The sequence below is a fragment of the Danio rerio genome, chromosome 7, assembly GCF_049306965.1.
Source record: "Danio rerio strain Tuebingen ecotype United States chromosome 7, GRCz12tu, whole genome shotgun sequence".
Classification (NCBI taxonomy): Eukaryota; Metazoa; Chordata; class Actinopteri; order Cypriniformes; family Danionidae; genus Danio; species Danio rerio.
The window spans coordinates 3,529,160-3,599,648 of record NC_133182.1 but is presented as its reverse complement, the minus strand read 5'-3'; the positions used below and the strand labels follow the sequence as shown (position 1 = coordinate 3,599,648).

General features: G+C 39.5%; 5 protein-coding genes across 15 annotated transcripts; 4 read left to right on the top strand and 1 right to left on the bottom strand.

The window, feature by feature from the left end:
• Positions 1-7,179: 7,179 nt before the first annotated feature.
• si:dkey-88n24.5 lies at positions 7,180-11,649 on the bottom strand. 5 transcript variants are annotated; one of them, XM_009302833.3, is made up of 10 exons: positions 11,594-11,647; positions 11,410-11,453; positions 10,135-10,155; positions 9,819-9,983; positions 9,277-9,427; positions 9,042-9,179; positions 8,831-8,924; positions 8,272-8,440; positions 8,025-8,142; positions 7,180-7,652 (listed from the first exon to the last, which is right to left on the bottom strand). In XM_009302833.3, exons 3-10 carry the CDS (start codon positions 10,145-10,147, stop codon positions 7,592-7,594), a joined length of 909 nt encoding a protein of 302 aa, XP_009301108.1. In that variant the 5' UTR covers positions 10,148-10,155; positions 11,410-11,453; positions 11,594-11,647; the 3' UTR covers positions 7,180-7,591. The 5 variants fall into 5 exon arrangements, with proteins under 5 accessions (XP_009301108.1, NP_001030163.1, XP_009301110.1 ...); NM_001034991.1 differs by lacking the exon at positions 10,135-10,155 and having other exon boundaries at positions 8,025-8,085; positions 11,594-11,649; XM_009302835.3 differs by lacking the exon at positions 10,135-10,155.
• A 9,929-nt stretch (positions 11,650-21,578) lies between these two features.
• Positions 21,579-25,082, top strand: si:dkey-88n24.6. 2 transcript variants are annotated; one of them, NM_001328043.1, is made up of 5 exons: positions 21,579-21,916; positions 22,072-22,110; positions 22,195-22,551; positions 24,198-24,548; positions 24,705-25,082. In NM_001328043.1, the coding sequence occupies exons 2-5, from the start codon at positions 22,074-22,076 to the stop codon at positions 25,064-25,066; spliced, it is 1,107 nt and encodes a 368-aa protein (NP_001314972.1). In that variant the 5' UTR covers positions 21,579-21,916; positions 22,072-22,073; the 3' UTR covers positions 25,067-25,082. The 2 variants fall into 2 exon arrangements, with proteins under 2 accessions (NP_001314972.1, NP_001020650.1); NM_001025479.1 differs by lacking the exon at positions 24,198-24,548 and having other exon boundaries at positions 21,893-21,967; positions 24,705-25,074.
• A 6,890-nt stretch (positions 25,083-31,972) lies between these two features.
• Positions 31,973-33,782, top strand: si:dkey-88n24.7. 2 transcript variants are annotated; one of them, NM_001328054.1, is made up of 5 exons: positions 31,973-32,013; positions 32,170-32,208; positions 32,301-32,642; positions 32,888-33,256; positions 33,413-33,782. In NM_001328054.1, the coding sequence occupies exons 2-5, from the start codon at positions 32,172-32,174 to the stop codon at positions 33,772-33,774; spliced, it is 1,110 nt and encodes a 369-aa protein (NP_001314983.1). In that variant the 5' UTR covers positions 31,973-32,013; positions 32,170-32,171; the 3' UTR covers positions 33,775-33,782. The 2 variants fall into 2 exon arrangements, with proteins under 2 accessions (NP_001314983.1, NP_001020651.1); NM_001025480.1 differs by lacking the exons at positions 31,973-32,013; positions 32,888-33,256 and having other exon boundaries at positions 32,154-32,208.
• A 2,061-nt stretch (positions 33,783-35,843) lies between these two features.
• Positions 35,844-50,861, top strand: si:dkey-88n24.8. Of its 4 annotated transcripts, none has more exons than XM_073906616.1 (5): positions 35,844-36,847; positions 45,558-45,700; positions 45,786-45,914; positions 49,583-49,930; positions 50,076-50,861. In XM_073906616.1, the coding sequence occupies exons 3-5, from the start codon at positions 45,851-45,853 to the stop codon at positions 50,435-50,437; spliced, it is 774 nt and encodes a 257-aa protein (XP_073762717.1). In that variant the 5' UTR covers positions 35,844-36,847; positions 45,558-45,700; positions 45,786-45,850; the 3' UTR covers positions 50,438-50,861. The 4 variants fall into 4 exon arrangements, with proteins under 4 accessions (XP_073762717.1, NP_001025264.1, XP_073762718.1 ...); XM_073906617.1 differs by lacking the exon at positions 35,844-36,847 and adding an exon at positions 45,448-45,483; NM_001030093.1 differs by lacking the exon at positions 35,844-36,847 and adding an exon at positions 45,443-45,487 and having other exon boundaries at positions 45,558-45,914; positions 50,076-50,452.
• Positions 50,862-55,283: 4,422 nt separating this feature from the next.
• Positions 55,284-67,148, top strand: si:dkey-88n24.9. Of its 2 annotated transcripts, NM_001328055.1 has the most exons (5): positions 55,284-55,302; positions 55,456-55,494; positions 55,588-55,935; positions 60,407-60,751; positions 66,605-67,148. In NM_001328055.1, exons 2-5 carry the CDS (start codon positions 55,458-55,460, stop codon positions 66,964-66,966), a joined length of 1,092 nt encoding a protein of 363 aa, NP_001314984.1. In that variant the 5' UTR covers positions 55,284-55,302; positions 55,456-55,457; the 3' UTR covers positions 66,967-67,148. The 2 variants fall into 2 exon arrangements, with proteins under 2 accessions (NP_001314984.1, NP_001020652.1); NM_001025481.1 differs by lacking the exons at positions 55,284-55,302; positions 60,407-60,751 and having other exon boundaries at positions 55,439-55,494; positions 66,605-66,989.
• The last annotated feature ends 3,341 nt before the right edge of the window (positions 67,149-70,489 follow it).

The following is a 70,489-nucleotide window of genomic DNA, read 5'->3' as shown; positions in this document are numbered from 1 at the left end:
GCCCTGGGCTCGAGGATCCCTTGAGCTAAGGGCTCTCTCCCGGGAAAGCATGCCAAACAAGCCATGTTTAAATCATGAGCTTAGTGTGAACTCTTGAATTCATGTGTTTACACTTGCCATAAAATTGACGTAAAATTGCCATAAAATTGGCATGCATAAATGTGAGTTCTAGCATCTGTGCCACATTAGCCATGATGGAAGAAATTGTTTTGTTTTTACCTCTGCGAAATACGCGAAGTGTAGTATAAGCAGTGAATGGTTCAGTCCAGATATACCCCCGCGCAGTTTATGTAATGGTATAGCCCTTATGAGTGTGTGTGTAGTTGAAGATGTAGCCTTTGTCTGTGTGCGCACTGCTGTTGGAGAGAATAAAGTTTTTCTGTGTGTAGCCCGCAGAGCATGTATTAGCCTAATAGCGACAAAAAGCAAATATTACAACACGAAGTTTGTCCAACTTTAAAATGATTTTGAGGCAGAGGAGGAGGGAAGGGACCGTCATCGCAGCTTGTGCCTATTAGGTTTATATATGGTGTCCTCCACCATTCAGAGGACAGAGAACTGTGGGTACGAGGGAGATCTCAGGTCTGGTGGGAGTAAATTGACTTCAAATAGACTGACTTCTTTCCTCCTCCATGTTTCCTCTGTTGTTGTTGTTTACTACATTGGCGTCTCCACACACGCTCTTTCTTCTGCATCATTAAACTGCGGAGAAGCACCACATTTTTGCAAGTTTAATAACATATAAAACATAAAGCCTCAATAAATCCGATCTGCCTGTTTACATGACAGTCGCATTGTCACATATCCGATTTATATCTTATTTGTTTCCACAAATGAAGGAGGCCTGAAACCCATCTCTGAATATCCGAATGCATGCGCTTTTTTCGTGTTTACATGGTCATAAAACAGATCTTATCTGTGTCACATATGAGCAAACAATCGGAATTGGGTCACATTTGAGTGGCAGTGTAAACGGGGCCTATGACTTTATATAAAATTCACTTTAATGTGTGATAAGAATAAAAAGTGATCATAAACTAATATTTTCTCAGTTCAAATGAGTAGTGGCTTGGACCCGGAAACAGTATCACATACGTCACCACGTAACAAGTGGATATGGGGTAATACAAGAAAATGTGATATATTAGGCAATACATTTTGATTTTCTTTTACGTCTGAGTTTTTAGTGTTACAGTAGTACTGAAGAGTAGAGTCTGAGGTTAAGAATACAACTGGCCAAATATATTTATACACAATAAAATACAAAAATTAATTATAATATCCACCTTTGGGTCATATCTGACAATATGAAATATGATGTAAATTATTCAGATTATATGTTTACATGTTGAGTGTAAATAGCACATATGTAGACATACTGTACACTGCATGAGTATAAATATGTTCAGTACATTGCACACCTGCAGTAGCATATTTTATCACATGCAGGGCTTTACATTAACACCCGCCAAATGCGGGTAGATTTCAGCTTTGGCGGGTAAGACAGCCGCTCCCATTAGGCCGCTTTGGCAGGTTGGAAATTTTTTTATTGTAGTTTTCTTAAAGTAGGGTTCGACAATAAGGATTGCCCAATATGCGTGCAAATGTGATCTTAGAATCGAGAAGCAGCACGACTGACAAAAATAGCTGTGTTCGGACGAGCAAAAGCAGGTGAATACCTTATAAGAGGATGATTACTCGCGCGCACAGGTGATGTCATGCGCACAACTGTTAAAATGCGTGTGCGTTCCCGATTACTAAACAACCGTGTGTAGAGGAAGCTCAACTGGAGCAATCTAGTTTCTCTCTGAAATAGACAGGACAAAAAACGATGGTCGTGTACCCACAGGCCTGCTGCTTTTAAGTGCTCAAGATAAAAAAAATAAATAAATAAATAAAAAAACATATATATATATATATATATATATATATATATATATATATATATATATATATATATATATATATATATATATATATATATCATGGTAAGTTTTTACCTGTTTTCTTTTGTCTACAGTAGTTTTTGTTGATATGGTTTAATTATCATCCTTTACGATAACATTGCTTTAATATGGAATTAACTCCTCATTTATGTGTATTAACTGCTGATATGGGACCTTCAGACAGGACAGATTACTGTGCATTTTTTAGATGCATGACAATAGATCTTTTTGAATGTCATTAAAAAAAAAAAAAAAAAAATTTTGTTGAATAAAAATGTTATGTATTCAGCTAGGCCTATATATTTGATTGTTTTGAGACATTTAAAATGTGTGGCTAAGAAATAATTATGTGTGGTGTGGTCAGAGATAAATTTGTAAGTCCTTAATTTTGAGCCCTGAAAAGCCATGTGAAATAAAAACTGTTTGCAATGCGACACAACCCGATTGCTGATGCACAGTGAGCAAGCTCGTACACAACACACACAAACAGTGAAATAAATGAGGAGGCATGTGGACAACACAACATCTCAATCAAGTCATTTTAGCATGTCTAAGTCACATTGATTAATATAAATATATTTTCCAAACTACAAAATTGTGGCTAGTGAAAATGGCAAGTGGCTCGTGATGTTGGAAATCTACTAGCCACAGTGGCTGGTGATCAAAAAAGTAAATGTCAAGCCCTGATCACATGTAGACAAATCATGACATACTACTGAATTTTAGTCAGTTCAGTCTTTATTTGTTTTGGACTTTTTACAATTTAGATTGTCAAAGCAGCTGAACAGATGAAGAAAAGATAATAAAAGGCCATAACATATTTCAAACTGTGAACACATTTGAATTATGAAATCACTTATTTATTAATCTGTAAATGTATTGTCACTTTAAAATGATAAACAAACTAAATGTATAATATTGAAAAAAAACTTATAATAACACATGAATCTGTATATGTGTATATCAAATGTTCTGTTGTGGCAGATCTCAGTAATAAACATGACAACTCAGTCTATTAGTAACACAAGCATCTCTGATTATTTCTATGTTTCTGTTTTTTACTGTTGCTGTTTTATTTATTAATTCATTAAGTTAAATGTATTTCTTTATTTAAAGTGAGCAGAGGACTGGTGTTTGTTGATCGGTCGATGAACTGGAGAGACGCTCAGAGTTACTGCAGACAGAATCACACTGATCTGGTCAGTGTGAGGAACCAGAATGAGAATCAACAGCTGGAGAAGTTCATTAATGACAGAAACTCATCTGGATCTGCAGTCTGGATCGGTCTGTACAGAGACACATGGCAGTGGTCAGATCAGAGCAACTCCTCATTCAGATACTGGTATACCAATCAACCTAATAATTATGGAGGAATCGAAAACTGTACAGTGATCACTCGGATTGTTCAGAGACGGTGGTTAGACATTTATTGTGACTGGCAGTTTCCTTTTGTGTGTCATGAAGGTGAGCAGATCCTCCAAACACACTCAATCCATCATCAGCTCCAGATCTCTTAAAGTTGACTCTACATGTCTGACATGTGGGTTAGGGTTAGTATGTGTGGTTGTCATCACGGGACAGTGTGGAGGAGAGAGAGAGAGGAAGAGGGAGAGGGAGAGGTGACGTGACGTGTCGCGCTTCAAAGTGTCCTGCAGTTTGGCAGTTTCGACTGAACAGAAGGGAGACGTGGTTAATATGAACGAGAGGTCTGCATTAGAGCTAAAGATCTTTGGCCGAACCCGGCGAGACCCGAAAAAATCCAAATCCCTGCATTAAAATCCATCCCTGCAAAGGTGAAGCAAATGATGACGAAGTAGTAAAAAAAGCGAATTTTGACGGCGGTCAAGCCAGTCACTAGCTCAGAAAGAGCGCATTCCAGCCGCAGGTATTTCGCGGTCGCTCATACACTGCGTATTACGGTAGAGCCCTAAACTGCAAGCTGACAGGTAAAAAGACGAGGCCTCTCGCTACAATGAAACTACTGTCATGGAAAATTAAATGGATGTTCCTGACGGGTAGAAGATGAACAAACAATCCAACCCAAAACTTGCAAAATCAGCCAGATCAGAACTCTGCATCTCGACCTGTAGCAGCAGGAAAGGGTGTTCAGCTGCTGGACCCCATGAGCGCAGGACTGCGCTAAAGCCAGTGGATTTAAATGTTCCTCCACAAACACACGTAGCCTAATCTTGGTGAGTGAAGGGTTTTTCAATTATAAATAAATATTAATTAAACCATATAATCATAATGTAGACAGAGTATACAGGCTAATGGTGGCATTATTATTTTAATATTCAGCTTTACCGACACCCTAATGCCAGATTTTGAAGAGAAGTGGAGAAATAAATATTGCAGAGCCTTTATTTTAATTCCTTTATTGCCAAAATACCCGTCATCATTTAGAGTTTATTTTAATTTGATTTGTTAAGAAAGATTTCTTTTCATTGGTGTGTTGGCCAATTTAAAGGTGCATGTACCTAGACCTATAAAGTGCTGATATGTTACGATGTTACAGAGGACTTACTTTATTTTTTTGTTCCAACTTTCAAGTGGCATATAGCCTAGTCTACGTTTGTTACGAATAAATGATGTTAAAACATATAAATTACTCATTCTTGAAAAAATGCAATAGAGCTGTGTGCATGAGCACATTTGAATAATGTCCGGCTGTAAATGGGTTCGGGCTTTATAAAGCTGTCAATCAAACTGTACCTGTCGGACTCAGGACCTATCGGGAATAATTTTTATGGCCCGATTACAGCTCTCTGCATTCCCGCTGCTGTTCCGCGGGAGCCGGCCAGATTTCTTATGGTGTGGGAGTAAATTTCTAAATAAATCGTGGGAGAGATGTGCGTGTGTGTATGTGTGTGTGTGTGTGTGAGAGAGAGAGAGAGAGAGGGAGAGAGAGATAGAGAGAGGTGCTGTGCGTCTCTCTCTCTCTTTCTCTCTCTCTCTCTCTCTCTCTGACCGCGAGCCTAAGGTCGCATATAAGGTATTCAGTTTCTGAATGGTTTAGGCTCAAGCCAACAGTTTGGTGACGCTGTCTGAGCCTTACGTCATAATTTTTTTTATTACGCCGGTAATACCGGAAACCGGGGTAAAATATGGAGGCGGTTTGACGGTATCAAAATTTGGATACCGCCCAAGTCTAGTGTTTGCTGTTGCAGTGTTTGCTGTTGTGGCAGATTGTTTGCTGTAGTTTGCTTGTTGTTTTTGCAGAGTTTGATACATCATGCAATGTTCACTGTTTCTGAGTTTTTTTTCAGTCCTGTGCTTGTATTTGATAGAGGTGAAGTTGGTTTTATATTCGCACATTCATTCATTTAGCAGTCTCTATATTGTTTACCATGTTACTTTGAATATTCGATCAGAATTAGCATGCAAGTATGACTTGAAAACAACATTAACACTATCTAATTCACTGTGAACAATGTTGTACTTTACTAGTCATTGGCTGCTAATATTATTTTACTATTTAGAGTTTGCAAATAAAACTTTTCTGAAATTATATTATTAAGGGGAAAGTCTGATTGTGCGAATATAAAACCAACTTTACCTCTATTTGTATTTGCTGGTTTGCAGCAGTTGGTATTATGCATGGGCTGGTATAAGATTCTGAGGGCAGTGGCGTAGCGCAAAATGCTGAGGCCCCCCTGCAGGGATCGCTGACGGGGCCCCCTGATGAAGGGGGGTTGGATACGTCATACGTCAATTTGCATATCACTGACGTCATCGCGTTCTACCGTTTCTGTTTAACAGCCTATGGTTAATAAAGGGGTATTTATAATTGCACTACACTTTATATAAGCATGTTTATTTAACTAAATTTATTGCTGTTTGAATACAGTATATCATTATAGATGTGTAACGTTAGTGAATGTGCAGTAATCTCTCATATGTAATAAACTCAGACAAGTTCAGAAACTGTCACTAAAATATCTGTGATTGTGAACAAGAAAAGAATAAACGGTCCAAATAAATTGTTAAAATAAAGTAGAAGTAGATCTGTTTGACTGTACAAGGGAAATACCTTCACACTGCCTGTGCTAAATCATTTGTCGTCGGTACGCAGAGGGGTGATCTGCTCTCGGGCTGCAGGTGGGAGAGGCTGCTGTACGAGGACTGACTGGGCCGCCTGTCAGTGCTGTGAGGCGGGGGAGGGGCCGGCGGCATCACACGCAGCTCGTTGGGAAGAGTAGGGACGGTACAGTATGGAAAAATGACAGTCTAAAAACATCTCCAATAACACACAAAAAAAGTCGCTAGATTTGTTGCTAGGGGGGTCTGAAAAGTCGCTAAATCTAGTGACAAAGTCGCTAAGTTGGCAACATTGGCGGCAAGCAATCAGAATGAAGTAGTCCACCGCTTGAGAGGTGTTCAGAGAACACAGACCTGTGAACTTTGGTTCCGACCACAGTTGTTCCCAACAATTTATTGAAAATCGCGACGACGCGGGGCCCCCTAATTACGCGGGGCCCCCCCGCGGTGCGTGCCCTGCGGGCCCGTCCGCTACGCCACTGTCTGAGGGTATGATAACCTTGGATACAAATCTAACGGTATCACAGTATTGCGATTACAGTTCTAAAATAAGTTCTTTTTAAATGTCTGGGTAAAAAACTAAAAAAAAATTCCCCCCTTTGAACACAATATACTTTATTTTGTGAAAGATTTAAAAGATTTTGGAGCAGTAAACTTGTCAGGCTAAATAATTCAAATGAATCATTGACTTCCTCATTTATATAAAAACACAAGTTTCTTTATAATTTAAAATTGCATCTTTGGAGACTTTTTCTGCTGGAGATACTGTTGTCCAAAAAAAAAAAAAAGTAAATCATTTTTTTAAACATACACAGCAAATTTTGAAGTGTTAATTTCACTCTCAAAGTGTGAAAATTAACACTTCTTTAGTGTTTATATAGGTCCACACTAAATCGAGTTAAATTTACACTTGAAAAAGAGTAAATTATTTTACACTTGCATAGTGTTAAAAAAAGCACTGCTAGTGTTGACTAACTCTCTGTTTTCCACTCACTTTCCCTATTTGCATAAAGTAAATATGTTAAAACTACACTCGCAGTGTTAATAGCTTAACACTAAGAGTGTTCATCTTAACACTAATAATATAGTGCTCATACATACCTAGGTTGATATTTAAATGTATTTTTAGTTATATATATTGTTTACTGCATTACAGGACAGTTTGCATTGATCAGTTAAAAAAAAATCTGAACAGTTTACCAGTTTAAACTTTTATTTTTAACAATGCATCTTAAACGCACAGTTAAACCAACATAAAATGTACAGCATTTTCGGTATCAAAAACTGAGAGTCTTAAAGAGGTGCTGCTTGCTTGCAAGCTTTGACAACACCAACACATTATTGTAAAAGAAACATTTAGTGTAAAAGCTTTGCACGCAGTTTCTTTACCCTGGGTGACTCACTGGTAGGTCCAACATCGATGTTGTAGACTGTAGTCTGCAGAAAGGTAAAGATGTAGACAAGGGCTTCCTCGTACGTCAAGTTGAAAACATAGTCTTTAAAGAGTTCATCAACAGCACTCAAGGACCTGGTTGCTGCACAAGAGATGAGATGTTTGTCCATAACCACATAGAAATGGTCAATCCTCCCGTTGATCCTTCCTGATCTTAGGCGACATGGCTGGTGGCCCTTCCTCTCACTGAGATGGTCTTCAATGCTGGTGCAAGACTGCAAAAACACAGCCAAAAATATGTCATTAAATGCAGGAAACCAATTAGGAAACTTACAATTTTGTTAATGAAAACAACACAAAAAATAAAACAAAACCACCTTTACCCAAAGTGCAAAAATAAAATGTGTTCATGTCATTCATTGTGTAGTGTGACAGGGAAAAGAATTACCACAAAAATATGTTTATATATATTTTTGATAAACCCTCATTTCATCCAAGATGTAACATACATTCTTCAACAGCATTCAACTGAATGTATTGGCTTTTAAAAAAAAGTTTTAAAAGGTACATTTTACAGCATCGCATAATGGTCTTAACAACCTTAATAATAACAATGAAAAGACTTTCGAAAATATTGTGAGTTTTACCTTATGGAAATGCACAAGTCTTTCAAAGGCCTCTGTTGAACTGATCTTAAGTCTTCTTTCTCTCTGAAGGAGGTAGGAGATGCAGAAGGAGTAGGACAGATGACATCATTATCCCAGTCTGAATGAATGATGATAAAGTTATACGTATTAATATTAAAATGAAGCAAGCCCACATTCACACTTATAGCTCACAAATACAAAAGAAACCAAAGCAAATTTCAAACTACAAAATCCTTAGAAATCGTACCATTTTCAGATTCTTGTCCTTCTGCTGAATTAATAAGACAATGAAGTCTGGCAGTTGAAGTCAGAGATTTCGCCTCATTGATGATCCTGTGCTTAAATGCGGTCTCCCACCTCTCAAGCAACTTGTTGGATGTTTCAGCATTGAACAGGAGACTAAAGTCTTGAATAATCTAAGAAAGAAGCATATTAGATTAATTACAAACGGTTCCCTTTTCTGGATCGTAAAAATGTTCCTGTTATATAGATAGAAATATTTTAAAAATGCCAGTTACATTAAAAAGACTGACTGTATGATACAAATAAAAAACACAAACCTTTAAACCAGGGGTATCGAAACTCATTCCTGGAGGGCCAGTGTCTTGCAGAGTTTGGCTCCAACTTGCTTCAACACAACTGCCTGAAAGTTTCTAGTTTGCTAGTTAAGAGCTTGTGTTTAATTACAGTTGGAGCTGGACTCTGCAGAACACTGGCTCTCCAGGACCAGGGTTTGGGCACCTCTGTGTTAAATAATTAAAACGGATGAACAAGTTTGTGTTAAGTACAATAAGACAATTTCTTACATAGCCTTTTGCGGAAAACGGGTCTCTCAGGCTGGGAAAAAGAGAAATAATGCCCAAAGCATAAGTCTCCCGTTGCTTGCACGTGGGGATTCTCCTAACAATCAGTAAAATATTTGATTAAGGACAGTACTTAACTTTTTACATTTTATTATTTTTTTTTGGTTTAAAAAAAAATCCATGCTTTTCTTGCATATATTTAATGAAATCTTACCCATGAATCTCTTTCATGTGACTGACGACAATATTAACCAGCTGCCGTCTAGTGCTGTGGCCCTTAAGTTTTTGTGACCTTGTATTCGTCAAGTACTTCATCACCACCAGATTGCTTTCCCAATGCATCTTGAACAATCTGATAAAGTGACCAGAAAAATGGTTATACTTGTAAAATAATAAAACTGAATTAGTATATGATTGAATTAACCATAACAAACAACATATGCATATACCTGTTTTGCCCTTTACCATCTACTATCAAGCAGCTGTTAGTCCTTGTCAATTGATTCTGCATTGTTCGCTCTGGGTCTTCATGATCCGTTGAAGAGAGTGAAACTGTATCAGTACATGTGCTGGCTGTTGATGATCTTGTGGGTGAAATCACTGATGGAGAAATGGAAAACATTATTATTAACCTTTACGTAATATTTTCTTTAGTTTACAATAAATTTATCTTATATTTCAACTTAATTTAAAACAATGCTGTACTAATAGCTTTTACTATACACCATCATCCTCAATGTTTTTCTACACTGTGGTTTTGACAGACTATTTTGATCAACCTTTCATCACTGGGCATCACATGAACTTAAGCTAAACGAACACCTGGCAATGGTCAAGAAACATATAAAAACTCTTTATTTCTATACACACTCCACTGTTCAGTAAGCTCTTCTATGAATTTCTTCTTTTTACTTAATTCTAACTGTTTTGACTTGTACTACTGTAAAACAGAGGCATTTTAAAACTGTCCAAATATTTATTGAATAATTACCCTCAGGCAGGCCAGCAGAAATATTTTCTTCCAAACATCTAACAGTCAAGCATAAATGTGGACTGCTGTCCATTAACTCGTGGAAGATCTCCTCTTCTACATTAGGGTCCGTGTCATTGAAAACTTGAGGATCTGCAGTTGTTGATAATCCAAATTTGCTTTTCACTGAAAAAAAAAAAACATAGACTCAGGAAATGGTTATGACTTTAGTGAGCACAACTCTGACCAGCACAATCTTAACTTATCTTCACTGCGAAAACATTGAAATGTAAAATCAGTAAGCAATTTTACATATTTTTTCACTCATAATACAGACCTTTCACCAACATGATGGAAGCTGTCAAAAATACACAATATAGCACTTTATTATTAACAAGAATCTATCACAAACTTGACATAGTAAAATTAAATCAAGTTAATTTATTCATTTTCATGTTAAGGTGATACAGAAGCCGATGTTATTATGAATAGTACATATAAATAAAAAAGCACATTATGTTTTTCTTTTTCTAAAAATAACTATATTTACGTTCTTTTTGTTTTTTTATTATGAAGGATTCTACATACCAATTTCTAACTAGTATTGTTAGCAAGACGTAGGCTATAGGAAAATTATACTTGTATAAATGCACATTACAGATTAAAAAAACATTTTTTTCACATTACACATTAATGAAAGATCTTCAAAAGTTAAGAGTACGTACAGTTCTATCTAAGCCAGCTCTTCATGCAATGCAATTGAACAGCACTTCAATATTAAATAAATAAAGTTACTATTCGACTACTACCTTAAAGTCAACAATGAAATTTGCTAGGTAAACAATGGCAATAACAGTCTGCTTGGGTTCGTCTCTTCTGAGCTTAGCATTTTTCGGTCGTTGTCAGTGGAGCTCAGCTCCACTTATAGGGAACACGTTACTCGATTCGCGCTCATCATCAGTTCTTTTCACAGCAGTTCCGTCTGTTACAGTTACTGAATAAGTCGAAACTCAACATACGGTATTTTTGAGTGGAACTGAGTGTCAGACAGGTTATAAAGTAAGCCATTTAAAGGATTGGTGCTTACCGGAGAAGCGAACAATTTCAAATGATTCAGTTCAATATAGTGAACTGGTTCGATTGATTCACTAAAAAGAACCGGTTAAAGAAGAATCATTTCTGAACTGGCTAACGTTATCCCTTCATGTCAACAAGCACGGCTAACTTTTACAGCGAATGTATTTTGTTTTTAACGTATTATGGTCTGCAGGTCTGTACCTGTACACTTGAATCGTATAACGTTATTCACCGTTTAAAAGCACCGATGAAAGCGTGAACAGGCAGCCCGCGACTCCTCGCTGCTCGCGCCACAAATCAATCGCAGTGAACATTATAGATAACGTTAGATTACACACAAAGCTAGGTTACGGTTCAGCTAACGTTAAGTACTGACAGCTGCTGCTTTGCAGATATTTAAAACAAATAAACAGTTTAAACAATTCAAACGGTTGCATGAGTCATTACTGCCTATTTCTCATAATAGGCTCGAACTGAACCCGATTCAAATATAGGAACTCCTTAAAACTGTTAACTGTAAAATGTTTAAAGTTACCTTTGTTTTCCCGCTAAAGCAGCTTGTCTCGTGGCTCCAGATGTCTGTCGTGTATAAATTGACAAGTAGTTAGAACTTGAAATCTCGGTTAGAATATTTACAAATATTAATTTAACATTGAGAAACATAAAGCATGTAAAAATGTATTGAATATTTGTGGTTAAATAAGTAATATGACAGTTACCTGTTTGAATGCTCTCCATGTGCCATCCGCCATTAATCAAAGAGGAAGTAAGGTGAAGCGACCGGAAATGGAAACAACTTGTTTATAGTGTTAACTATGTTAACTCGCAGTATTAACCCTTACTCTGAACACAAGGGTACACTGCAGGTGTTTATGTCACGTAAATTAACACTACAAATAACACTTTTTAACTCAAAAAAATTTACACTGTAAAAACAACTCCAAACAACACTGGAAATTTTGCTGTGTACCTTAGGAACGGTTTTACAGGTTTTTGGCAGTTTTAGACCTTGAGTTTTCCAAACCGGTTTACCTTTAAAACGGTTGTCGTCCCATGCCTAGTTGGTATACATAATATTTTACTTTTTGGTGTATTTTGCAGTGTTTGGTGTGTTTTGTAGCATTTGAGTAGTTTATAAAAGCAACTATGTGCTAATGAACAGCATGTAAAACAGTAATGCAGGTCTAACATTGGGAAAAGACAACATAACTGCTGGGAAACTGGGTTATTAAAGTCAGCACCAGCAGGGGGCGCCGAGTATCCTTCAGTGTATGCTGATAAACTGTGTGGGTAAAATATACCTCAAACAATAAAGTCGATCTGAGAGAGACAGTCAGTGTAAACCTGGTGTAAAATAATCCTCATTTCACTGGTAGTTACTTTTATTAACAGTTACATCTTGCATGGAACCACTGGACCATTTCCTTCTATTATTATCTGTAATATATGATTACCATGATGATGATGAATGGGCAGTTTTTGCAGCCTCCTTGACTTTTATTAAGTGTGTTTTTTTACACCTGCCTTATGTAGTTTGGTTGAATCGCACTAGATTAGACTTGCACTACATTTAAAAATTCATTATTACATTTTACCACGTCATATAAAAAGTTTGTTAAAAATGCAGCACAATCATGCAGGTTTGCACTACACTGTAAAAAATAAATCCGTAAAATTTACGGTAAAAAAACAGCAGCTGTGGTTGCCAGTACTTTACCGTTAAAAACATGGTACAAACCGTAAAGGTAATTTTTCATTTTTACGGTAAATTACCATATTTTATTAATTTATAGAGGTAATATGTCTGTATTTTGAATGATCAACATCTACACATCTTGTGTTACACAGTTAGACACGTTAGCACACCCACATGCAGGTGGTGATGAGGAAGTTACATAATGAGCCAATGCTCATCACAATCAACTTTTCCCATTAGCAGAAAAGAGTATCAGCATAGAGAAGGTGCTCAGTGTCATTTGCACAGCTACTAAACACCAGTATGGTAACACGCATAAAATTAAAGTCATGATATAAACATCGTTTATCAACATTAGATGTAACATAAATCTCTAACGTACATAACTGATAGGGAAACAACTAAAAAGATCCATATTAATGTCAACCAAATGCATATAAAGTGATGTGCCATGCAGGGAATTCTGAGAAAGTCATTTTTTGGTTATTTGCCGTATATATATATATTAAGGAAACATACCGTTAACCAGGTTTTTTACAGTTTTTTACCGTTGAAATCACGGCCATTTTTTACAGTGTACATTGGAATGACCAGACTCTTCCTCACTGAGCAGTCGGCACAGCTTCTGGGCCAAGCACTGGTCATTCCTAGACTAGACTGTGTCTAAATGATCAAACTGATCCAGCTTGCTGCAGCTCGTCTGCTCTATAACAAACCCGGATCACACCTCTGTCAATCTCCCTGCTCTGGCTACCAGACAAATCTCACATCAAGTTCAAAACTCTGACGTTTGCATTCAGAACTTATCTACAGCCTCTCTAAAGCCTTTACAAGTGTACCATCACAAAGAGGCCTTAAATCTCTCTCCAGAATATTATTATGTACCGTCCTTCACCGGTGGAAAGATCTTCATGATGTCTGGCAACATCTGCTCATCCTTAAGCTCAAGGACCTAAAACACATCTTTTCCATGAGCACTTCAATAGATAAATAAACTTTTCTTCATTCTTACCTTCTCCAGCTTGTATTCTTCTAGTAAAATCAGAAACTTTGTATTAGTAGCACTTTATGTGAGTAATGTATCTTGCAGCGCCTTCCTCATTTGCTTTAGATAGAAGCATCAGATAAATAACTAAAGGTCAGTATTGTGGAATATTAAAGACATTCATTCATTCATTTTCTTGTCGGCTTAGTCCCTTTATTAATCCAGGGTCGCCACAGTGGATTGAACCGCCAAATTATCCAGCAAGTTTTTACGCAGCGGATGCCCTTCCAGCCGCAACCCATCTCTGGGAAACATCCACACACACATTCACACACACACAAACACACACTCATACACTACGAAAAATTTAGCCTACCCAATTCACCTGTACCACATGTTTTTGGACTGTGGGGGAAACCGGAGCACCCGGAGGAAACCCACGCGAAGGCTGGGAGAACACGCAAACTCCACACAGAAACGCCGAGGTTCGAACCAGCGACCTTCTTGATGTGAGGCGACAGCACTATATTATATAAGACAGTAAAGGATAAATTATACATTGTCCTAATAAAACTCCTTTTGCTCAGGAGACAGAATGTGAAGCCTTAGGATTCAGATGTTTCTTAACGACTTGGTACGACCATATGCAGTCACAGACTTTATCTCCAGCTCTGATTAAACACTGTATGCCTGTGACACAGAACTAGTTGAATAAATTCTAGGTTGCAGAGAGTTTTGAGTTGACAAACCCAAAGAAAACCTGCAAAAGCAAATGATAAGAAAAGAAAAGGCCTATTTTGTGGTATTTCATGCAAATCCATATGCAAATATTTTATTTTTAACATACAGTACGGACTCTCAAATGATCACACTTCCACTGAAAGCCAGAAAAAGCATGCAAATAAGGAAGGTAAGTTCATTATCAGTTAAAATAATACGTTATTAGATAATTATTGCATTAGGACTCCTTTAACTAATTTCAATTTATAGATTACTTAATCTGTGAATCATATGCAGTGATCATGTGTTGCTCATGCAGTGATCATTAATAAAATGATTATCTGTACATTAATCATTAATTAATGCATATCCACCTCTGCATACAAATACCTCCTCATCTGCTGACTGATCCAAAATCCTGTGAGAATTGTCGATAACTCATGTCAGAACATCAACTCAAATAAACTGATCTGCAGTCAGTATTTGCTTTCTTCCCCCCATTGTCACCATAAACCTAAAATAATGTCTGAATATATGCAATATTTACATTTGGGTTTGGTTTTGTTTCGTTTGGCTCAGATTTAGGATATACTGTAACTTCATTTTTCAGCTTCCTGGAATGAATGTTTCTAGAGTGATAGTTTTTATTGTTAAATTATCTTTTTGTCAACGACCAGTTTATTTAAGATTCAAATAACATCATTTTTTTTCATTATTATTTTTGATTTTGTGTTTGTTTTTATACAGTAACAATTCATTTAAGCTAGGATAATCAACAATAAGATTCATGGTGTCAGATTACAGCACACAAATATACTAACACAATTTCTTAGCTAAGGATACAAGCAAAAACAAACAAAAACATGTTGTTTTCAGATATGTCTAAAGATGGACTATTGACTGGTGTCACGACCCCAGTATTCCAATTTGGATGTGGCAGATCCTGATTGGGTGCCATGGTTGCTCCCCAATTGGTTCAAAGCATATAAAAGCGAGTGTGTGTGCTAGCTTTCCCAGAACGGTGTGGCTACTTGGCCGTCCTCACGTCAAGATCATCTCTTTATTTCAGCAACATTATGGTTTTGTTTGGCATTATTTATATGTGTAATTAATAGGGATGTAACGGTATTGTAAATATTGTCATACCGCAATATTAATTTTTTTCGATATTACCGAAGTCGCATGACTCGGTAAAACTATAGGTCTTCTGAGAAAATTTGCTCAGGCGAATGAAGCGAACGGGAGGTAGCGAAAACTACAATACCCATCAGCCCATGCTTGACCATCATCCCTTGCGGTCTGTTGTCGCTACAGATCCAGTAATGCGGAAATGGAGTGTGCTGCTAGAAGCGGGGATGAAAAGAGCTGGAAAACTCTAAGGCCCCGTTTAAGTTTTGCTACGGTTACGCCAACCGTTCACACTACGCCGGAGTTCTCGAGCGCCGAAAACGGAGCGTTTCGAAATGTGTGGATAATGTCTCAGTGTGGATAATGGAAAACTGAGACATCTGAAAACGGAGGCGGGGCTGCAGACGTTCGCCTCTCTGATTGGGGCTTTTCCTGAATATTAAGTAGCCTAACACGCACAGTTCAGTCCTGCATTCTCTCCGTGTAAGTTCAGACTTCGCAAGTTTGATCAAGGCTGCAGTCTCTTCTTCTCAGTTTGATATGGAAAAGCAGACTATACCGAGGACACGGGTAAATCTTCAAAGGGAACAGTGTACTTTATAACTTTATTCACATCACCCTGGCTTCGTTGTTTCACTTTCTCAACAATAAAATGTAAACATGATTTAAGGAACTGCCTATTTTCATTTTAATATTAGCAACTTAGACAGCAGACATGTTGAGGCGTCGTGCTGCATAAGATGAGCGTCATCTTCACTGTGTGGATATTTATAACAAAACGGAGCCGATAACAACTGCCTCCTTTCAATTTCAGTGAAAATACGAAACACAGCCTCTCTTTTGCTGAGTATCAGTTTTAAGAATCGATAATGGCCATTTTAAAAGTATAACATACAATAAGTTTATACATTATAGGAAATAAAGGCAAGCGATCAGTCAATATACAGAATGTACGTGGTTACATTAATCATTAACTTATCTTTGCGCTCAGCCAAAACACGTTACCTGAGAACAAGTAATAGATTCCAATGACCAAAGTCAGGGAATATGTCGTTAGATAAAGACAACAAGATAAATGCAATATCCCGTTTAATAAATATAGTGAGATTAGATCCAGCGGGAGATGCTTGATGAGAAGTCCGACTAGCAGAGCTCTCATCTGTGTAGATGGGCTGAGTGTGATTAAATGTTGAATGTGATGAGTTTTCAACAATACTAAATTGAAACTTTATTGTTTTTACATGGTTTAATAATTTTTTGTTATTAAAATTGAAGTTCCTGTTTCAAAGCTTACAGATAGATGGCTAATTTGTATGTCATTGACACTTTTGGCACTTTTTTTTTTTTTTCCCCTGCAACAGAAAAAAACCCTCTCATTTGGGACTGAGGTTTCTGGGACAGAGAGATATGATTTAGCCAAGGTTGACAGCAGTGGGTAACGCTGTGCATTGTCTTTCCACCACTTGAGAGGACAAACCATGAGTGAGATAGAGATCTCTTTGCGGTACAAGTCAATGTGTGCATTAATCTAACAAGTGTGCTGTGTTCTGCAGTCCCCATGACTGTTTTTAGTCGTATTCCCCGACTTATATTTCACCACAGTCTGGCAGTGCCTGCATACTGTTTTTTTCTTAGTCTGTCACCTTTTCTCCTTTTTCGTATCTTTTTAGAAAGAAACCGAAATGCTTCCACACATCTGATTTAAAACCCGCTTTAGGTTCGATCATTTCCAGCTCTTTTTCTTCCCCGCTACTAGCAGCACACTCCATTTCCGCATTACTGGATCTGTAGTGACAACAGACCGCAAAGGATGATGGCCACGCATGGGCTGATGGGAATTGTAGTTTCCGCTACCTCCTGTTTGCTTCATTCGCCTGAGCAAACTTTTCTCAGAAATATAGATTTATTGAGTCATGCGCCTACGGTAATATTGAAAAAAATTACTATTGCGGTATGACGGTATTTACAATATTGTTACATCCCTAATATTTAATCTTTTTGTTCTTTTATGTTGCGACTCGAACGAGGGGGTCATAACACTGGCTTTAGTTAATACAAAAACAATGGGTCCTGCAGCTTGGCGTGGATAGTAGTTTTCGAGTGCAGTATGTCAATTACTGAAACAGTATTTCTTTTTTTCTTAATAAGTTGTGTTTCCTTGTTCCTGTGTCACAGGAATGATCAGTCTTCAATTTATTTAGAGCTATAACACAAGAGTTTCTTTCTGTTTTCCCCTCTTCTAATAGCCATACCTTAACTTTTCCATCTATGAATTTGCTGTGTTTGTAAATAGATATTTTTCCAAATTAAATAATAAAGTGGGCGAGGCAGTGGCGCAGTAGGTAGTGCTGACGCCTCACAGCAAGAAGGTCGCTGGTTCGAACCTCGGCTCAGTTGGCATTTCTGTGTGGAGTTTGCATGTTCTCCCTGCATTTGTGTGGGTTTCCTCCGGGTGCTCCGGTTTCTCCGACAATCCAAAGACATGCGGTACAGGTGAATTGGGTAGACTAAATTGTCCGTAGTGTATGAGTGTGTGTGTGTGTTTGTGTGTGTGTGTGTGTGTGTGTGTGTGTGTATGGACAGAATCAGTACGCACAGTGCACTATACATTAACAAGACTGTACGAATGAACTGGTTTTCATCATTGAGCAGTAATGCACATGTTCTGACTGCTGTCATTAGGAATTTTCCATACACTCCTGATATTGTTGTTGTGGATGAAGCATTGAAAACCATTCTGATTATGGAAGTAGGTTGCTGTTTTGATGTAAACATGGATCTGTGCTATTCGGAAAAAATGCTAAAATATCAACCATTAGTGAATGCTCTAAAAATGTGTGGCTACAACACAAAGTTGGTGGTTTTAATCTGCGGTAGCCTAGGGCATGTTCATAAACTGTGTGTGAAGGGACTACAAATTGCCGGACTCAATAAAAAGGACTTTAAACAAATTGCAAAGTATTGTTCTGTGTCCGCTACAATAGGCAGTCTTCACGTGTGGAGAAGACAATGCCATCTCTATCCTTAATCCATTTACTTAATACTATGCGCAGAATGGATTGAATGTTTAATATTGCCATGCAAAATAAAATCAATGGTTGCATCTGCTGCTTGTACTGTGAAACATCATGGGCTCCTTACGGTTATATGGATGCTGTGTTGCTTTAATTAGTATTAGTCATTCCAAATAAAATTAATCAAATGTGTGTGGATGTTTCCCAGAGATGGGTTGTGGCTGGAAGGGCATCTGCTGCGTAAAAATGTGCTGGATAAAGCCTGGTTTATACTTGTGCGTCAAGTGACCGGCGTAACCCACGGCACATGCAACGTGCGCAGCTGTGCATTTATACTTCTGCGCGCTGTCTCTGTTGGTCTGCATTAACAATTCCGAAACGCTAGTTGGCAGTGAGGTGTTAATGCTCCTCTTTGTCGAGTTTCTTCGCTGTTGTTTTGCTTTTCCTGAACACTTCCTGAATGTACAAGTGACTCAAACTCGCTCATTTTGAGGCAGGAACCGGCGGACGTGCAACAACTTTAACCATGAGGTAAACACAAAACAAAACTTTCCATCCGGAGCTCCTTCACGGGACTCCACACTTGTAAACAATCGTTGCATCAGGCTCGCGCCATTTGCTTGGCTCTTGGTCCCGCCCAGACTTGCCAGCGCTACCAAGCCGACCAATCACAGAGCTTGTGCTACGCGTCGTTGCGACGTGTAGTTACATTTTTTTGAGAGGTGCACGTCAGCAACGCCGACGGCCACGGCGTAGGGCTATGCATCAACGCCTTAGCATATGCGTGCGTTTGACGCAGAAGTATAAGTTGGCGGTTCATTCCACTGGGGCGACCCCGGATTAATAAAGGGACTAAGCCGACAAGAAAATGAATGAATGAATAATAAAGTGCCAACAATATTAATAAGAAGTCTAAACAATTGAAGTTTGTGCTATGTTTTTTATTTGACCAAACTGACATTTAAAATCAAAATGTAATTTTTAAAAGGTTTTGTTAAAGATAAACAACAAAACAATATTTGCAGTCACATACAACAGTCCATTCCAAACTATTATACGAATTTTATCTTTCTCTCATCATCATTATCTATGGCCAGGTCGCAGGGGCAGCAGTCTCAGGAGGGATTTTCAGTCTTCTCTCTCCGCAGCTGCTTCCTCCGGGGGAACCCGAGGCATTCCCAGCCAAGCAGAGAGATGGTGTGTCCTCTGTCTTCTCCAGGGTCTCCTCCTCCCAGTGGTGTAAGCCCAGAACACTCCCCTAGGTAAGCATCCAAATCAATGCTCAAGCCACTTCTGCAAGCTTCTCTTAATGTGGAGGAGCATCAGCTCTACTCTGAGCTCCTCGCGGGTGACAGAGATCTTTGAGGGTGCACCCTGTGAAGGAAACGCATCTTAGCCTCTTGTACCTGAGATATTTGAAATGTTTTTTTTTTTGGTCATGACCCAAAGCTCATGACCACCATAGGTAAGAGTAGGAATGTAGATTGATGGGTAAATCGAGAGCTTTGCCTTTCAGCTCAGCTTCATCTTGCTCTTCCACAATGGCCCGGTAAATTCACCTCAATACTGCTGCCACTACACTGATCAGTCTGTCAATCACATGCTCCATCCTTCCAGTTCCTTCACCAATTACCACCACACTGAATTAACTTTGACTGAGACACCAGTGCTGTGACACGGCACAATCGGACATGCACATTCGCATGTTACTTAAAATGAAACTATTCAGATGGAGCTCTGTGGCGCGGCAGAAACATGAAGTGTCCCGAACCATGGCTGGGAGCCGCTGACAGCCGTCGACTTGAAGCGTGGTTGTGTGTACACTGATAGAAACCTATGTTCAGAATTCTAAAATGCACTGCGCTTCTGGTGTGCGACCTGCAGGCAGGTTCATTATTTTATTTCCAATGGAGAGACACGCACATGAGGCAACGTGCTTGCACTTTCCAGCTGCACCTAGTTAAGATCACAGGGAGCTTCTGTGAATGCAAGAAATGCAACCAGCTGAAGTTTAAGGTAGACGCAATGAAAAGTACACATGTTTGCAAACCTACCCAAAGGTACAAACAATAATTCCGATTACAGCGATCATGTAGAGAATGCTGATCTTGTGTTTAGCCCAATGAGCCTTACATCTGAAAATAGAGCAAGGGTGTTCCTTTAGTGACATCGCTTTGACTCACGCTGAAAATGGTGGACGTGCAACAACAAACTGAGGATGTGGTGACGCGCCTGTCAATCAATATTGGTGGGCGGGGGGGCCACACTCCTACGTCAAGTTGCGGTCGCTCTGAAAACCACTCTAATTGGTCCACCGTTTTTATGTTGTTAAATAAATAAAAAAAAAGAACTGTGTGTGTTTATATCACCCCAATATGATGCTCTATACACTATACCTGTACAAATGTCTGTCCAAACAGCTTAAAAAGTAGATTTTTCACCATAGGTGCCCTTTAACCTAAATCTAAACTATCAAGTCTTTCGGACATATGTGAAATATTTGTGTGTTGAAGTCTGGAAATGAAATCAAATAAAAAACAGCATGACAGAAAGGGTGTTTATGGGTAAAATAACACGAAGTGAAGTTTAATTTTAAACTAATTTCAAGAGGAGCATGTGCTCATGATTGACCCAGCTGGTCCACATTAGCCAATTATGATCCTCCAATCAAAGGATCCCAAATCACTATATATATCCTCATTTCCTTTCTACAACTATCTTCGTCTGGAAGAAACCCCCCTCCTCGCCTTCTTCCTCCTTTATCCAGAATGGGCGACACGGTGGCTCTGTGACTAGCACTGTTGCCTCACAGCAAGAATACCAATGGTGCTGGGTCCTCGCTAAGCCATTTGGTATTTCTGTGTGGAGTTTGCATGTTCTCCCCGGGTCCGCGTGGGTTTCCCCCGGGTTCCCCGGTTTCCTCCCACCATCCAAATGTGCTCTATATTATAGATAAAATAAGCCTAAACCCTTTTTATAATGTCTTACTCTCAGGAAGTTCGCCTTGGCCTCAGCAGCGGGGGAGTTTGAGATAGACCTGAGCTCAATCTCCACTCGCCCTGAAAAAGAGGGGGAGCCCTGGGCTCGAGGATCCTTTGACCTCAGGGCTCTCTCCCGGGACAGCATGCCAAACAAGCTATGTTTAAATCATGAGCTAAGTGTGAACTGTTGAATTGACTGACACCTGAAACAATGAAACCCTGGAAAGCCAAAAACAAGAAAAGAAAAGGCTATTTTTGAGGGTGAATTTCTTGTGTAACCAGTATGAAAATAGTTTATTTTGAAACATACACACTCTCCACCCAAATGAACAGACTTCCACAGAAGTCCAGAAAAAACATGTGAATGAGGAAGAAAAATGAAAAAGGCCTTTGTTTAGAGTATTAAACAAATGCTGTGACGTGTTGATTAACGGATGAGAGCAGATATAGAATCATCACACAGTCTGAATCTGCAGACAGAAACATCAGACTGAGGACAGGAACACACCAGCTCTGAAGTAAGAGCAACTCACATCTACATTATTTACACAAACACACTTCTGATATCAGTTGATGCTCTTATTGATTGTATATTCTGCATGTTTCACTTTTACCTGCTCAAATGTTTTACTCTAGAATGAATCAGATTTTTTGTCAATATTCTCTTCCTCAGAAATGGCTCAATCTCTATATTTCCCTCTTCACCTCATTGGTTTGTAGATTTATTGATGGTTTATAGTTTCATTAGGTTTGACTCTGTTCTGAAAAGCATTAAAGCAAAGTGTCTCTTTCACAGCTCTCTGCTCCATATCTGAATGTGTTCAGCGTCAGTATCACTTTATAAATGAGAACAAGAACTGGACTGAAGCTCAGAGATACTGCAGAGAGAAATACACAGATCTGGCCACTGTTGACAACATGAACGACTTAATCCAGCTGAAGAAGAGTGCGAATAATGAAGGGGTTCAGAATATTTGGATTGGTCTTCAGAGGACGGGTGTTTATAAATGGTATTGGTCTTCAGGTGATCCTGCGCTCTTTCTGAACTGGGCATCTGGAGAACCAGCCGGCAGTGAAGAGTGTGCTGTTATGAGAAATGGACAGTGGATTGTTTGGCTATGTAGTAATGTCTCATTCTTCATCTGCAACAACAGTGAGTTCAAACCCCTCTTAAAAATATTGTAATTATACAAGCAATTACATGTCCTATTATTAACATGTTAACTGATAATACGAAATGCATATGATGTGTAAGTATCATATTATTATATGCTTGTAAATGTCATTAAAATAGCACATTTGTTGAAATGTACAGCATGAATGCAAAACGTTTCAGTTATTTGTTCAATTCACACCATTTGGTTGTTGCGTGGAAATCAGATTTTTAAAAATGAACTTTTAGAAAATTGAGCATGTCCTTAGTTCAGGCAGGATACATCAGTCAAGCTTGCTTCAGCTGAGTGTCAGGCTGTCTACACCGTGCACCAGTCTAATTCTGACAGCTACCAGTGCAGTCTACTTAGGCTACGATCACACTGTGCTCAAATCTGATTGTTTTTCTCAGATCAAATTTTTTTGCATAGCTCTTCACATTGTTGTTATACATGTGGCCAATATCAGATTTGCAATGTGAACAGACCATGGTCCTAAACAGACCCGTGTAACCCTGCCGGTCTCACGCCACCCAACCCGCTCCGAGCTGGTATCGAACCGGCGACCTTCCGCATGGGAGTTGGTTGCTCTACCAAGGAGGCTAAAGACCTTCAAGCGTCTGTTGCTAGAGCACCTTTAGAGGTCAGAGGAGTGAGGTTTACCTGCACAGCACTTACTAGCTGGCCTCCGTTACACACACATACGCAAAAGTACATTACGGAGAGCACAACATGCCTATTTATGCACACAGTGTTTACTATATGAGGTAAGCACTGTTACGATTACCAGCGATCAGATTCCATAAGATCACTGGTTTGCTCTATCAATAACCATGGACTACACTTCCGCCTTTGATGGACTACATATTCATACATGCACTCCGGCCACACTCACACATGCTTCCTCATCTAGACTGATTACTCGAACCACCTGAGGATTGTCATAGACTGCTTGCAGACACTACTTAAACCACACTATCACCCTTTCACTCGGCCGAGTCTTCTGTAACGACGGGAGTGACACTGACAACAGAAGTTGGATCCACATGCAGGTTTACTCGTTGTCAGGCTAGCAGTGGTCAAAATAGGTGCAAACGGTTATGTACAGGCAGTCCAGAATCGTAATCAAACACAGGCAAGAGGTCAGAATGCAGGCGGCTAAACAGGAGAACAAGGAAAATACAGGTTAGGGTCTGAATACAGAGATACAAGACAAGGAAGACGCGTTGTAGTGTCACTTTAGTAGACAACCAGATTTTAATTGGGGCCAGTGCCCCTTGTTTTGTTTATTTTTTACTGTGTAAATTGAGCAAAGTGCATCACAGACCAGTATAAATGTGTTCAATATATTCATTATATGCATGAGCATATTTCAGTACATGTACATTTTAAAAATATTAGTACTGACTATAAATCACACAATTATTTATGTGCATAGATATACAGTGTTGTGTACATATTTTCACGTTACAAAGATTTAAATATATAACAATATTGTATACTAATACATTATGATTCTGTACGTGTTTATGTCAGATGTTGTCTTATGAAAGAGCTGAGAGATATTACTTTGGTAACGCAAGCATTTCTGCTGCTTTCCCCTGATGCTCTTGTTCCTGTCATTCATTCATTAATTCATTCATTTAAGCAAGCACAGGACTGGTGTTTGTCAATCAGTCGATGACCTGGAGAGAAGCTCAGAGTTACTGCAGACAGAATCACATTGATCTGGTCAGTGTGAGGAACCAGAATGAGAATCAACAGCTGGAGAAGTTCATTAATGACAGAAACTCATCTGGATCTGCAGTCTGGATCGGTCTGTTCAGAGACACATGGCAGTGGTTAGATCAGAGCAACTCCTCATTCAGATACTGGTATCCTGGTGAACCAAATAATTATGGAGGTCATGAAGACTGTGCAGTGATTGGAAAGAATACACAGAGAGGATGGGCAGATGTCCCTTGTGATAGTCGCCAAATTCCTTTTGTGTGTCATGAAGGTGAGCAGATCCTCCGAACACACTCAATCCATCATCATCTCTAGATCTCTTAAAGTTGACTCTACATGTCTGACATGACAAATTCCTCCACAGTGTTTGTTCTGCATGTTGTTGTTGATCAGTCTCTCTCTAGTTTCTGCTTTGTTTTGTGTCCAGATAAACTGATTGTGATCCAGCAGAATCTGTCGTGGTCTGAAGCTCTGAGATACTGCAGACAGAATCATGTGGATCTGGTCTCGGTTCAGTCAGTGGAGATGCAGCGTCGTGTGATGAATGTGGTTAAACTGGCGTCTACTGAGGCGGTGTGGTTGGGTTTACACCACTACTGCAGCATGAACATGTGGCTCTGGGTGAGTGGAGACATGGTGTGCTATCAGAACTGGGCTCCAGGGAACGGCAGCACACCGGAAAACTGCAAACTGGAGAACAGAAAAGGAGCAGTTCAGTCTGGAGGAAATCAGACCTGGATCAGCCTTCCTGAATCTCACAGACTCAACTTCATCTGCACTAACTACTGAGAGAAGATGTGTCTGTGTGTTTACTCACGTTCATATTTTTTATTTTTATATGTTTGATTTATTATTTTTTAGTAATATAAAATCCTATATTCCTATAATGAATCTGCAGTTTGTGCTTTAAAAATTGCCAAATATTTTATTTCTGTTTTATCTGTAATAATATAATGTGTTCTTAAAGTTTTAACATCAGTTTTTAAGGTTAATGTTCTTCAGTTTAAGATTCTTTAGATGTGATGTGATATGTGTGTGTTTTCAGTGTGTTTTCTAGATCTGCTGGTGTTTGGTCTCTTTATGTTTTGCTGAATGTGATTCTGTGAGCAGCAGATCTTCAGTAAATCATGATTTGTGTTTCAGCTGAATGAAATCTGCTTTATTCAGAAAGGCAGAAGAGAAGTTTGGGTATAAAATGTGATTGATCCTAAATCATGAAATAAACAGAACATCAACTGAAATAAACTGATCTACAGTCAGTTTTCTTGTCTCCTGTTTATTTGCTAATGTCTCTCCAGCATCACAATAATCAGATAATTAAATGTAGTGCAAATATTTAAGTGTGTTTAACTGTTGATTTGTTTGGTTTAGATTTAGTATGGAAATTCCAGCTTCCTGGAATGAATATTTTGAGACTTGAATATTTCTGTAGGGATGTTGATTTTTATTGTAGCGCCTCCTGCTGGTGTTTGAGAGTTTGACTAGAAGAATGATTCTGCTCTCAGAGTGTCCTATATATATATATATATATATATATATATATATATATATATATATATATATTCTCAAAGTATACTCACTGGCCACTTTACTAGGTACGCCTTACTAGTACCTGGTTGGACCCTTTTTTGACTTCAGTACTGGAAAAATTCCTTAGAGATTTTGGTTTATATTGACATGATAGCATCACGCAATTGCTGCCGATTTGTCAGCTGTACATCGATGACGCGAACCACATCTCAAAGGTGCTTTATTGGGTTGAGATCTGGTGACTGTGAAGGCCATTTGAATACAGTGAAGTTATTGTCATGTTCAAGAAACCAGTCTGAGATGTTTGGCGCTTTATGACATGGTGTGTTATCCTGCTGGAAGTAGCCATCAGAAGATGTGATCATAAAGAGATGGACGTTATAAGATTGGATTTTAACAACAGCGGTTCGAACTGTAATTTTTCCAAGTGACTAAAAAGTTATTAGCATGATGGTAAAAAACTACATTTCTAGTCAAACCATTCTTCTGCAATCTTATACCAAAATTTTAAATAAGGGCAGTATTAATAGCTATAAATGTGGAAAGGGTTGATATTATGTAAGTGTACTGTATTGAAATATGGAGCAATTAAGTGTTGATGTTAAATCAAAAGTAATTCACAAATACTTGAAAATGAAATTATTTAATGACAAAATTGTTCTATGGTTACAACTGAATTAATTACAAAATAACTGTATAAGATGATAAAACTGGAAGTGATAAAACAAATGATATAAATTGTACCCAGCTTCAATTAAAATAAAGTTACCAGAGGTAAAAGGAGAGACAGAGGGAGGGAGATACAAAGAGAGTAAGTAGGCCTCAAACAGCCTGAGAACAGTAGAGCCAGAGAACACAGAATCCAGGGCAGGAGCAGACCAGGGAAAAGAGACAAAGTTTACCAGCTATTTTGTCTCTTTTGTATGGATTGTATACAGTTTGAACCAAAAAATGACCAGTCTGGTAGATGAAGAAGAGCCGGAGTCAGAGATTTAAATAAATAAATAAAGTTTACTGAAGATAGTTTGCAGTTTCATCAGCAGAAGCCAGCTTCAACACTCGCAATGAGTTCCTAGGCAGCTCTCACATAACGTCATTAACTGCGTCACACATACAGGTGTCCTAACCTGATTGGTTAAAACACAGAGGGCTCTATTTTGACGGTCCATGCGCAGAGCGCAAAACGCAGGGCGCAAACGCTTTCAGGGCGTGTCCGGACGCGTTTTTGCTAATTTAAGGACGGGAAATCTGCCTTGCGCCGCATGTTCTAAAAGGGTTGAGTTTATTTTCTTAATGAGTTATAGGTGTGTTTTGAGAATAAACCAATCAGAGTCTCATCTCCCATTCCCTTTAAGACCCAGCAGCGTTGCGCCATAAGCGCATTCGCTATTTACAGGACGCAAAGTAAGTCTGACGCCTGTTTCACATCGCAAGCGTCAGCGGCGCGTGAGCAGCGCGTGTGTTTTCGGCGTCTATGTTAACAGATTAGAGCTTTCATACCGCACGCAGCAGCAGCACGTCAGAGCGAGGCGTGAGCGTCGCCGAAGCAGCAGTGCAGCCATTGTTTCGGCCCTGGGTCTATTTTTGACGCGCTGCTCACGCTCAATTAAAGTGACAGTGCATTGATAATGACCAAAACGCAATTTTAGCAATTTTACCCAATAAATGCGTTAATAATGTCAAATGGTTTATATATAGTCATTCAAATTAACTTAAAACGATTTAAAACGGCAACAAACATTTATTTAGGCCCGAACTACAAAACCAAATGTAAAACAATTTTAGTATCAGTTTTGCTTAAGTTGCACACTAGTGTTGTAGGAGAGGGGAAATAGAATATTTACGGGATTTGTAGTCCATAGCGAAGTGTATTGTGGGTAGTGTAGTTCGACACGCATGCTGGATTATGTGAGCTCGCTGTGTTCTGTGCAGCTGAGCAGAGAAGTTTTAATCGGCTTTGTTTTATGTTCACTCGAATTATTCCTACCGGGAGCTGTTTGCACTCTGAATCTGACAACACGAAAATAAGTAAAAGAATGACATGCATTAATTACTTTTGTCCGTCTCATCCTCTGCACGAGCATGAATTAACGAGCTGTTATTCTGCCGCTGGACATCACTGAAGCGGAGAAAGCAACACTAGTTTGATGATGTATAAATATCATTATAACTATATTGTATAAATATTATTATAACTATATTGTATAAATATGATTATAACTAGGTCTACAGCAACCTGATAATAAAAAACAAATGACATGATATCACAGGCGATTGTCCTCTGACTGTAGACACTTCTCATGTAAGTTAGTTTGAGAAGCATACAGCACTATTTGATCTATAAAATTCGTAAAATAAACATTTGCCGGTTAAAGAAACAGCATAGGAGGGGCCTTGGTGCAGATGAAAAGTTTAAAATGTGTATTTGTATATAGAGAGACATGGATAACTAGATAGAATAGACAGAGATGGGTTGATCTCTGCAATACACTCGACTCCAATACACCCAATTTTATTCTTCGTTTAATTTTTTTAATGTATGTCAGTGCTGTAAATGGGCCAGAAAGTTTAACCTGGTGCCATAAAATCAGTCTGCTGCATCTGACGCTATTGCTGTCTCTTTAATATTATGTTATTACCCCAGGGGTCGCAATCCAATTGAACTAGTAACTATAAGCTACTATAGTAACAATATTGCATGCAACTATAAACAACTATTTTTTTCTCTTCAGTAAAAAATGGTAATTCTAGTGGTTAATTGAAAATAAATAGATTTTTGGAAATCACCAGGCGACCCCTCTTCATTATACCGCGACCCCTAGGGGGGTCCCGACCCCCACTTTGGGAACCACTGGTCTAAAACCTGACAGGTGGGCAAATCTAAGCTTGTTTTTAATTAAACAAATATAAATATGGATATAATAAATAATACAGCTAATAATAATAACATTATTCAAAAGCAAATGGTTATGAATGAACTGAAAAAGCCTCCCGAGATGAAGAAGACATAAAAGCAGTGATTTTTCATATTTATGTAGGCTAGAAATAATATGTTTTGTAATATTTTAATCCTTTATATTTATATTCTGTATCTATTCTTATTATATCCTATATATATCCTTAATATTTACATGTTTTCATATGTAAAGATATTTGCTTATTGCTCTCTTGTGTGTATTAAGAAGTGTGTAAGCGAGGCGCAACTTTGCAAAACGACTCTTGCCCCAAGCTGAAACTACCAAAAGACTATTGCGTCACGCCTTGCGCCACACTGCGCCGGGTGTATGATAGGGCCCAGATAGACTAGGAAATTTCCACATGGGGTTTGTGCGTATATTCAGAACAATATCTTAAGCATAAACGTCAGACATCCTTTAGACTGATTAGAGCTGACTCCAGACCTGTGAAACGGATCAACAATCAAATAAAACACACACACAAAGTATAATCTGTTTCTTATTCAAGGCTGAGTGTACTCTCAGCCGTCTTTATCAAAACTGGTTAAAAACCGGTAGAATCTACATTCAGGCAGTTATATTCTTACTACACAAAGTCTATCTTGAATAAAAAGTAGAATCACTTTAAACAGAATTAACCGTAAAAATAACAAAATTCCTAGAAAAACTCCTAGAAATAACAATAGAAACAGTTGATTCCAGTCCTCAGCCCTCAGTTCCACTCAAGGTCTCCATGACCTCTGACCTAGTTTGCTGGCTTCTGAAAATAGTTATAAAGAGACAGGCAAATGCAATGAACATTCTTATATTAAGCAATGTGTTAACTTATTCATAAATTAAAATCAATTCACAGTTAAATACTCACTCAAATAATCAAATAATTATATTTAATTTTAAAAAATTATGAGAAACAAGATGACGAGAAAAGGATAAACGTTGGTCCATGATGAGACGGATTGGAAAGCAGAAATCCAAATCCTTCAATTTCTTGACCATGTGACCAAAGCCCAAATACTAAAATATTTAAAATAACCAATCAACATGTGACCACATCATAAAACCCCTGAAGTCCACACACCAGGCCCTGATCTCATCGGTATCTGCCATCGGAATTTGTGTGGGACTTCTTTAGACTCTTGCAACATGGTCAGCAACAATACTCAGGTAGGCTGTGGCCTTGACACAAATTAGTATTAACGGGCCCAAAGCTTGCCATTAAAATGTCCCCCACACCATTACACCACCACCAGCAGCCTGAACCATTGATACAAGGCAGGATGGATTCATGCTTTCATGTTGTTGAGGCCAAATTCTGACTTGATCATCTGAATGTGTGAGCAGAAATGGAGACTCATCAGAGCAGCAACGTTTCTCCAATCTTCTCTTGTCCAGTTTTGGTGAGTCTGTGTGAATTGTAGCGTCAGTTTCCTGTTTTTAGCTGACAGAAGCGGCACCCAGTGTGCTCTTCTGCTGCTGTAGCCCATCCGCCTCAATGTTGGACGTGTTGTGTGTTCAGAGATGCTCTTCAACAGACCTCGGTTGTAACGAGTGCTAACCTCTGGCATCAACAAGGCATTTGCACCTACAGAACAAGTCAACTCTGAAAAATGGACTGACATCGTTTCAATTTACTAGAACTTCTTTGTTCAGCTACCTTGACATAATCTACATTGTAAAAGAGCTATAGAATTAAAGATAAATTAAATTGAATTGAAGTACCGCTCACTGGATATATGCTCTTTTTCAGACCATTCTCTGTAAACACTAGAGATGGTTGTGCGTGAAAATCCCAGTAGATCAGCAGTTTCTGAAATACTCAGAGCAGCCCGTCTGGGACTAACAACCATGCCACGTTCAAGGTCACTTGAATCCCCTTTCTTCCCCATTCTGATGCTGAGTTTAAATTACAGCAGATCATCTTGACCATGTCTACATGCCGAAATGCATTGAGTTGCTGAGTTTATTCACAGTTGCGAGACAGTGAATAAGCATCTGTCCTTTGTCTTTCAGAAGAACAAAGGTGTTAAAAGGGCCAGAACTTGCAGAACGGGTTGGTGATCTAATCAACATTGTCTCAAAGACCATGGATTACAGCGGATTAAATCGCCAATTTATCCAGCACACATTTTACGCAGCTGATGCCCTTCCAGCTGCAAACCATCACTGGGAAAACTTTTCTTTATTCAAAATTAAACTTTATTGACTATTCTAAAATAAACTAACAACTATTTTCAAAACGTATGCGTGTCTTGCCGTTTCAATCAACTGTTTTTTATGCACATATCCAAAATGTGCAACAATTGGTGGATGGAAATGTAGATGTTGTGTCTATGTAAATATGCAAAAACCAGAGTCTTTAAAAAAAAAAAAAAGAGGACGTCATGTGCATGTGTAATGGAGGCCAGATGATCCTTGATCCTTTTTGTTAGAGCAACCGACCCCATTGCAAAAAGGCTTGGCAGGTTACACAAGCAGCTCTTCAGTTGTACATTTCTTTTCACATCTGACTTTGATGGACAGAACAAAAGTAAATAAATGAGCCAACATTTCCACAGACCACTGCTATCTTCAGTCTCCTCGTGTGTTACTGTACTTTAGAAACTCATTAAAAAAACAGAAAAGCCAAACGTACGTCACACTAAACAGATGCAACATAAGTGACCAAACCCTGTTATAACGTCACAGTGGTCGTTTAATTGTGACCACCGAAGTATACAGTACGTCATGAAAGTTCATATATGTAAATCATTTTTTTATTAATTTCTACTTTCTTCCTAAAAGACACTGATGTCAGCATGCAAATATGAGGAAAGAAGAGGACAGAAAACACATATGGAGGAAGCTAAATATGAACAGGGTTTTTTGGTGTAATAAACAAATGTGACGCACAAGGTTATACAAAAATAATACAACAAGCTGATTAATTCTGAAATTTAAAATGTAAATCTCTCTCTCTCTTTCTCTCTCTCTCTCTCTCTCTCTCTCTCTCTCTCTCTCTCTATATATATATATATATATATATATATATATATATATATATATATATATATATATAATGCTGATGGACACGGATGTCAATATGGAAAAAAGGGAAAACATATAGAGGAAGCACAATATGAAAATGAATTTAGAGTAGTAAACATGTTGTGACGTTCTGAAAGACGGATGAGTGCAGATATAGAATCATCACACAGTCTGAACCTGCATACAGAAATATCAGACTGAGGACAGAAACACACCAGCTTTGAAGTAAGAACTACACACATTACATTATTTACACACAAACACACTTCTGACATCTGTTGATGCTCTTATTGATTACTGTACATTTATGTTTCTCTTTAACCTTCTTAAATGTTTTACTCTAGAATTAATCTGACTGTTTGTCAATATTCTCTTCATCAGAAATGGCTCAGACTCTATATTTCCCTCTTCTCCTCATTGGTGAGTGTGTTTGTAGTTTTATTGATGGTTTATAGTTTCATTAGGTTTGACTCTGTTCTGAACATCATTAAAGCAAAGTGTCTCTTTCACAGCTCTCTGCTCCATATCTGAATGTGTTCAGCGTCAGTATCACTTTATCAATGAGGGGAAGAACTGGACTGAAGCTCAGAGATACTGCAGAGAGAATTACACAGATCTGGCCACTGTTGACAACATGAACGACTTGATCCAGCTGATGAAGAGTGTGAATGATGGACGTGTCTGGATTGGTCTTCAGAGGATGAGTAATTGGCATTGGTCTTCAGGTGATCCTGTGCTCTTTCTGAACTGGGCATCTGGACAACCAGCCAGCATTAGTGACTGTACTGTTATGTATAATGGACAGTGGATTAATGAGGCATGTAGTAACACCCATTTCTTCATCTGCTTCCAAAGTGAGTATAAACATTTTAAAAAACTTCAAATCGACCTGTATATGTGACAACATATAATAAAGGAGAAAAAAAATATATAATAAAGGGACTAAGCTGACAAGAAAATATAAATATAAATAGTTTAAAAAATACACAAGCATTTCTGATGCTTGCACTGCTACTTCTGTACATATCACCAGTCATAGATCATAAGAGAAATAAAGAATGAACTGATAAAATAATGTTTCTATTTGTCTTTCTTAAAGTGAGCGGAGGACTGGTGTTTGTTAATCAGCTGATGAACTGGAGAGCTGCTCAGAGTTACTGCAGACAGAATCACATTGATCTGGTCAGTGTGAGGAACCAGAATGAGAATCAACAGCTGGAGAAGTTCATTAATGACAGAAACTCATCTGGATCTGCAGTCTGGATCGGTCTGTTCAGAGACACATGGCAGTGGTCGGATCAGAGCAACTCCTCATTCAGATACTGGAGTACTGGTGAACCAAATAATGTTGGAGGGAATGAAGACTGTGCAATGATCAGTCAGTATCCTCAGGGACTATGGAATGACATCCCTTGTCACTTTCAGTTTCCTTTTGTGTGTCATCAGGATTTTTTTGTGCTTCATAAAGGTGAGCAGATCCTCCAAACACACTCAATCCATCATCAGCTCCAGATCTCTTAAAGTCGACTCTACATGTCTGACATGACAAATTCCTCCACAGTGTTTGTTCTGCATGTTGTTGTTGATCAGTCTCTCTCTAGTTTCTGCTTTGTTTTTTGTCCAGATAAACTGATTGTGATCCAGCAGAATCTGTCGTGGTCTGAAGCTTTGAGATACTGCAGACAGAATCATGTGGATCTGGTCTCGGTTCAGTCAGTGGAGATGCAGCGTCGTGTGATGAACGTGGTTAAACTGGCGTCTACTGAGGCGGTGTGGTTGGGTTTACACAACTTCTGCAGCATAAACACGTGGCTCTGGGTGAATGGAGACATGGTGTGCTATCAGAACTGGGCTCCAGGGAACGGCAGCACACCGGAAAACTGCAAACTGGAGAACAGAAAAGGAGCAGTTCAGTCTGGAGGAGATCAGACCTGGATCAGCCTTCCTGAATCTCACAGACTCAACTTCATCTGCACTAACTACTGAGAGAAGATGTGTCTGTGTGTTTACTCACATTCACTGTTTTCTATTTTTATATGTTTAATTTATTCTTAAAATCCTAAAATCCTGTAGTGAATCTGCAGTTTGTGCTTAAAAAATTGCAGAATGTTTAATTTCTGTGTTTTATCTGTCATAATAAAATGTGTTCTTAAAGTTTTAACATCAATGTTTAAGATTAAAGTTTAAGGTTCTTGTGTTTAAGGTGTAAGATTCTTTAGATGTGATGTGTGTGTTTTCAGTGTGTTTTCTAGATCTGCTGGTGTTTGGTCTCTTTATGTTTTGCTGAATGTGATTCTGTGAGCAGCAGATCTTCAGTAAATCATGATTTGTGTCTGAGCTGAATGAAATCTGCTTTATTCAGAAAGGCAGAGAGAAGTCTGGGTATAAAATGTGATTGATCCTAAATCATGAAATAAACAGAATATCAGATGAAATAAACTGATCTACAGTCAGTGTTCTTGTCTACTGTTTATTTGCTAATGTAAATTAATCAGAAAATTAAAGGCAGTGCATATATTAAAGTGTGTTTAACTGTTGATTAGTTTGGCTCAGATTTAATATGGAAATTTCAGCTTCCTGGAATGAATGTTTCTGCCGGGATGATGGTTTTTACTGTAGCACCTCCTGCTGGTGTTTGAGAGTTTGAAAAGAAGAATTCTGTTCTCAATTGTGTGCAGTATTCCAGTGTAGTTATTTTTCTCAATGTATACAGTGGGGGCAATATAAATTAAACACATTTTTATGTTTTTTTCCTGGGAATAATATTCCTAAAGGGACTGTCGACATGAAATTGAAGCAGATTTTAGTAAAAACCCAAACAGTACAAACATAAACATAAAACAAAACAAAAAGATCTGTAAAATTAGTTCTGTGGAATAACAGTGAAATAACACAAGTAGAAAGAGCTGAACTACTGAAATGTTGTTAATACTTCATATTAACGGCTTGTTTGGTGCTGCAGTTCAAAGACGCCTCTCATAAGGAGATTGAATTCTCATGCATTGCTCAGGTGTGAGTTTCTCACAGACTTCAACAGTGTCAAAATCTTGATGCTTCTGTGGGTCTCGTCTATCAAATCTGAGCTTTATTCTGTATTTTCTATTGGATTAGGGTCAGGTGATTGGCTGGCCCAAAAGCATCTGAGAGTCTCCTCGGCTGTGTTTTGGATCATTGTCTTGCTGAAATGTCCTCCCTGGTTTCATCTTCATCCTCCTGCTAATATAGATGTTGGATTGAAGCAGCTGATATTCACTTACACAGAAAAAGGGCAGAGGCTTGCTGAAGAACTGCTGACTTTCACACCCTTTCTTCATGTGTTCAATACTTTTCCCTATGTCATTTCATTTTATTGCACAGAACTTCATTTGTGAACTTATTATATTTATTTTCTTTGTGTGTGTATATATATATATATATATATATATATATATATATATATATATATATATATATATATACATATACATATATATGGATTTCTTTGGTTGCTATCAACATCCAGTGAAAATTTTAAGTCTGCAGTACCTTTAGGGTACGGTACGTTTAACTAGTGTTAATGTGTCTTCTGAACTCAGGGGCTCACTCATGAACCGTATTCGAGTCTGCCTGAAAGAGGTATGGTTTGTGCAGACTCTGGAACGGTTCACTTCTGATATGAATGAAATTGTGCCAAATAACAGAAATGAACTGGCAAACGTCCTTCAAACTTTCGTTTTTATACTGTTCATTCATGTGTGTGTGTGTGAATCACCTAATTTGGTGACAAACAGGACTGACCCAGTGCAAACAGTGACAACTTGTCTCCACCAAAAAGACTTCTGCAGACATCGCGTGATGATATGAAGGTTTAAAATATATTTTTGCAGCAGATAGATGCAAGTGGCTTTCTGTATTTTGGTTTTGGTAACAAAACAAAAAGATTCAGTAAAAGCAGAATGACCGTGATACATTGATGTCTCTGTTTTGGTGCTTTGCTTTCGTGCCCGTCACCTAGCAACAACTGTACACACAGCAGCTTGATGACGCAAGCGTACAGGGTTCAGAAGGAAAACAGACAGTGTGAAATCAGCTGAGAAGGTGGCAAGAGGGGACAATCAAACTTGGGTACGATCCAGGCAGTTAAACCAAGTGTGAAAGCACCCTTTGAAACATTGTTTTCTGAAAAAAATGATGATGCGTTTAATACTTATTTTTCCTGCTGTATCACTTTAATACCCACCAAACTCCAAATAGTAACAGTTCTTGACCCCAGGGAGCTACAAACTAAAATAAGTATCAATGGAAAGAAGACCCTTTGAGCTTTTACTATTGTCCCCCTACTGAAAAAAAAAACAGCTTAAACCAGGCTAGGCTGGTTGGCTGGTTTTAGAGGGGTTTTTGTCATTTCCAGGCTGGTTTCCAGCCATTTCCAGCCTGGTCTTAGCTGGTCAGGCTCTGAGATGACCAGCTAAAACCAGCTTGACCAGCCTAGCCAGACTGGGAGCCCAGCCAAAACCAGCTATGCCCAGCTTAAACCAGGCTGGTCAAGCTGGTTTTAGCTGGATTTTGCTGGTCAGTTTCCAGCCTGACCAGCTAAGACCAGGCTGGAAATGGCTGGAAACCAGCCTGGAAATGACCAAAACCCCTCTAAAACCAGCCTGGTAGACCAGCTAAAACCAGCTTACTAGCCTAGGCTGGTTTAAGCTGGATTTTTCTGCCGGGCCATCTAGAAAGAAACCTTTAGTTTCATGCTAAAAATATAAAAGTTATCTTTCACCCCCTGCTGGACAGATCAGGAACTACAGGGTGAATCTAGAGTTTTAGAAATGCAGGCCTAGAAACACTTTCAAGCCTCTCCAGATGTCCAGGAACAAACACACTATTGAAACTCCAGCAAACACCAACAATCACTGCAGTGGCGACTCTCAGAGACTCTTTCAGGAAATACTTGAACATGACCCGTGACTGAATTCTCTGATGAACTGCATCTCTGATGATGTTCAGCACTGGAGGAAGATTACTGAGGAGAAAAGTCAAATCTCCACAGCAGTGAAACTCCTCCATCTGCCACAGCGTGAGGGTGAGTGAATGACGGCTGAAGCTTCAGTGCTTTAATCTCTCAGTGTGCTGGATTTCACCATGTTTGCTGTTGTGTAGTGTTTGCTGTGTTCACCCTGTTTGTGTCAGTAATGGGACTGGAAGGACACAAATGCAGGTTCAAATTAAAGATTTTAATGAACAGCAAACCCAGTAGTCAGGGTCACAAAATAACAGCCAAAAAAATAACACAAAAATCCAAAAAGATCAAACAAATAGTCTTTAGGACCTCCTCCGTTACCGGGTATGTAAAGAGAAAAATAAAAATTTCCGAGGGGGAAAAACAGAGTCTCTCGGCCAGTGGCGCGCTGCACACAAGGGGAAAAAACAACAAAAAACGGCCGGGGTTAAGACAGCAAAAAATATATTAAGAAAAGAATGTCCTTACAAACTTCTCCGGTAGAGGGCGCACTATGGCCCGGCTGTTTTAGATGTGACTGACGAGAGTGAGCGAGGGAGAGGGGAAGCAGGACGGCAGGTGATGTCGGAGAACTCAGTGCGGAGGGGATGACGGTGCCTGAGAACAGAGGGATATAAGCCAAAAGGGAACACACACAAGAAGGACAGAGCGCTAGAAGCTAGATGACGGCCAGGCGAAACACAACTGGAAGAGATAACACCAACCAACACGACAGGACTAGAGAGACAACCCGGAAGACAGTTACACGGACTGACACACAACGATCTGACACAGGATGACACACAAGAGGGAACTAAATAGGGGAAGGAGCATAACTGGAATCCAGGTGAGACCAATTAAATCATGACAATAGTAAAAGGTAACAAGGGGGAGGGAGGAATATACGTTGAGCACAAGGTGACAGACCAAAACAAAACATCCACGCGTGCTAATGACATGACAACATAAACAAAGGCGGTGTGATCAAACCAGGGGTGTGACAGTACCAGGGGGGAGGGGGGAATACATCACAGGTTTAACCCTAGATACATGAAAAATAGGGTGTACCCGACCAAGCTTGGGGGGAAGCTTGAGCCTTACCACCACCGGACTCAAGACTTTAGTGATTTGATATGGACCAATGAACCTGGGGGCCAGCTTGCGTGAAGGCACCCTGAGAGGCAGGTCCTTGGTGGAGAGCCATACTCTTTGACCACAAATGTAATGAGGGGCAGGAGTCCGGTGTTGGTCGGCTGCTGCTTTGGTTCGTCTGCCAACTCGGACCAAGGCCTCCCTAGCTTTCCTCCAGGTGCGTCAACACCGCCGAACGAAAGCCAGGGCAGACGGAACGGCAGCTTCAGGTTCCTGTGAGGGAAACAAAGGGGGTTGAAATCCAATTGAACACTCAAATAAGGACAAACCTGTAGCTGACGACGGAAGAGAGTTGTGAGCGTACTCGACCCACGACAGTTGTTGGCACCAGGAGCTAGGATTGTGGGATGCCAGGCAGCGGAGAGTTCGTTCCAAATCCTGGTTGGCTCGTTCAGACTGCCCGTTGGTCTGGGGATGGAATCCTGATGACAGACTCGTAGAAGCCCCGATCTGTCGACAGAACTCCTTCCAGAAGCGGGAGACAAACTGGGGACCCCTGTCAGAAACCACATTAACCGGAAGACCATGAATCCGGAATACGTGATCAATCACCACTTGCGCAGTCTCCTTGGCTGAAGGAAGTTTGGGTAGGGGAATGAAATGGACTGATTTAGAGAAACGGTCCACCACCGTGAGAATGACGGTGTTTCCTTTAGATTCTGGGAGACCAGTGACAAAATCAAGGGCCACGTGTGACCATGGGCGGGACGGGATGGGTAGGGGGCGAAGCAGACCAACGGGAGGTGCATTAGAAGTTTTGTTCTGGGCACAAACAACAGGCCGCCACAAACTGCCTGACGTCCTTGGCCATGGATGGCCACCAGAATCGTTGGTGAATCATAGTCAGCGATTTCTGCACTCCTGGGTGACAGGCTAGCCTGGACGAGTGTCCCACTGGATGACCTCTGAGCGAAGTCTGGTTGGAACAAACAGACGGCCTGCTGGGACCCTCCCTGGAACTGGGATCTTTTGTATGGCCTTCTCCACCCGTCTCTCAATGTCCCAGGAGAGAGACGCCACCACCATTTCTTTTGGTAAAATGGCATCAACCGATTTCTCCTTTCCTGGGGCCTCAAAGAGACGGGAGAGGGCATCGGGCTTGACATTCTTGGTTCCAGGTCTGAATGATAGGGTAAATTTAAAGCGGTCAAAGAAAAGGGCCCAGCGAGCCTGTCGAGGGGTCAGCCTCCTGGCTGAACGGATATATTCGAGATTCTTGTGATCCGTCCAGACCAGGAAAGGTTGGGCTGCCCCTTCTAGCCAGTGACGCCACTCCCCCAGAGCCAGCCTGACTGCCAATAATTCTCGGTTCCCTACTTCATAATTCCGTTCCGAAGGGTTTAGGCGGTGGGAAAAGAAGGCACACGGATGTACTTTCCCGTCCAGGCAAGACCTCTGAGATAGAACTGCGCCTACCCCAACATCAGATGCATCCACCTCAACAATAAATTGTTGTTCAGGATCTGGACTCGACAAAACAGGAGCAGAGACAAAACGGGACTTCAATTCATCAAAGGCCTCCTGTGCATCACTATTCCACTTGAACCATACCTTGGGAGAGGTGAGTGCTGTTAAAGGTGCAGCAATCTGGCCAAAGTTCCTGATGAATCGCCGGTAAAAGTTTGCAAAGCCCAGGAACCGCTGCAGAGCTTTACGAGAGTCAGGGGTTGGCCACTCGGCAACAGCTCTTATCTTACAGGGATCTGCCTGGATCTCTCCCACTGAGATGATGAACCCCAGAAACGGAATTGACTGGGCATGGAAAACGCACTTCTCCGCCTTGACATAAAGTTGGTTCTCCAACAACCGTTGTAGCACCTGGCGTACGTGTTGAATATGTATCTGCAGGCACGGGGAAAACAAGGGGGCTGAACAAGAATTTGAGGAATCACTGAAGTGTACAGAAACAGGAAGAAGAGTGCGGGAGGAAGAGTGTAGGAAAGGGGTAGTGCTCACCAGTATCCCCCTCTTCACTGGTGAGCCTTGGCTTTTAAGTGGGCAGGCTACAGCAAAATGTCCAGGCTTCCCACAGTAAAGGCAGAGTCCCTGGACGAAGCGTTGCTGTCTCTGCAGTGGGGTAAGACGAAGACGCCCTACTTGCATGGGCTCCGGATCCATTGGAGCAGAACCAGATGCTTCTGCAGCTAAGACTGGACGGGGATCCTCCACTCTCCATGGGGGGCGAACCGTTAGACGCTGACGACGACGATGGAGACGTCCCTCAATCCGCAGGGCCATGTTAATTAGGTCATCAAGGTCCTGGGGAAGATCCTGTGTGGCCAGCTCGTCCTGAATGTCATCCTGTAACCCGGCGCGGAACATAGACCTGCACGCGCCCTTGTTCCAGTCACAGGATGCCGCCAGAGTCTTAAAGGCGATGGCATATTCAGTAACGGATTGTCCTGCCTGGTGTAGACGTGCCAGCTGTTCCGCTGCTTCCTGGCCCCGGACTGATCGGTCAAATAATCTCACCATCTCTTGGCGAAAGTCTTCAAACGAAGCACAGCAAGGGGCTCTAGTCTCCCACACTGACGTTCCCTAGTCTCGAGCTTTACCGGTGAGGAGGGTCAATACAAACGCCACTTTGGATTCCTCAGATGCATAAGTGCGTGATTGTAAGGTGAAAACCACTGCACACTGAGACAAAAAGGCTCTACAGGAATTAGGGTCTCCGTTGTAGGGTGGAGGGTTGTTGCAACGGGGCTCCGGATCATGATGACGGAGAGGACCCCCCTGGGCTGCCTCATGCTGTAGGTCCTGGACGAGTGCAGTTAGCTCTGCCACTTGATTGGCCAGGAATTCCACCTCCCTGGTGGTGTTGGTTAATCTAGCCTCATGCTGGCCTAAGAGTGCACCCTGCTGGGTGACTGCGGTTCTGACCGTGTCTGAACCTGCTGCGTCCATTCTCTGGTCAGATCGTACAGTCAGGAATGGGACTGGAAGGACACAAATGCAGGTTCAAATTAAAGATTTTAATGAACAGCAAAGCCAGTAGTCAGGGTCACAAAATAACAGCCAAAAAAATAACACAAAAATCCAAAAAGATCAAACAAATAGTCTTTAGGACCTCCTCCGTTACCGGGTATGTAAAGAGAAAAATAAAAATTTCCGAGGGGGAAAAAGTCTCTCGGCCAGTGGCGCGCTGCACACAAGGGGAAAAAACAACAAAAAACGGCCGGGGTTAAGACAGCAAAAAATATATTGAGAAAAGAATGTCCTTACAAACTCCTCCGGTAGAGGGCGCACTATGGCCCGGCTGTTTTATATGTGACTGACGAGAGTGAGCGAGGGAGAGGGGAAGCCGGACGGCAGGTGATGTCGGAGAACTCAGTGCGGAGGGGATGACGGTGCCTGAGAACAGAGGGATATAAGCCAAAAGGGAACACACACAAGAAGGACAGAGCGCTAGAAGCTAGATGACGGCCAGGCGAAACACAACTGGAAGGGATAACACCAACCAACACGACAGGACTAGAGAGACAACCCGGAAGACAGTTACACGGACTGACACACAACGATCTGACACAGGATGACACACAAGAGGGAACTAAATAGGGGAAGGAACATAACTAAATCCAGGTGAGACCAATTAAATCATGATAATAGTAAAAGGTAACAAGGGGGAGGGAGGAATATACGTTGAGCACAAGGTGACAGACCAAAACAAAACATCCGCGCGTGCTAATGACAAGACAACATAAACAAAGGCGGCGTGATCAAACCAGGGGTGTGACAGTTTGCTTTAGTGTAATGTTGCTTTTTTTGAGCTGAGCTGATTGTGTGTAGTGTTTGCTGTTGTGTAGTTTTTGCTGTGTTTACCCTGTTTGCTTTAGTGTAGTGTTGTGTCGCTGTTTTTGAGCTGAGCTGATTGTGTGTAGTGTTTGGTGTTGTGTAGTGTTTGCTGTGTTTCCACTGTTTGTTTTAGTGTTGTGTCGCTCTTTTTGAGCTGTGCTGATACAGATTTGCTGTTGGTTGTTTTTGTCTTGTTTGATTTAGTTGTGCTGTGTTTGCTGTTTTTTTTTTTAGTGTTTAGAGTTTCTGTGTTTTGTGTTTGCTGATTATAAAGTTGTTAGTTTTGCAGTGTTTCCTGGGACTGATGTTTCTGCATATAGGTAAAGTTGGTTTTATTTTCACACATTCGTTCAGTGACACACTCCTTATGCTGTTGACCACGGCACTTTGAACATTTGGTCTGAAATATCCTGCAAGTGTGACTTAAAAAAAAAAGACATGAGCACTATTTATTTAATTAATACTTTTATGAAATTATATTATTAAGGAGAAAGTCCGGATGTTTGAATATAAAACCAACTTTACCTCTTGTTTCAGCAGTGTTTTTGTCCTGTGTTTGGTGTTTTCCTGGTTGCTGTTTCTGCAGTGTGTTTCCTTTATTACTTTGATTTTTGCTTGGCTTTTTCAGTATTGTGTTTTGCTGTGATAGTGTTTTCAGTGTTTCCTTTTTCCCTGTTTTTGCAGTGTTTGATTTTTTTCCTGTGTTTGGTGTTTTTCTGATTTTGCTGTTTTGCAGTGTTTGGCGTCTCTTCAGTGTTCGCTTCTATTGCTGTGTTTGCTGTTTTAATGTGTGACATATTTGCAGTGTTTGCTTTATTTCAAATGTTTGCTGTTTCTTTAGTGTTTGCTTTTATTGCTGTGTTTGCTGTTTAAAGGTGTGATATATTTGCAAGGTTTGCTTTATTCCAGTGTTTGCTGCAGTGTTTGATTTGTTGAGGTAATGTTGGTTTTATATTCACACATTTGGGCTTTCTCCCTAATAATATCATTTCAGAAAATAATTATTTGCAAATTCTAAATGGAGAAATCATATTAGCAGCCAATGACTATCAAAGTACACCATTATTCACAGTCAAATAAATAGTGCTGATGTTATTTTGAAGTCATACTTTCATGCAATTTAAAACCCAATATTCGATGTAGCATGGTCAACAATAGGCTATATGGAGCGTGTCACAGGTTGTCAGTGAACGAATGTCTGAATATAAAACCAACTTTACTATATAGCGTTTGATGTGTTCAGTTTTTGAAGTGTTGTTGTTGTTTTGTGTATTTGAAGTTTATTAATTTTCTAGCATTAACTGCTTTTGCGGTGTTCTGTCTATTTGCTTTTTTCACTGTTTGGTTTATTCATTGTTTGCAATTTTGCATTATTTTAGTGTGTTCGCCGTTTTGGCAGATTTTATAGTGTTTACTGTATTTTATTAGTTGTTTTTACAGGGATTGGTGAATCATGCAATGTTCACTTTTTCTAGAGAGTTTTTTCAGGTCTTTCCAATAATATCCAGCTGCAGGCCCGCAGAACCACACACGTTTTAGGCACACACAATCTAGGACACACTATTTAGGCAAACCATATATGGTAACTAACTCTTTAGCATTATCGCCACCTATTAAATTTCACAAATATGGTTTCCTATTTCAGTCATTATTTTTATTATTTTATCGTTACGATCATTTTAACATCTCTGCAGTTTCTGAACTCAAATTATGTAAATAAAAATAATTGGTTAAAGACACTTATGACTTTATTCATGTGTCCACATACACAAAGAAAATATTATAGACTGTCTAATTGTTGTATCAAGTGTAACTAACTAATTCAAGCTCTTAATATTATCATGCTTGGTTAAAATCACTTTGTTGTAAAATATAAAAAGCAATCAATAATATGTCACTTTAAAATGAATTATCCTACATAGTTAATCAACTGATTATCTTAACTGATTATAAGTTTATATATAAACTACTATCTTTTACTAAACCGTCAAAGCTGTTTTATATATGTATATATGTTTATATATGTTTTATGTATGTTTTATATATATATATATATATATATATATATATATATATATATATATATATATATATATATATATATATATATATATATGGGTTCAAGCTTTTCTCTGGCCTAAGGTTTCTGGGTCTCTGGGGTTACTGCTTTCTTGGAGGGTTTTCTGCTTGGGTCTCTTTCTTAGGTCTTAAGTTTCTCTTTATGTCTTAACTTAGTTTCTGTGCTTCCGAGGTGTGGCCTCGGGCACACGCTTTATAAGGATTGTTTGTATTCTCCCTTCAGGGCCAGGTTGACCAATCAGAAATTAACTTCCCTGAGACATGCTTTATGACTCTTTGTTTAGAAGTATAGGGATTTGCATAGGTCAGGGATGGCCAACCCTGTTCCTGGAGAGCCACCTTCCTGCAGATTTCAGTTGCAATCCATATCAAACACACCTGCCTAATATTATCACGTGGTCTTCAGGTCCTAATTAATTGGTTCAGGTGTGTTTGATATGGGTAGCAACTGAAATCTGCAGGAAGGTGGCTCTCCAGGAACAGGGTTGGCCACCCCTGGCATAGGTATTTAGATGTTAACTGAGGCAGAAATGTTCAAGTTTCTTAAAATGTGAATATGTTGCATTCGTGTTAACAAAAAATGTAAACAATCAGCACACCAAATTAGCTTCAAAAGGACTCCAAACATGAGCTGTTTATAAGCTTGTTTAGCTGCGGTAAAGTTAAACATTGATTGCAGAAGTATTAAAACCATAATAGTAATACAGGAGCAAGAGAAACGTTGCAATACACATGAATACACATAAAGAGAGAATAAAAGTTTACATTAAAATATCAGTCTTAAGCAAGAAGCTTATAGAAGTTCTGACCATGTCTCTGTCCAGTGCTGTTGGCACATTCCTTTGGGTCATAAATACCTTAGAATCAGATTAAAACTGTCCATTTAGTCTTTTCCTGGGCAGAAGTTGGTGGTGTGTTGGCAGATGCATTTGTTGAATAAAAGCAAAATAATTATGTGTCTGATGGGCCATATTCGTTACACTGATATTCCACCCATAACATTGAAAATAGCATTTATCAGCCAATATCGATAAGGCTGACCAATACATTGTGTATCCATTATATATATATATATATAATATATATATTAGGGATACACGATAGACAGACAGACAGACAGACAGATAGATAGATAGATAGATAGATAGATAGATAGATAGATAGATAGATAGATAGATAGATAGATAGATAGATAGATAGATAGATAGATAGATAGATTTGACGACTAGTACAGTTTTGGAATATTGTTAGATTTTTTAAAATTTGATTATTGAAATATGTTATTTAAAAAACAAACTCTTGAGCACATTCAAATGAACACACTTCCACAGAACAATGGAAAAAACTACGTAGGAAGTGAAATGACAAAGGTCTTTGTTAAATGAAATAAACAAATGCTGTGTCTTGCTGAATGACAAATGAGAGCAGATAAACACATAGTCTAAAGCTGCAGAACGTAACTTCAGACTGAGGACAGAAACACGTCACCTCTGAGGTAAAAACTACTCACATCTATATTATTTAATGATATCACACTGATGATGACACACACTTCTGATATCTGTTGATATTCTTATTAATTATTTACTCCACATTCATGTTTTACCTGTTGCAAAGTTTTACTCCAAGTTAGGTTGATTATCTATATTTTTCTTCCTCAGAAATGGCTCAAACTTTATATTTCACTCTTCTCATTGGTGAGTGTGTTTGTAGTTTTATTTATGATTTAAACAGTTTGGAAAAACATTAAAGCAAAGTGTCTCTTTCACAGCTCTCTGCTCCATATCTGAATGTGTTCAGCGTCAGTATCACTTTATTACTGAGAAGAAGACCTGGACTGAAGCTCAGAGATACTGCAGAGAGAATTACACAGATCTGGCTACCGTTGACAACATGAACGACATGATCCAGCTGGTAAAGACTGTGAATAATGGAGGTTTTCAGAATATCTGGATTGGTCTTATGAGGGCGAGTGTTTATACGTGGCATTGGTCTTCAGGTGATTCTGTGCTCTTTCTGAACTGGGCATCTGGACAACCAGCCGGCAGTGAAAACTGTACTTATATGAGTAATGGACAGTGGACTGTCGAGCCATGTAATATGACTTTATCCTTCATCTGCTACAACAGTGAGTACAAACCTCAAACTTTCATTGAAGAAAACTTCAATAAGAAATGTACGTGTGACATTAGTAAACCATCTAAATTATTATAAATGAAAAACAAAAACAGTTCAAATCAATTATTCGTAATGTTGGGCCAGATATATTGTTCATGTTTCACTTGCATCAGTGGAGCTTCTCTTCAGTTGATCTGCCTTTAACTGTAACATTTTAACTAAACTGAACAGAATCAGTTTTATTTTACTTAAACTATTTCAGCATTCTACATTACTCTTCTGCCTGCCTGATATGCTGGCATGTTGCAAAATCTGAAATTGACACAATCTACTTTGTAACTAGAGGTATTTACCAGCATGGACCACACCACCCTTTGGGATCAGTTTTTATTGAGGAAGATGAAGGGATGAAAGGAATTGTGTAGGATGAAAAGCGATGCTGGAGGGATGGTAAGGTAACCGTGAGGTGAAGAGAAATAGAAGTAATATAATAATGAACAAGAAGGTAGGAGGATTGAGCATCCTATGATGCTGCCCAGGGAATCAGATTGGGGGTAGCTTCTTTTTAATGCTTTGGAAGAGTGATTAGTACACCCAATTCAACATAGGAGGTACAAGAAGGTTATAGGGATTGTAAGGAAAACAAGGAAATAGAGGGAGGGAGGGTGGGTTCGTGAAAACGAGATGAACAGTGCTAGAGGGCTGATCTGCCTTGAATAATTTTAAGAGTAGGTGATTGGATACGGAAGCAAAGTGGGGCATGGTCCTGCTCCTGTACCTTTGTTAACAAGTTAACTCTATTTCATAAGCATGGACCACACCACATTTTGAGGCAGACTTTATTGTGTAGGATGAAGGCATGAATGGAATTGTGTAGGATGTATGGATGAAAAGCAATGCAGGAGGGATGGTAAGGTAACAGTGGGTGAAGGGAAATGGAATTAATAGAATAATTACTAAATAGATTAACAAGCAGTCTTTATTGTGGATGAAGAGATGAAAGGCATTGTGTAGGATGTAGGGAAGAAAAGGGATGGTAAGGGAACAGTGGGATGAAGAAAAATGGAAGTAAAAGAATAATAGAGTAGGTAGGTTGATTGGGCATCCTTCGATGCTGCCCAGAGACTCAGAGTGTGTATCAATGTAATTTGCAGATGATCCCTAACACTGTGTGCATGAATGTCAGGCAAATATGAAACAATAACCAACTTTACCGAGCTGATTTAACTGTCTTTCAAAGATTTTAGTACTAACAAGTTGTTAATGTCACAAGACCTAATACAGTATACAATACGACTTCATCACAAGGCCTACCGCACTTACGCTGCAGTTTCTCTGCCCACCAAGAAAGCCCGCAACTCCTTCTGTGGGACGGAAGTTTGATGTTTGGTTCTCCTGTGTCCCGTGTTCCTCTTGCTGTACCAATGCAGCAGCTGCTTCATGTAAAAGCTGACTAACAGTTTTTACCATTTTACTTCTGTTATACTGTATTTACACTAGTAACTCACGCTGTCCCATCCATCAAAACCTTGCTTCTGCTCTCCGGCTCTGTGTGTGTAAAAGCACTCGACGTCACTTGAATACGCCCCTCCCACTGATTAGCATAGGCTTTGCATACAGCTTTAAGTTGAAAATTAAATCGAAAATAAAAACTGAAATGAAAAAGTGTCAATAAAAGGAAAGCTTAAATTTACATTTTCATTTAAATTGTGTCACTATTATAGCGTGAACATTAATAACACGCTTTGTAAAAGTTGTTTGCATTTTATTTTTCAGTTTGGCTTTTTATAATATTGGCAGTCTTGACGTGGAAATGCAGTAAAAATGAAATGTTAAATTGGCAACTTCATTTTAATTATCAATTTGACAGGGACAATGTGTTGTCAAAGTAAAAATGAAAATTAAATAATTTCGTTTCATATTCAATTTTGGCAGATATTTTGCGAACAGTGTTTTATAATGAAATTGTTAATCTGATTTTCATTTTCATTTCCAATGTTTATTTGATTTATTTCAAATTGGCTCGATTTACCTTCCATAAGTGTGGGTGCCTTCTCTGTAATGTGTTGGTAGAGGGATTAGGACCCCCAATGTTTGATGAGAGCTGGGGTTTGCTTGAGCTTGGTAAAAGACATAGAGATTCATGCAGATTTTAGCAATATGCTTGTGATGAACTAGATACGAGTATCCTGATATTTAGTCTGGGATCATAGATCTTGTCTGCCGGCTGAGGTAGAGTCTCTGATGCAGGAAGAATGTATAGAATGATGTTTCTGAGATGTTCTGCAGATGCAGAGGATTTGGTAAAGTGCTTGATGAACTGGAACCTTGTGGTCATAGTAAAAATGATGAGCTTTAAAGCATTTTAATCTGGTTAAGATAGCTGAGAGCATGCTAGGTGGAAGACTGGATTGGTATTAGCCTCATAGGAAACGGAGGAACTTCTTAATCTTTCATGAATTCCGCTCCTCTTGCCACTTACTTGAAAAGAACCATTGGAGGAAGGTCTGATATCTGAAGGAGGAATTAACATCTATTCGCAGCTTGATTTAAACCTTTAAATTTTTGGATCTCCTTACTTCCGGGCGCAGCAATACTGCCATTGTGGCTGGTGTATTTTGGGAAATTTTCTTACCCCTTGGTTTCGAGTGTGGGTCCCAAAAATCTTCATTTGAAGGACTATTCACCTCTTTCCCTTAGCACCCTATGCCTTCAAACTAAAGAGAATTGGGACAGCCCTTCCGCTTGACATGAACATGCAAAACGATGAGAAAGGGGAAGGGCTAAGGCAGGGGTGGCCAACCCTGTTCCTGGAGAGCCACCTTCCTGCAGATTTCAGTTGCTACCCATATCAAACACACCTGAACCAATTAATTAGGACCTGAAGACCACATGATAATTACAGGCAGGTGTGTTTGATAAAGGTTGCAACTGAATTCTGCAGGAAGGTGGCTCTCCAGGAACAGGGTTGGCCACCCCTAGGCTAAGGGGTAGAATTGGGATTGGGCCTTAAGAGTGAGAGAGAGTTTAATATGTGATATTTTATGTGTGTCTAATTCTGTATTTAAACTTTTTTTGTGGGGCCATTTTGGCCAGGACCCCTTGGTAGAAGAGATGCATATCTCAATTGGGAATTCTTGGTAAAATAAAAGATAAATAAAGGAAGAGGTGGTACGGTGCCCTATACAATCTGGGATGGGTGTTTGCGTCGGAAAAGTGGATGGGTAATATGGGGAAGGGTTGAGGAAGAGGTTAAGTAAATCTGGAAATGGCCAGAATGAGTCAAGTCTCTGGAGGCACTGGCTGTGGTATTTGACTAAATGGATAGTAGTGACTATGAGAGATGACAGGAGCCATATGACTATGGCCCAATCCCAATTCTATTTTTGTACCCCTACCCTTCCCTTGGTTGGCTCTTAAAACCAAGTGTAAAGGGGAAGGTCTTCAAAATTTCCCGCTAAGAAACAGGACAGCACTACAGCACCTGCACACATCAACATATGTCATCGCGATCTCTTGCTTCATATGAGATTAGATGATCGCGACTGCTGTTTTTATTCCAGTCCTGTCATTTTGGCTGGTGTATTCTGGGAAATTTTCTTACCTGTTGGTTTCAAGTGTGTGTTTTTTTTTTTTCAAAAATGAATAAAATAATGTTTCCATTTTATTGTTTTAAAGTGAGCACAGGACTGGTGTTTGTCAATCAGATGATGAACTGGAGAGACGCTCAGAGTTACTGCAGACAGAATCACACTGATCTGGTCAGTGTGAGGAACCAGAATGAGAATCAACAGCTGGAGAAGTTCATTCATGACAGAAACTCATCTGGATCTGCAGTCTGGATCGGTCTGTTCAGAGACACATGGCAGTGGTCAGATCAGAGCAACTCCTCATTCAGATACTGGGATACCATTGAACCAAACAATGATAAAGGTTGTGAAGACTGCACAGTGATCAATAAGTACGCTCAGAGACGATGGAATGACATTCCTTGTGGCTTGACATTTTCTTTTGTGTGTCATGAAGGTGAGCAGATCCTCCAAACATCATCAGCCCCAGATCTCTTAAAGTTGACTCTACATGTCTGACATGTCTAATTCCTCCACAGTGTTTGTTCTGCATGTTGTTGTTGATCAGTCTCTCTCTAGTTTCTGCTTTGTTTTGTGTCCAGATAAACTGATAGTGATCCAGCAGAATCTGTCGTGGTCTGAAGCTCTGAGATACTGCAGACAGAATCATGTGGATCTGGTCTCGGTTCAGTCAGTGGAGATGCAGCGTCGTGTGATGAACGTGGTTAAACTGGCGTCTACTGAGGCGGTGTGGTTGGGTTTACACCACTACTGCAGCATGAACATGTGGCTCTGGCTGACTGGAGACATTGTGTGCTATCAGAACTGGGCTCCAGGGAACGGCAGCACACCGGAAAACTGCAAACTGGAGAACAGAAAAGGAGCAGTTCAGTCTGGAGGAGATCAGACCTGGATCAGCCTTCCTGAATCTCACAGACTCAACTTCATCTGCACTAACTACTGAGAGTGAAAAAGATGTGTTTGTGTGTTTACTCACTTCCACTGTGTTTTTAATGAGTTAATCTGCTATATGTGCTTTAATAGCCAAGGGTTTTACTTCTGTATTTTATCTATCATGAAATAATATGTTCTTAACAACAATGTTTTAACATCAATGTTTAAGATTAAGGTTTAAGGTTCTTCACTTTAAGATTCTTTAGATGTGATGTGTGTGAACTGTTTCTAGATCTGCTGGTGTTTGGTCTCTTCATGTTTTGCTGAATGTGATTCTGTGAGCAGCAGATCTTCAGTAAATCATGATTTGTGTCTCAGCTGAATGAAATCTGCTTTATTCAGAAAGGCAGAAGAGAAGTTTGGGTATAAAATGTGATTGATCCTAAATCCTGAACTAAACAGAACATCAGATGAAATAAACTGATCTACAGTCAGTATTTTTGTCTCCTGTTTATTTGCTAATGTCTCTCCAGCATCACAGTAATCAGAAAATTAAGTGTAGTGCATATATTAAAGTGTGTTTAACTGTTGATTGTTTGGCTCAGATTTAGTATGGAAATTTCAGCTTCCTGGAATGAATGTTTCTGCAGGGATAATGGTATTTATTGTAACGCCTCCTGCTGGTTTCCATTTCCAGGCGTTGTATTTTAATGAACTCCTCCTATGGATTTTATCAGATCAACACCAAAATTGGGTTTTGTCATCTAAAGGCCTTGGTGATGTTATATTGCGAGATCTACAGTTTTCGTTGAAGGGCATGTCCGTGGCGACGTCGTAAACTTTGATGTTTCACCACGAAACAGGAGGTTGTTATTACTCAGGCATGCTATGTCTGATCTGCCTCAAAATGCATGTTTGAGTCCTGACCGGAACATGTTGACATGCCAATATGCAGTTACAGTTATAGTGCCACCTGCTGGCAACAGGGAATTGCATGTTTCATATTGTTAGAAACTCCTCCTACAAACCAGATCAGATCGAATTCTTGTTTCATTAGTTTAGTCCAAAGGCCTTTGTGATGTTAAATTATGAAGATCTAGAGTTTTCACCTAAGCGTGTGTCCATGGCAGGCTGACAACTTTCAGTGTATCACCATGGAAGAGAAAGTACTTAGCTATAACTCAACCAGACAATGTCTGATCTACCTGAAGATTCACATCTTCGATAAGATTCCTCTCCTGAAGACTTCTACATGCCAATATTAAGTCACAGTCATAGCGCCACCTGCTGACTGAAGGAAGTTTGGCACCTTAGTATTAGCCCCTTTAAGCTAACTTTTTTTTTCCTCAATAGTCTACAGAACAATCCATCGTTATACAATAACTTGCCTAATTACCCTAACCTGCCTAGTTACCCTAATTAACCTAGTTAATCCTTTAAATGTCACTTTAAGCTGTATAAAAGTGTCTTGAAAAATATCTTATTAGAAATGAGTTATTAAAGCTATTATGTTGAGAAATGTGTCGAAAAAAAATCTTCTTTCCGTTAAACAGAAATTGGGGGAAAAAATAAACGGGGGCTAATAATTCAGACGGGCTAATGATTCTGACTTTAACTGTATGTCAGCTTAAATTATTATGATTCACTGTTCTCTGTCATGCTAAGGCTACAGAGCAGCGGTGACCCCGTGTGCAGGGTCTCTTTTATTGCTACTTGCAGCTTTAATCTGCAATCTTCAAAAGCGGTTTAACATTTTTTATTTTATTTTTTGCATGCACAGTTTATATAGCCTGTCAATTAGATTATTTATGACTTGTTCTAGAATTACAGGTACATTTCATGCATTTTTTTATTCATTTTCCTTAAACCTGAATACTATACATTAAATATGGCTGGCTTCTTTTTTGGCTCTCAGCGGAGGCAGTCACATATTTCCCCCTCTCTCTCCCTTGTCTCTCCTGACTGGCTCCTCGTTTCGTCTGAGGGTGTACTCACACTGTACAGTTACCTTGAACCAGGCCAAAGCACGATTGTCCCCCCTCTCGTCTCCCCTACAGCCCGCACTCACATTACATTCGACCTGGGCACGCTTACGCCAGCAATGCAATTTCTTTAGTTATATCACTTTAGTGTTTTGACATGCAGTGACGCAGTCAGATATTTCACTTAACAGATCAGCCACTTTTGATACTCATAAACAATCATTAAGTTCTTGTGCTGCAGGAATTAGGTTTGCTGAAGGTGCAGTTGTCGTGCAGTGAGAGGTTTACATCTTTATTAAACTACGGCAGTTTGCGTTCAATGAACAGTAAGATTGATTAATAAATCCATATCAAACAGTCCCTTAAAAGTCACGTCTCGCTTTCAGTTTCGGGCTCAGCCGCATTATGCACACACACAAGCGTACCGCGCCAAAGCCCAAGTGAACCGCGCTCAGGCACACCTCTTCCAACCGGGCATGGGCCGGCCAAGTGAACCATGCCATGAACTGAGCCCGATTCAGCGCACTCACACTTCTCAAACGATGCGGGAAATGGGCCTGGGCATGGTTAGGATAGCATAGTGTGAGTAGGCCCTTATTCTATCTACAAGGCTCTCCTTGCCCTACTCTCCAAACAATAAGCAATCATGGATTTGGTTTCTGAATGCAGCTGACACTATCTTCTCGATGAGAACCCTGAGTTCGAGGGAACTCTACTGTCCGACAGGATTGTTTGCAGCTGGATACATGATGGATGGGTGGGAGAAGTGGCGCTTCGTGTGCCTGGCTGCTCTGTCCCTGGAGGATGTTGAATATATCTATTTATTCTGAACTTTGAAAACCGAATTATGCTGATTCGGTGGGGCCCTGGGGTATCGACAATTGATAAAAGTGGTCGAAACCTCACCAATCTGGCCGGCTGGATTGAAATGATGGTGAGCAGAGCTGTTAGTACTTAGACTGTGGTTATGGACCAAAAAATGAAAAACATCACAGAGAATCTAGCGGCTTTGCAACAAGATTTGGACAGACCTAGGGACCAGTGTTGGACATTAGATATCAGCGAAATTAGCAGATATTAACAAAAAATTTGCAACCTTTTACCCTTTTCTTTCGGCTTCCCCATGACACTCCTGCAAGACAGCCTCAGCCAAGGCTGTTGCTGAAGACAAACAACTTCCCCCGAAGAACAATATAATGAGACGCTCTCCTTCTCCCTGTTCCAAGGACACCTGACTTACACACACATGTGTACATAGCTACAGATAAACAATTACTTCCTCCCCTTGTCCTATGTCTTTGTGTGCTTTCACCGCTGGTGTGGGTAGTCGGGTCTGTGACCAGCGCTTTTCTAGCTGCAGGACCAGATGGTTGTCCCAGATCTCCACATCCCCTGTTGCGATATTATGTCTGTTTATGTGTTTGTTGCTGGGGGTTTTTTTACCCCCAGATCTCACACTACGCTACTTTAAGGACAGTCTGGGAGGGGCTTTTTTCCCCCTTTCTCACTTTTCCCTAATGAATCTTATTTTCTCTTTCTAAAACTACTACTCCTCTGACCTGTCTTCCCCTGAAATGTGGGATGTTTGTGTATGGTCAGAGGGGTCCAATTCTTCTGCATGTAACAGTTTAAAGGCTTTTTACATCATCATCATCATCAAATGTGTACTGTACAATATATACTATTTTATAGCTGAAATTACAAATAATACGATTCAATTCAACTTTATTTATATAGCACTTCTACAATGTAGATTGTGTCAAAGCAGCTTAACATTGAAGTTCTAGTAAATTGAAACAGTGTCAGTCCAGTTCCCCTTCGGGAGGGGAACTTCAATGCTATGTGGAAAGTTCCACTATGGGGGATTACGTCAGAATTCAATCATCTGAAAGAGTATACAATCTAGCCAATGAAACGCGGTTGGCACTCGGGCAGGTCTAAGGGTTCCAGTGGGAGTAAATCCGCCACCCCCAGGCTCGTGGACCTCTCGCTCCTCCATGCACTCCATCCAAGCTTCAAGAGAGAAGCGATCTGTCTAACCAGATGGTCGCCCTTTCGCTTGATGACACAGAGGACCAGATGTCCACTGCTGCATTGGAGAGTGGGCTATCATTGTCTCTCATGAGTGTTCCCTGATGTTTTACCTGATGTTAGTCTTTATTTAAAGGAATAAACAGTATTACCTATATATATATATATATATATATATATATATATATATATATATATATATATATATATATATATATATATATATATATATATATATATATAGTCTCACCAAATGAGGTTGCACAAATTTGGGTGCACCCCAAATACACACCATAACCGCCTTTAGAACTCATTCCATGCCTGGTCTCACCGGCATAAATAAGTGTGTGTGTATGTATATATATATATATATATATATTGGTTTATACAGGAATGGATTGGTCATAAAGGATGGGCATTTTCTCGCTGTTTAGAGTACATGGTTTATACATTTGTTATTGCTTTGCATTGTGGGATTGATCGAGTGCACTTCATAACTTTCATGATGGTTCCTCAAATAGTGCCCTATTTAAATGTATATGAGGCGATATCACATACAGTCAAGGAAATCTATTGGTCATTGACAATATCCAAGGTGAAAAACTGTGAAAAAAAGATAAGAAAATTCAATGCAAATGTTGTGTTTTTATTCTTGTGAAGCTGCTATGAAAATACGTTCTTATGAACCATACAGGCCTACTGAGTTTTCACCACATTCAAATGAAGAAGCTTGTAAAAATTACACCGTCATGGATCGAGACACGCTCACAGTACATGAATGAGGAAGAAAAATGAAAAAGGCCTTTGTTTAGAGTAAACAAATAATATGCTGAATGACGGATGAGAGCAGGTATCGAATAATCACACAGTCTGAAGCTGCAGACACAAACATCAGACTGAGGACAGAAACACCAAATCTGAGGTAAGAACTACTCACATCTACATTATATACACACAAACGCACTTCTGACATCTGTTGATGCTCTTATTAATCGTGTGCATTTGTTTCTCTTTTACCTGCTCAAATGTTTTACTCTAGAATGAATGTTTGTTCATCTATATTTCTCTTCCTCAGAAATGGCTCAATCTCTATATTCCTCTCTTCTCCTCATTGGTGAGTGTGTTCGTAGTTTTATTGATGGTTTATAGTTTCATTAGGTTTGACTTTGATTTGAAAAGCATTAAGCACTTTGTCTCTCTTTCACAGCTCTCTGCTCCATATCTGAATGTGTTCAGCGTCAGTATCACTTTATAAATGAGCAGAAGAACTGGACTGAAGCTCAGAGATACTGCAGAGAGAAATACACAGATCTGGCCACCACTGACAACATGAACGACATGATCCAGCTGAACAAGAGTGTGAATGATGAACGTGTCTGGATTGGTCTGAAGATGACCCATGATAATAATTGGCATTGGTCTTCAGGTGATCCTGTGCTCTTTCTGAACTGGGCATCTGGACAGCCATACAGCAAGGATAATTGTGCTGTTATGAGAAATGGACAGTGGGTTGTTGGGCCATGTAGTAACACCTCATTCTTCATCTGCTACAACAGTGAGTACAAACCTTCTACAATATAAAAATATTAGAATATACTAGAAAATGGGATGTATTATGCAATGCATTTTCATTTCATTAAAAAAATAGTTTCTTGTATGCGTGCTAAAGAATAGAGTCTGTTGGCGGGTTAATTGTTAGGCAAATACGTTTCTGTATATTGATTTAATATGTATTTATTTTCTATATATTGATTTAATAAAAACAAAATCAATTTGGTAAACAAACAAAAAGTATAAGTTGCATATCTGACATCTGAATGTATGACATTATAACAGTAAAATAGCATTTATGTTCAAGTGGCGCAGTGGGTAGCTCTGTCGCCTCAAAGCATGAAGGTCGCTGGTTCGATTCTCAGCTGGGTCATTTGACATTTCTGTGTGGAGTTTGCATGTTCTCCCTGTGTCATACCTGCCAACATTTGTCTAAAAATCCGGGGTTGTGTCTTTGTGACTTTACAAAGGCTGTAAAAACCAAAATGGGGGGTGGGGGGAGTTGTATCTAGTACCATTTTAAGACTTTAATAAGGCTGGAAAAACCGAAAAGTGGTGGGGAGGTGGCTGAAGGGGTGCCTGGTTTGTCCTATGCACCGCGCACCAGCTGCCATCGGAACAGGGGTCTTATAGATTGTACCAAACAACTGAGGACAGGGGGAAGGGGGTACGGGACACTCCTGGGAAAAATGGGAGTGTTGGCAGGTATGCCCTGTGTTGCCATGGGTTTCCTCCGGGTGCTCCGGTTTCCCCCACAGTCCAAACACATGCGCTATAGGGGAATTCAGGAAGCTAAATTTTCCATACAATATTCACATTTAGCTTTGCCATCGTTCTTCACCACATATAGCCACTCAACACATCTTGCGGTCCATCTTTAATGTTTAGATTATTGAAGGTGCTATTGATGTTTTGAGAAAAAAAAATTAATAGTACTGAAACTAAATTATTAAAAATAAACTTGCGGGACTTCATTTATGTCCTGCGGCAACGTTATTTTTATTACACTTTAAGTGATCTGCTTGAGGTAGGTCACGTTTATCAATGGTAAGTTTTAGCCTAAGTTTACATCAATAACATAATGTGCATTGTCCTTTACCATACAAAAAAAGTAAAAAAAAAAACAAACATTTATTTATATAGCATTTATTTTTAAATACATTAAAAAACAAGCGCATATCTTAGCCTTGAGTTTGTTCACACTCTGCCTGTATTAACATAAATGCTGTATTTTAATATAGCTAATTTTGATTAGCTTTAACTGACAGCTTTTTCTTCTTTTTCCGCGGTTATGCGGCATTATATTTCACACGCATATGCAAGGTGACTGAATATGAAATTAAAATACAAAACTTACTGAGCCATTAAGTAAAAAAACAAAACAAAACAACAGTTATACTTTAAAGCAGAACATTGACGTTTTGAAACAAAAAAACGGAACTGAAACTAAATTATTAAAAATAAACCTGCCAGACTTAATTTATGTCCTATTTTCATTATTTATTTATTTTCATTATTCGTTTATTATTATGTACTATAATTGAAACATAAAATGAGATAGTAAAATATAGTCAACAACGAAAATGTAAATAAAAACGTAAATTAAAAACATAAATAAAAATATCTTGTCTTAGTCCTATCAAAATAGCAAACTACATCTCTCTATATTTAGACTAAAAGACTGCTTTATTTATTTATTAATTTATTTATTTATTTATTTATTTAGGACTACTTATTTGTACTGAATGTTTATGCTTTCACTTTAGTTGTCTTTCATTTCTTCAATTCTATTTTCCAAAACGAATCCTCTTTGCACTTAAAAAGTTTACAATAAACCAGGTAAACAAATTTTAAATGTAAGTTGAGGTGATCGCAAGTTCACAACTGTGAGGTGATGTGCTCTACCGGCAGGATAATCTATATTATTTTGCTGTTTTTTATATGCGCACGTTTAGGATTTGAGATAATAACATTGCCATGATAGTCAAAGAAATCAAAACATTATTTTCACCCCAACGCAATTTAATCGGGCACTGAAGGCTAATAACTTAATTCTTATATTTGCTTTTTGACTTCTCACCATGTATCTTTTCTACAGCATAGTATAGTGTAAGAGCATGTTTATTACCAGAAAAAACAAATTAAAATTATATTTTAATTGAACACATCACATCACATACAGTAAGCTACGCCTACAGAACAGTCTGTTTAGCATTGTGAAAAGGCAAAGCTGAATATCTGTGGTTAAAGTGCCACCCAGCGGTCAAATGCTGCTGGCGCATCAAGTACCGCCGTCGCCGCGGTATGAATGGCGGCACAAGGAACACATTGAAGTAGTAACATCTGTAGTGTATGTGTGTGAATTAAAGTGTATGGGTGCTCCTCAGTGATGGGTTGCAGCCGGAAGGCCATCCACTGTGTAAAACATAAGCTGGAATAGTTGGCGGTTCATTTCGATGTGACAAACCCCTGATTAACAAAGAGACTTAGCCGGAAATAAAATAAATGAATGAATGTTCATATTCTACACATGCAGAAGCCTATTTTATCATATGTACTTATTATAACGTGCACTTCTGAATATAATAATACATGTATGTAGGTTTCAGACATAGCTCAATTTAGCTAAAAAACTGTGCTTTGTAGAAAAAAAAACTGCAAAAAACCTGAACCACAGTCAAATACACTGAAGCAGCTAAGCTTTTCAGGAACCTGTAAAAATACACAAGCTGCTGTGCTTGAAGCATAATAATAAGGTTGGAAATAAACGGTTTTAAACAACTAAAACACCTGAAATAGCATTTAAAAGACATTAAAATGTTATTTCTGTTTCTGGTCACTGAAGAAGAGACATTGTTCTGCTACTAAAGAGCATAGATGTTAAAGATGATAGAAACTGACAGATGGAGCAATTATAAATGCAAAAACAAATCATTGTGGCTAAATATGGACTACTTCTGTTATTTAAACCATCTTAGGCATTTATTAAGCAAACTTTAACATTTAGCATAACAACATTATACAGATCGTGCTGACCAGTGTCAAAAGCTCCTAAAATTCTGAGAAAACCTCTTGGCTTTAGAATGATGATAGATGTTTAAGACCAGAAAAAGAAAGACCATTCAGTTTAAATGCCAAGGATTCAAATAACAAAAAGCAAGGCATCGGTTAGAGCCACTTAGGAGCGGTGAATAACAGCCAAACCACCACTTCTGCCAGTAGAGCGCAGCCAGTCTAAGTTAGTGTAGCCAGGCAGAGCACACACATTTAGATTAAGGCCGTCATTTGGCTAATGCCACATTTGAAACAGACAGACAAAGCTGAGTTTTTTGCCCACAGCTCACAAATATAAGCTGCTCCATTGTTTCAGGAGCAAACATTCAGATCTGTAAACCTGACTTTGTTGAGGCGGGCTCTGCTGGAAGCTGCACACTTCTAAGGATAGGCAAGAATCCTGAAGTGGAGATCAATATCAACAAACCAAAATGCCTCTGAGACCACACTGAGGTTAATGCAGTAACATTAATGTTTACTTAAAGAAGGATGAATTAAGGCCAGTGTAGGAGTTGTGCAGTGCAGTGTTAAAAACATGTAGCCATAAGGCACAGTACTAATAGAGTTCCAAAGCAGAGTATTTGATCATGATGAAATCCATTTGATCAAAGCAGATCTTGCCATAAACTCCAAATAAATCAAGGCTAAAAGGAAGTGACTGCATATTAGCAGCAGTTTTGTCCCTAAACCAAACATCAGTAGATGCAATATTAAGATTATTTATTCATTTTCTTTTCGGCTTAGTCCCTTTATTATTTCGGGGTCGCCACAGCGGAATAAACCGCAAACTTATCCAGCACATGTTTTACACAGCGGATGCCCTTCCAGCTGCAACCCATCTCTGGGAAACATCCATACACACTCATACACTACGGACAATTTTTAGATTACCCAATTCACCTATACTCATGACTGTGGTGGAAACCGGAGCACCCGGAAAAAATCCACGCGAACATAGGGAGAACATGCAAACCCCATACAGTAATGCCAACTGACCCAGCCGAGCCTCAAACCAGTTGCCTTCTTGCTGTGAGGCCACAGCACTACCTACTGTGCCACTGCTTCGCCCAATATTAAGATTATACGCTTATTAAAACAACAACAAACTGAAACAGTTTTACAGACACTGGTAGAGAAGCAGCAGCCAAATAGTGCAAGTGACCTTTCATACAAGACATGATCAAAAAGAAAATCATAAAAGAGAAGATATAAAAAATCACGTAAACAAAAATATGATTGAATGATATTTAATACCTTTGTAATGGACACATGCAAGGGATGCTTTATAATATCCATGACACTAAATATTTACACCATTTGTAAGAGTGTTTAACAATCTATTTCTTTCTTAACAAGCATTTCTGCTGATTTCACTGCTGCACATGTTCCTGCTTTTTATTCATTCATTTGTTTATTTAAAGTGAGCAGAGGACTGGTGTTTGTCAGTCAGTTGATGAACTGGAGAGACGCTCAGAGTTACTGCAGACAGAATCACATTGATCTGGTCAGTGTGAGGAACCAGAATGAAAATCAACAGCTGGAGAAGTTCATTAATGACAGAAACTCATCTGGATCTGCAGTCTGGATCGGTCTGTTCAGAGACACATGGCAGTGGTCAGATCAGAGCAACTCCTCATTCAGATACTGGAAACCTGATCTACCTGTTAATCAATATTATGAAGACTGTGTTGGGGTTGAACGCTACACTCAGGGACATTGGGATGAATACCTCTGTAGTTCCCCGTTTACCTTTGTATGTTATGAAGGTGAGCAGATCCTCCAAACACACTCAAAAAATCCTCAGCTCGAGAGGACTGTTGCACAAAACTACATGAACAAACTCTGGGGTGCAGAGTATGTTTCGGCTTGACAATTACAAAGAAATCTAAACTGCTTACAGCAGGGGTGTCCAAAGTCGGTCCTGGAGGGCCGGTGTCCTGCTGAGTTTAACTACAACTTGCTTCAACACACTTGTCAGGAAGTTTCTAGTATATCTAATAAGAGCTTGATTAGCTTGTTCAGGTGTGTTTGATTAGGGTTGGAGCTAAACTCTGCAGTACACCGGCCCTCCAGGTCAGTTTGGACACCCCAGGCTTATAGTCATGGTATGTTGTTTTATAACACTTAATATAACCATTCTCCATCAACACTGGGTTTAATCCATGTTTAATGATCAAATGATCATGAATGTTAATTAAACAGTGGATGTGCAGCTAAAAGCCAATCACATGACACAGTAGAGAGTCAGTTTGAGCAAAGCCCCTTTAAGGGAGTCAGCACAATGGGCTGTATGCACAACTAGTGTTTTTTGGCCACAGCTAAACTACTGATGAAAGGTTAATGTGAGTATTTTCAATTTGATAAGGGTTCTTTTACAGCATCATTGATGTTTTGTAATTGAAATATAATTAGTAAAATAGACGTAAACATTCTTTTAGTAGTTCACAACTAAAATGAGATGAAAAGCCGTTTAAATGCAAGCACCATCAGTAGCAGCAGTCGAGCACAGAAACTCACCGAACGATTGTCCAGTCTGATTTAAATACACAAACACGATGGCAAGTTCCCACATGTCGACACCAGATTCACAGCACCTGTGCGCTCCTGATGAAACCTGTCAGTAAGACAGTGGAGAGAGTGGAGAGAAGAGAACCACAACCAAAAGAAACAAAAAAAAAAACATGTACAACACAAATAAAACTCACTCAACTTCACAAACCAATAACTTTTCTTTTTATGTTTTTTCTTCAATAACAAAAAAAAAACTACATAACAGCAGTGAAGATCATTGATTTGTAAAGAAAGCACACCTTTAACATCGATTTAATATATCAGTTTCATGACAGTTCACTGGAAGCGCTTGAACTTGGTTACTGAAAATGAAGTCCCCTGTCCACTTCTCTGTTGAAGTGTCATTTATGCTATCATTAGAATTATACAATTATTATTATTTCCTCATCTTTAGCTTAGTCCCTTATTTATCCGGGGTTACCACAGCAGTTCATGTTTTAGGTTGCTGAAAGAATCCTTTGCTCCTTTGGTTTCTCGCGTGCCATGCTCTCGTTTTCTGTTTCTAAAAGGATCGGATGTCAGAAGCACTTAAATAATCATGTTCCCATTATTATCATCAGCTCAAGAAGTTCATTATTTCAAATATAGACACATGGCGAGCTTTCTCTGGAGGAAGTGAAACCACTCGTGCTTTAGATGGCCTCTTAAATAACAACAGGACAAAGCAGGTTCTGCTCTTCCTCTTGGCTTTGTGGCTGTTCATCAAGATGACACCAAAATTTGTCCTTTTTAGTCGACCATGGCTTGTTGTTATATGTATATATTATTATGGTATAATGTCCTGGCTGTGTATTTAAAAATAGCCTGATCCGGAGCACCCAGTGGAAACCCACGCCAACATGGGGAGAACATGCAAACTCCACACATTATTATTATTATAATAATTTTTATATACCACAGACATACTATGTTTCCCGGAAGTTCCGGGAGTCTCCTGCAAATGCATGGAGACTCCCGGATGTCCGCAAACAAATCATAATCTTCCGGAAATCACGCGTCTCCCACCCATTCTTTAAATACGATGCACAACCCTCTCCACCACAACCCTACCAGCTCTTCAGGTACATCGGGCACAACTCAACCCCACCGATCTTCAGGGCTGTCGCATGCAACTTACCCCTACCTCTTTTAAGGTATGTCGCGTGCAACTTGTATGTCGCGAGGTGCTAGAGGTGGAATCCGAAACCGGCTTAAACGCCGTGGCAGTCGGTTCCCTCTTCCAACTATATCGTTAACTAACACTCGCTCGCTACAGAATAAAATGCCAGAACTTGAAGCACTGATAAAGTACAATAGAGACTTCAATAGAGCTAATCTTATCTGCATCACAGAGACTTGGCTGACGGAGGCAACGGATATAAATCTTGATGGATACACATTAATCCGTATGGACCGTGACAGCGGCAAATCCACAAAAACAGTTGGAGGAGGACTGTGTATGTTCATTGATAGTAAGTGGACAACGAATATTACGGTACGTGAAACGCACTGTTCGGCTGATTATGAACTTTTGACGGTCTCATTCAGACCATTTTATTTACCTCGTGAATTTGGACAAATAACAGTTATTTTAGTCTATGTTCCTGGGCCAAATTTTGTTCAGGCTGCTGAGGGCATTGCAGCAAGTTATAATACAGCACTGTGCAACTCTGGGAATAACCTGGTTTTCTTGCTGGGAGACTTCAATAAATGTGACGTATCTACCTTGCTTCCGAATCTTGAACAATATGTAACCTGTCTGACCAGACTGGATAAGACTCTGGATAAATGTTTTGGTAATGTGAAAGATGCATATGCGCCAAGAGTGCATCCACCTCTGGGGCGCTCGGATCATAATGTCATCCACCTGTTACCAAGATATAGGCAACAATTAAAGAAGAACGACCCGGCTATTCAGCAGGTTCAGATATGGTCCAAAGACACAATTGAACAGCTACGAGGGTGTTTCGAGTGTACAGAGTGGGACCTATTTTTTAATGATTATGATTGTAGTAATAATTATGAAATGTTGAATGACACAATAACTGGTTATGTTAACTTCTGTGTAAACTCTGTTGTTAAATCTAAGTGCGTCAAAATCTATCCAAATAACAAGCCATGGATAACTAAAGATTTAAAATATTTTTTAAATTTGAAAAAAATAGCTTTTTTGCAGAATGATCAGCAGAAGGTAAAGGAGTTAAACAGAGTAGTTAAAAGTAAGATAAAAAGTGCACAGAATGAATATAAAGAAAAGGTGGAGCAGAAATTACAAACAGGAGATGTAAGAGAGGCATGGAAGGGACTAGATATATTAATGGGTAGACAAAAGGAAAAAGTTCAGCAATATGAGGATCCTTAAGCAGGTCGCACACCAGAAGCGCCACTCGGCGCCGCGACACGGCGCATACATGACAGATTAAAGTATCGCACACCAGATGCGCACATTCGAATGATATTTAACATGAAACTAATCAGATGGCGCTCTGTGGCGCGGCTGAAAAATGAACTGCGTCCTGAGCCGTCGCCGGGCGCCGCCGACAGCCGCCGACTTGCGGCGCCGGTGTGTGTATCCTGATAGAAACCTATGATTAGAATTCTAAAATACATGGCGCTGCGCGGCGCGCCGCCGAGCGTCGCTTCTGGTGTGCGACCTGCTTTACAGTCTTGCAAACAACCTTAACTCGTACTTTTCAAGATTTGATCATTCGAATGGGTCCAGTGTTAATAATTTAGATATAGTAGGAACTAAGACTCAGTCACAGACCATGATCATACAGGAAAGAGAGGTTATTGCAGTGCTTCATAATGTTAAATCACACAAGGCATCTGGCCCAGATGGCCTGAAGGGGAAAGTTTTAAAAGAGTGTGCGGAGCAATTGGGTTGTATGCACCAGACTGTTTCAAGTATTTCTAGACAATGGTTTTGTACCATTAGCCTGGAAAAATTCAATAGTTATTCCAGTACCTAAAATACCTCATGTAAAGTCCTTAAATGATTTTCGCCCAATCACGCTTACGTCTGTTCTTTGTAAATGTATGGAACGAATAGTGTGTAAGGAATTATCCTCTCAAGTTGAGAAGACAATGGATCCCTTGCAGTTTGCTTATAGGGCCAACAGGAGCACTGTGGATGCCTCTCTTACTCTCTTAAACAAAGTTCAACATCATCTAGATGGGCCAAATACGTATGTTAGAATACTTTTTATGGATTTCTCAGCTGCTTTTAATACTGTTCAACCTAATCTTCTTTTAGAACGTCTTTATAATTTAGGAGTAAGTAACTGGTTGATTATATGGATCAGAGAGTTTTTAAAAAACCGACCACAACGTGTCTGTGTTAACCATGCTATGTCTGACTGCTCTGTTTTAAATATAGGGGTACCTCAGGGATGTGTATTATCACCTCTTTTATTTTCTATATATATTAATGAACTGCAGTGCAATACTGATGACAATCTCACACTCATAAAATATGCTGATGATCTAGCATTGGTTTCCTGTCAGGAAGAAATAAATAGCTCTTTATATTTTAGATATATTGATAGTATTACAGATTGGTTTGGCAAAAGTTCATTACACCTAAATATTGGGAAAACAAAAGAGTTATGTCTGGGGAGTCAAACAAGAAGAGTAGATACTGAACTCTTTAAACCAGTCACCATAAACGGACAAATAGTAGAGCAGGTTTCAAATTTCAAGTATTTGGGCACAATTATTGACAATAAACTGAATTTTAATAGTAATGTAGAGGCGGTCTATAAGAAAGCAAGTCAGCGCCTCTATCTCCTCCGCAAATTGAGAAGTTTTAATGTTAGTACACAGACTTTAAACTTGGCATATAGATCACTTATAGAGAGTGTTCTCACATATAATATTGTTTCATGGTTCGGTAACACAACACTTAAACAGAAAAAGAAATTAGCGCAAATTATAAATCAGGCAAATAAGATAACTGGTCACAAACAGCATTCATTGCAGATTTTATTTGACTCTTTTATGGAAAAAAGAGCAGTTGTGATTTTTAAAGATAATACACATCCCCTTCACTCAGCATTTGAATTGCTACCATCAGGACGCAGGTTTAGAATTCCTAAAGCACGAAGAAATGCCTATAAAAAGTCATTTATCCCAATGGCAGTTGTTGTTCTAAACCGGATCAATGTTTGTAGGAAATGAGGTGGTTACCAAGTATGATTTGCAGTATTGTGCATGGGACTAATTTGGTTTTTAAACTTTTAACCTATGTTGTTGTGTTGGTAAGTGTTATTGTGTCGTTGGTGTATGTTTGTAATTGTTGTCCTAAATCCAGTGTTGAAGAAAAATTTCCTTTTTGTGTCAAGCAGAACGGACAATAAAGTTTAAACTAAACTAAACTAAACTAAATTACCCCCACCGCTCTTCAGATACGATTTTGACTCAAATGCTTTCTGTAAAAAAACCTTTGATTTGTAATGTAAAACATTAAAATATTGCTATACTTCTAACCACCAATGTAAAAAAAAAAAAAAAATTCTCAGGAACTGGAAGTGTCTTCACATATATGTACATGACTTTTACTCTCAGCTGATTGGTCCAGTTTAGGTTTGAGATTTCAAAACCAGAATAAGACCTGCAATGGAGGGTAGGTTAACCATTTAGCTAAGTTACCATGCCAATGGATCCAGATAAAAACCAATCCATCTTCTTGATCTCAAACTCAGAGTTTACTAACTAAATGCAAACTAACCTGGGAGAAAACCCAAACCAGCTTTGTGCAACAGTCATCTAATGACTTAAAATTGAGTCTACATCAGAGGTCTCAAACTCCGTTTCTGGAGGGTCACAGCCTTGCACAATTTATCCTTAACCCTAATTATGTTTTTAACCCTGATTAAATTAATTGAGTTCTTCATGCTTGTTTGAAACCTGCAGGTATGTGTGTTGGAGCAGAATTTGAATGAATCTCTCCAGTAACTGAGTTTGACACCCTTCCCTACAAGTCTACAATGCAAATTCCTCCACAGTGTTTGTTCTGCATGTTGTTGTTGATCAGTCTCTCTCTAGTTTCTGCTTTGTTTTGTGTCCAGATAAACTGATTGTGATCCAGCAGAATCTGTCGTGGTCTGAAGCTCTGAGATACTGCAGACAGAATCATGTGGATCTGGTCTCGGTTCAGTCAGTGGAGATGCAGCGTCATGTGATGAACGTGGTTAAACTGGCGTCTACTGAGGCGGTGTGGTTGGGTTTACACAACTACTGCAGCATGAACATGTGGCTCTGGCTGAGTGGAGACATGGTGTGCTATCAGAACTGGGCTCCAGGGAACGGCAGCACACCGGAAAACTGCAAACTGGAGAACAGAAAAGGAGCAGTTCAGTCTGGAGGAGATCAGACCTGGATCAGCCTTCCTGAATCTCACAGACTCAACTTCATCTGCAGAAACTACTGAGAGTGAGAAAGATGTGTTTGTGTGTTTACTCACTTCCACTGTGTTTTTAACGAGTTAATCTGGTATATGTACTTTAATAGCCAAGGGTTTTACTTCTGTATTTTATCTATCATGAAATAATATGTTCTTAACAACAATGTTTTAACATCAATGTTTAAGATTAAGGTTTAAGGTTCTTCAGTTTAAGATTCTTTAGATGTGATGTGTGTGAACTGTTTCTAGATCTGCTGGTGTTTGGTCTCTTCATGTTTTGCTGAATGTGATTCTGTGAGCAGCAGATCTTCAGTAAATCATGATTTGTGTTTCAGCTGAATGAAATCTGCTTTATTCTGAAAGGCAGAAGAGAAGTTTGGGTATAAAATGTGATTGATCCTAAATCCTGAAATAAACAGAACATCAGATGAAATAAACTGATCTACAGTCAGTATTTTTGTCTCCTGTTTATTTGCTAATGTCTCTCCAGCATTACAGTAATCAGAAAATTAAGTGTAGTGCATATATTAAAGTGTGTTAAACTGTCTATTTGTTTGGCTCAGATTTAGTGTGGACATTTGAACTTCCTGGAATGAATGTTTCTGCAGGGATGATGGTTTTTATTGTAACGCCTCTTGCTGGTTTCCATTTCCAGGTGTTGTATTAACAAACACCTCCTATGAATTTTATCAGATCAACACCAAAATTAGGTTTTATCATCTAAAGGCCTTGGTGATGTTAAATTGCGAAGATCTACAGTTTACATTGAAGAGTGTGTCCGTAGCAGCCTCACAAACTTTGATGTTTCACCACAAAACAGAAAGTTATTATTAATCTGGCATGTTATGTCTGATCTGCCTCAAAATTCACGTTAGTTAAGAATCCTGACCTGAACATGTTGGCATGCCAATAGCAAGTTACAGTTATAGCACCACCTGCTGGCAACAGGGAATAGTTGCATGTTTTATACTGTAACAAACTCCTACAAATTTTATCCGATCAAATTATTGTTTAATTAGTTTAGTCCAAAGGCCTTTGTGTTGTTAAATTATGAAGATATAGAGTTTTCACCTAAGGGCATGTCCGTGACAATTTTCAGTGTATTACCATGGAAGAGGAAGTACTTGGCTATGAGTCAACCAGATAGTGTCTGATCTACCTGAAAATTCACAGGTTCGATTAGATTCCTCTCCTTAAGACATCTACATGCCAATATTAAGTCACAGTCATAGCGCCACCTGCTGACAGAAGTTCTTTTTGTTACGTCTTATTCTATCTCCAAGGCTCTCCTTGCCCTACTCTCCAAACAATAAGGAATTCTGGATCTGATCAACTGGTCTCTGAAAGCAACTGACACCATCCTCTCAATGAGAAGCCTGGGTTTGGGGGAAGCCAACTGTCCTGCAGGAATGTTTGCAGATGAATACATGATGGAAGGGTGGGAGAAGTGGCGCTTCATGTGTCTGGCCACTCTGTGTCTGGAGGATGTTGAAGATATCTATTTACTCAGAGTTAACAGGGTTTCTGCTGATAGGCTAAGGCGGGGCCCTGAGGTATTGAAGACTGATAAAAGTGGTCAGTGCGACTCAAAACCTCACCTAGCTGGCCGGCTGGATTGAAACGATGGTGACCAGAGCTGTTAGTACTCAAACTCTGGTTGTGGACCGCAAAATGGAAAACATTGCAGAGAAACTCACGACTTTGCAACAAGATTTGGACAGGCCTGGATCAGTGATGGACATTAGATATCAGCAAAATTGGCAGATATTGACACAAATTTAAAAACCTTTTTCTCTTTCGGCTTTCCTGTGACTATCCTGCAAGACAGCCTCAACCAAGGCTGTTTCTGGACATAAACAACTTCCCCCGGAAAACAAGATAATGAGATGCTCTGAATTTCTTCTCCCTGTTCCAAGGACACCTGTTAAGGCTCTACAGGCTTACACACACACACATGTCCACAGCTACAGATACATGTACTCCCCCCACATCTCACGCCTTTATGTGCTTTCACTGCTGGTTTGGGTAGTCGGGTCTGTGACAAGCGCTTTTCTAGCTGCAGGACCAGATGGTAGTGTCTCCACATCCTCTGTTGCGATGTTATGTCTATGTGTTTGTTGCTGGGGCTCCCCCCCGGGCTCCCAGACCCCCCCCACCCCCCCCCCCCCCGGATCTCACACTCCCTTACTTTAAGCTTTTTTTGCCTTTCTCCCTTTTCCCTAATGTATCTTATTTCCTCTTTCTAAAGTTCTAAAGCTACGTCTCATCTGATCTTTCTTCCCCTGAAATGTGTGATGTTTGTGTATGGTCAGCGGGGTCCAATTTTGCTGCATGTATCAGTGTATAAAGGCTTTTTACATCATCATCATCATCATCAAAGTGTACTGTACAATATGTACTATTTTATAGCTGAAATTACAATAAATACATTTCAATTCATCTTTATTTATATAGTGCTTTGACAATGTAGATTATGTCAAAGCAGCTTAACACTGAAGTTCTAGTAAATTAAAACTATCAGTCCAGCTACCCTTCGGGAGGGGAACTTCAATGCTATGTGGAAAGTTCCACTATGGGGGATTTCATCAGAATCCAATAATCAGAAAGAGTATACAATCTAGCTAATGAAATGCTAATGAGTTGCTACATACAATTAATCTTATATGTAAGCGCTGCATGTGGAAAGCAGAGGCATACTTTTAGCTTCAGATCCTTTCACGAATCGTCTGAGAGAGCTGATGAGGGTTTCTCCCTTGCCTGCCATTCTTTGGGTCTGGTCCTCCAGAGCTGTTTGTATTGCTGCTAAGTTTCCTAAAAGAGCAATACAGTTGTGCAGCGCGTCTTTTTCAGGATATTGTTCTGACCGTGTGTTTCTGGATGTGTGGTTTCCTGTCCCCGGATGATGGGCACGAACACAGCGTTTCATGTCTGGGGGTCCAGCATGTTAATGTGGTGCTCGCGGGCACTCCATGCCATCAAGCTGGTGATGCCAAAAGTCCAGCAGGGAGGCCTGATTCTAGGGTCTCATAGAAAACAACACCGCCAAAATCTGGGCCGAACAGGTTGCAGCCACTAGCTTCATTGTGCCACCTGGAATGCGACACACTCTACGCTCATAAACCCGCACACTCCACACATGATGAATTAGCCATTTCATTGTCAGGCATGCAAATATTTGAAACCTGATGCATGCTAGGATTTTTGTTGGGGAACAAATGATAGTTTATAATAATTCAATTCAGTTTTTAATTCAGCTTTATTTGTATAGCGCTTTTACAATGTAGATTGTGTCAAAGCAGCTTCACATAAATGGTCATAGTATCTTAAACAGAGTAGTTCAGTTTTTAGTGTTTAAGTTCAGTTCAGTTTAGCTCAGTTCAGTGTGGTTTAAAATCATTATTGAGAATCCAAACACTGAAGAGCAAATTCATCGATGCACAGCTCTAGCGATCCCAAAACCATGCAAGCTAGGGGCAACAGCGGAGAGGGAAAAAAACTTCACGGATAGGCGAGAGAAGAAAAAAAACCTTGAGAGAACCAGACTCAGTTG

Coding starts and splice junctions, on each gene's coding strand:
- si:dkey-88n24.8 (XM_068222305.2), top strand. CDS start 45,450: ATGGCTCAAACTTTATATTTCACTCTTCTCATTG. Junction 45,484..45,557: donor ATATTTCACTCTTCTCATTG/GTGAGTGTGTTT, acceptor TCTCTTTCACAG/CTCTCTGCTCCATATCTGAA. Junction 49,931..50,075: donor TTCTTTTGTGTGTCATGAAG/GTGAGCAGATCC, acceptor TTTTGTGTCCAG/ATAAACTGATAGTGATCCAG.
- si:dkey-88n24.6 (NM_001328043.1), top strand. CDS start 22,074: ATGGCTCAATCTCTATATTTCCCTCTTCACCTCATTG. Junction 22,552..24,197: donor ATTCTTCATCTGCAACAACA/GTGAGTTCAAAC, acceptor CATTCATTTAAG/CAAGCACAGGACTGGTGTTT. Junction 24,549..24,704: donor TCCTTTTGTGTGTCATGAAG/GTGAGCAGATCC, acceptor TTTTGTGTCCAG/ATAAACTGATTGTGATCCAG.
- si:dkey-88n24.7 (NM_001328054.1), top strand. CDS start 32,172: ATGGCTCAGACTCTATATTTCCCTCTTCTCCTCATTG. Junction 32,643..32,887: donor TTTCTTCATCTGCTTCCAAA/GTGAGTATAAAC, acceptor TCTTTCTTAAAG/TGAGCGGAGGACTGGTGTTT. Junction 33,257..33,412: donor TTTTTTTGTGCTTCATAAAG/GTGAGCAGATCC, acceptor TTTTTTGTCCAG/ATAAACTGATTGTGATCCAG.
- si:dkey-88n24.5 (XM_009302833.3), bottom strand. Junction 8,925..9,041: donor CACATGAAAGAGATTCATGG/GTAAGATTTCAT, acceptor ACTGATTGTTAG/GAGAATCCCCACGTGCAAGC. Junction 8,143..8,271: donor AGGACAAGAATCTGAAAATG/GTACGATTTCTA, acceptor TCATTCATTCAG/ACTGGGATAATGATGTCATC.
- si:dkey-88n24.9 (NM_001328055.1), top strand. CDS start 55,458: ATGGCTCAATCTCTATATTCCTCTCTTCTCCTCATTG. Junction 55,495..55,587: donor TTCCTCTCTTCTCCTCATTG/GTGAGTGTGTTC, acceptor TCTCTTTCACAG/CTCTCTGCTCCATATCTGAA. Junction 55,936..60,406: donor ATTCTTCATCTGCTACAACA/GTGAGTACAAAC, acceptor GTTTATTTAAAG/TGAGCAGAGGACTGGTGTTT.